Genomic DNA, 71,537 nt, shown 5'->3' with positions numbered 1-71,537 from the left:
TCAATAAAACTTTTTGTTTAAATAATGTAAATGTATTATATAACAAAAATGGGTGGTGGGCCTGTTTTCATAGCAGGCCATAGTTTACGGACCCTTGGTGTTTACAGTTTAGTTTTAGACACTAAATAGAAATCTATTTTTTTAATTTATAAATTAATTTACATTAGTATAGAAGGAAGTGGAAGTTTTAGTCTCTCGGTCATGTCCTACTTGGTGTGACCCCATGGACTGTAGCCCACTGGGCTCCTCTATCCATGGCATTCTCCAGGCAAGAATACTGGAATGGGTAACCATTCCCTTTTCCAGGGGATCTTCTCAACCCAGGCATCAAACCTGGGTTTCCCACATTGCAGGCAGATTCTTTATCATCTGAGCCACATTAGTATGCCAGTTGGTCAACATTCTTAACATCAGTGTTGCCTATAGGAACTGAAACAATATTCTGTGGGCGGAAGAAGTTACAGAATATAAACAGCATAGTTTCATTTGTGCTTCTACTTTGTACACAAATGGAAGAGTTCTTTGGAACAGGGAGGTGAAGACTTTCATTTTTACTAACTAAACATCTGAATTATTTGAATATTTGGCAATGAGCATACACTACTCTGAAATTCAAACACGGAACTACAGAAGGGAAGTTCCAGGCTTAAATGATCGTGGCCCTGCTCTCTGGCATGAAAAATTAGTGGCCTTGAGTATTGTGTTAGAACAGACACCAGATTTCTCCTCTATGGGACGCTTGGATATATCAGGGGAACTTTACAGACTCACATCCAAGCAAAACTAAGTTAACTTCCTAAGCAGGTAAGAGTGTATTGTCCCGTTCCACAGGATACCAGTATCATTAACTAGAAGGAGCAAAGGCCCCATCCTCATTCTGCTAAGTCGCTTCAGTTGTGTCTGACTCTGCGCAATCCTATGGACTGTAGCCTGCCTGGCTCTTCTGTCCATGGAATTTTCCAGTCAAGAATACTGGAGTGGGTTGCCATTTCCTTCTCCAGGAGATCTTCCCGACAACTCCTCAATCTCCCCAGCAAGATCTCAGCCATATCCTTTCATGACTGATGTGTGCGCTAAGGCCATGTGCATGGGTGTGCCAAGTCATTTCAGTCGTGTCTGACTCTTTGTGACCCTATGGACTGTAGCCCACCAGGCTCTTCTGTCTATGGGATTCTCCAGGAAAGAAAACTGAAGTGGGTTGCCATGCCCTTCTCCTGAGGATCTTCCCGTCCCAGGAATGGAGCCCAAGTCTCTTACATCTCCTGCATTGGCAGGCAGGTTTTTTACCACTAGCACCACCGGGGACAGTGAAAGCTAACTGTCCAACCCTTTAGTGTCAGACTTTATTTTTGGGGGCTCCAAAATCACTGCAGATGGTGATTGCAGCCATGAAATTAAAAGACGCTTACTCCTTGGAAGAAAAGTTATGACCAACCTAGACAGCATATTCAAAAGCAGAGACATTACTTTACCGACTAAGGTCCAGCTAGTCAAGGCTATGGTTTTTCCTGTAGTCATGTGTGGATATGAGAGTTGGACTGTGAAGAAGGCTGAGCACCAAAGAATTGATGCTTTTGAACTGTGGTGTTGGAGAAGACTCTTGAGAGTCCCTTGGACTGCAAGGAGATCCAACCAGTCCATTCTGAAGATCAACCCTGGGATTTCTTTGGAAGGAATGATGCTAAAGCTGAAGCTCCAGTACTTTGGCCACCTCATGCGAAGAGTTGACTCATTGGAAAAGACTCTGCTGCTGGGAGGGATTGGGGGCAGGAGGAGAAGGGGATGACCGAGGATGAGATGGCTGGATGGCATCATGGACCCGATGGACGTGAGTCTGAGTGAACTCCGGGAGATGGTGATGGACAGGGAGGCCTGGCGTGCTGTGATTCATGGGGTCGCAAAGAGTCAGACACAACTGAGTGACTGAACTGAACTGAACTACTAGACATGCAGGACTTTCTAAGTGGGGCTAGTGGTAAAGAATCCTCTTGCCAATTCAGGAGATGCAAGAGATGTTGGATCGAAATCCTAAAATTGGGAAGATCCCCTGGAGTAGGAAATGGCAACCCACTTCAGTATTGTTGCCCCAAAATTTCCGTGGACAGAGGAGCCTGGTGCTATGGAATTGCAAAGAGCTGGACATGACTGAACACACTTTCACAGACATGCAGAGGAGTGGCCCTCTGCACACTTGCTAATAGAGGACTCATCACCACTAACACAATTATTAAAACCTAACAGAGGGACTTCCCTAGTAGTCCAGGGATTAAAAATTCGCCTTGCAGTGCAGTGGACCCAGATTTGATTTCTGGTCAGGGAACTGAGGAGCCTGTGTGCAGAAATGAAAGATTCCACATGGTGCAGTGAAAAATGAAGATCCACATGCCGCAACTAAGACCTGGTGCAGCTAAATAAAAGACAAATACCTAATGAAGATAAGTTATATTCATGGAGGGCTTCAGCCCTCTGCATAGATGGCTCAATCTATTTTAGGCCAAGGATCATTGTGAGCATCTGATGATAATAAGGTACATCATCCCGGAGGGAGAGAGTAGGAAGCACATTTCTACATACATACAAAAGGCACATGCCATGTCGGAGGGCACATAGTCTTGTGTAGCCCAACTAACAATTTTCTTGGAGAGTCAGAGGCATTTCTAAATTGAGAACCACTGCCCTTAAGTAAAGACTAATGTTGAAATAAGCCGGACCATCAGAGGGCAGAATACCTGCAAATACTATGGACCCCCTTAGGATCACTGCCACTAAATTAGATCTTGGCAGATTGCCCCCTAGGTCCCACTGAGGACCTTTAGAAGAATTCAGAAGAATGTTTCCTCTAAGGATCTTGTTGAAAAGGCTTAGCTTTGCATTGCACAGTAATCGCTTCATGAAAATGTATGGGACACAGTTCTCATAAATCACAGAGCCAGAATTGGTAATGCATGTCCAAAGTAATCTGCTTGTTTTTATCTCTTAGATACTAAGAATCATTTAAATCATCTTCTCACCTTCTTCACATTGGTCATTGGTGAGTTTAGAGTTAATTGAACTTCTAACAAAGTTATCAGAACTTCTTTTCGAGTTTGTACATTTATTTTACACTTGTTCAGTCATTCAGTCACGTCAGACTCTTTGCGACCCCATGGACTGCAGCATGCCAGGCTTGCCTGTCCTTCAATGTTTTCTCAAACTCATATTCACTGATGCCATCCAACCATCTCATCCTCTGTCACCCTCTTCTCCTCCTGCCTTTATTCTTTCCCAGCATCAGGGTCTTTTCCAATGAGTAGGCTCTTCGCATCAGGTGGGCAAAGTATTGGAACTTCAGCTTCAGCATCAGTCCTTCCAATGAATATTCAGGGTTGATCTTTTTCTTACACTTTGCTTTTTTTGAAGATTTGTTTATGTGGACCATTTTTCAAGTATTTTTCAAATTTGTTACAGTATTGCTTCTGTTTTGTGTTTTGGATTTTTGGCCACGAGGCACGTGGGATATTAGCTCACAGACTGGGATCGAACCTGCATCCCCTACAGTGGAAGTCTCAACCACTGGACCAACAGGGGAGTCCCATCCTACACTTTTACTTTTTTTCCTTCTTGTCCCTCTGTTATTTTTTATGTTTTTGCTTGCTGTATCTACCTTTCTAAACAATCCCATTCTTTTTAGAAGTAAATACAGTGGGAAAAAAATAAAAGAAACAAAAGGAAGAAAAAGGAAAGAGCAAGTGAAAAAAAAAGAAAGAAAAGAGGGTTGGGAGGAAGAAATCCAGCCAGACACATACTTGGTTAGTTTCTTTTCTTGTGAACCTGGGGTATTTCAAAGTATGACTTAGTGACCCCAAGATGTAAAGGAACAGAAAGTCAGGTCTCTCTCCTGAACAAGACCCCAGCTCCTGTGATATGTACAGAAGCTCTTGAGGATGCTTCCCAGAATTCAAAGGACCAGGCCTACATCCTTCTTGGCTCGGGAGCCAGAGGTATTCCCTAGAGACCAGTGATTCCACATCAGCTAACAGATAACTGGAAAGAGCTGTTGGGCCAATACTGTAGTTGAAACTGAAACAATTAATACTAAGAGCCATCCCAATTTATAAATCATATAAAACATCATTGTAACTCCGTACTGAAAATTCACTCTGAGGGGCACTTGACATCAAGATGTCTAGAACCCAAAGAAGCTGATGGTATTTCATAAACCAACCTGGAATTCTATCCTACCTTCACTTGTCTGTGGATTAGCATTAGCACACACACACAGACACACACAATCACACACATCACACACTTTTTCATCACCTGAAGCCTACTGTTCTTCCATGTTGGGGAAGCAATGGAAACAGTGACAAACTTTATTTTGGGGGCCCCAAAATCACTGTGGACAGTGACTGCAACCATGAAATTGAAAGATGCTTGCTTCTTGGAAGAAAAACAATGACAAACCTAGACTGCATATTAAAAAGCAGAGACATTACTTTGCCTCCAAAGGTCCAGAGTTATAGTCAAAGCTATGGGTTTTTCAGTAGTCGTGTACAGATGTGAGAGCTGAACTATAAAAAAGGCTGAGTGTCAAAGAATTGGTGCCTTCAATCTGTGGCGCTGGAAAAGACTCTTGAGAGTCCCTTGGACAGAAAGGAGATCAAACCAGTCAATCCTAAAGGAAATCAACCCTGAATATTCATTGGAAGGACTGATGCTGAAACTAAAGCTCCAATACTTTGGCCACCTGATGTGAAGAGCTGACTCATTGGAGAAGACCCTGATGCTGGAAAAGATTGAGGGCAGGATGAGAAGGGGGTGACAGAGGATGAGATGTTTGGATAACATCATCAACTCAATGGACATGAGTTTGAGCACACCCCGGGAGATGGTGCAGGATAGAGAAGCCTGGCATGCTGCAGTCCATGGGGTCACAAATAGTTGGACATGACTGAGCAACTGAACAACAACATATAACTCTATCCCCTATCTTTAAAAAAAAAATCCCTATTTTCCAGAATACCCACCATTGTTCCTCAGTCCTAGTGGTCAATAAGTGGGGCAGCTGAGTCACACCCGTGAGACATGAACGTGAATCCAAGCAGGCTCTGAGAATATTCTCAACACTAAGCGGGAGGCACCTGACATTCTTCATCCCCCTTGGGCTGTGTTTTGCTGCCAAAACTTGGAGAAGGCATACAGCAGAGTTCCCTGGGGTCTAGCAGGAAGAGAAAACACCTTCTCTCTCTGAGATAAGGAGCTCCAAAGAGGCCAGGCAAAAGGATGCTAAACTATTATGGGCTGGGAGGATCCTCAGCTCAATGATTCTGGGATGCTCTGTCTTCTGAAAAGAAGAGTCAGGATGGAGCTGGGCACCAGAGGTGGGGAAATAGAAAGGATTTGAAACAGTGTCGGGAAACCCATCACTCTTATTGACCGCGTTCTCAGTGGTTTCCTTTAACAGGGGTTGGGGAGGAGGGTAAGGAGGCAGGGACCTTCAGCTGAAGTGTGGGTTCTGAATAAACTTGCCAACATGGCATGGAAAAGTCCTCCACATCTGGAGAGACAGCTGTGGGAGAGAAAACATCTGGACTCAGGAAACAACCAGGACTAAACAATCCACACTGACCAGGCACGCCTTCCTCCCTGCGCGCCCTCTGAAATCAGTGAGTCCCAAAATGGCCATGAATCAAACCCTGTCAAAAAACTTGAATGTTTTGATGTCAGTGAATCAGGAAAATGTAATCCTTGTGTTATTGTCAAAATTAACCCAGTGAAATCGAGTGTTATCTATGTGTACACAAAGGAATGAGTGACCCCTGTGAGTAAGCCTCTGGTTTTCATGTTTGGTTGCCTAATTGCAGACCAGGCAGACTTCCAACATTTAACCATGACTGGTTGCTTACTTGATCAAAATATTTTTCTCTGCCTCGTAGTATAAGTAGCTAACTTTGGGGGTGGAGGTGCTGACGTTAGGTGTTGTGCTTTGACGTTAGTTCGCTGAGTCCTCCCAACCACTCTAGGAGATAGGGCCTCCCATTATCCCCACTTTAAGGGTGCAGAAACTGTGCCCCAGAGAGGTTAAGTAACTTGCCCTAGACCATTTACCTGATGAGGACAGGACCCCAGACCTAGAAAGGGGGCCAGAGCCCGAGCTCTTAGCCTCTCTGCACCCATAACAGGCAAAGCATAACCTAAGCTTCAGGGAGAAGCCAAGTTGCCTGGGTTGCAGTCCCGGTTCTAACAATTAAAATGTCATGATAATAAGGTCCTCCCACCCTCCATGCCTTCATTTCCCCCTTCTTTAAGACAAGCAAATTGGACTACAGTCTTCCCTGGTGGCTCAGTGATAAAGAACCCACCTGCCAATGCAAGAGATGCAGGTTTGATCCCTGGGTCAGGAAGATCCCCTGGAGAAGGAAATGGAAACCCACTCCAGTATTCTTGCCTGGGAATTCCCATGGACAGAGGATCCTGGCAGGCTACAGCCCACAGGATCACAAAGAGCCAGACAGGATTTGGCAACTGAGCACCCACAAATTAGACTACACGATCTCTAAGAGTTTCTCTGGCTCAGAGCTCCACTGTGTGTGCTTTAAAGTTGAAGCAATGAGAAATCAAGAGGCACCTTCCAGGAGAGCAGGCTCGAGCTATTCCTGCCTGGGCTCTGCCCCAACCGCATGCGGTGAATGAAATGGAATGCTGCTCTTAAGATTGCGACTTGAGATCTGCCGCAACTCTTCCTTCCATCTGTTGAAACTCCTAAATGACCATCCAGGCATGCTTTCATTTTATAAATATTTATCAAGGGATTTTTATGTCCCAGGCACGGCGCCAGAGTGGGTGGTGTAACGAAGAACCAGACACAATCCTCATTCTTGTGCAGTAGGGAAGACAGCCTTGTAAGCACTGAGATTCAGTTCTATGCTATGTGTGTGCTATGTGTGCCAAGCACACCTCGGTGAGGTGCCCATCCAGGAAGAAGGGCAGGCCAGGCTTCAGAAAGGATGGGATATCCATTCTGAGCGACCACCAGCCACCAGGGCTAACAAACAAGGCACGGGAACATTTCAAACAAATGAAACATTAAGTCCCCAAGGCAAGAAGAAGCAAGAAATGCTGGCATGAAAGAGAATAGAGAGGGAGGCAAGAGATGAGATGCAGAACCCAGCAAGAGACACATCATAGGATGCACTGTAAGCTCAGGAAGGAGTTGGCCTTTAGTCTGTGGGTAACAGGGAGGCTGGGGGCTTCCCAGTTAGTGCCAGTGGTAAAGAACCTGCCTGTCAATGCCAGTGCAGGAGACATAAGAGATGCCGGTTTGATCCCTGAGTCAGGAAGATCCCCTGAAGAAGGAAATGGCAACCCACCCCACTATTCCTCCCTGGAGAATCCTATGGACAGAGGAGCCTGGTGGGCTACAGTTCATAGGGTCACAAAGAGTTGGACACGACTGAAGCAATTTAGCAACAAGGAGTCTTCTGCAGTAGAAAAGTGACTATTATGAGTTGAATTGTGGCCCCCCCCAAAAAAAGATATATTGGAGCCCTAATCCCAAGAACCTCAGACTGTGACCTTATTCATAAACAGGAGCTTTAAGATTCTGAAATGATGTTTTTAATATTTATTTATTTATGGCTGCACCTGGTCTTAGTTGCAGCTCATGGGATCTTTGTGGCAGCGAACGGGCTTTTCTCTAGTGGTGGCTTGGGGGCTTGAGAGCACGTGGGCTCTGTAGTTGGTGGCATGTGGGATCTTGGTTCCCCGATCAGGGATCAAACTTGCATCCCCTGCCTTGGAAGGCAGATTCTTAACCACTGGACCACCAGGGAAGTCCTCTGGAGGTAGGGCCTTTTCAGAGGTAATCAAGTTAAAATGAGGTTATCAGGGTGGATCCTAATCCAACATGACTTGCATCCTCATTAAAAGGACACAGAAACATACATGCAAAATGGAAGAGGATGAGAAGAGACACAGGGAGAAGACCCCATCTGTAAGTCAAGTGCAGAGGCATGGAATAGACACTTCCTCACAGCCCTCAGAAGGAACCAACCATGCTGACCCTTTGTGGACTTTCAGTCCCGACAACTGTGAGACAGTACATTTCCATTGTTTACGCCTCTCAATGCATGGTACTTTGTTTGAACAGCCCCAGAAAACTAATATAGCGAGTTATTCAAATTTGCACTTTAGAAAAACTGACCTGCCTACAGTGCAGGAAATTGGAAGACAAATATGGCTACCAGGAGGCTATTTGGGAAGCTGGAGATGATGAAGGTCTCCACTTGAGCAGTGCTGGCAGAGACCAAGAGAGGTGGGCAGGCAACATCGCTAGGATGTGATCATCAGTGGGATGTGGGAAATGAGAGAAAATGCAGAATCAAGAGCAGTGTCTGGGCTGGATTTGTAGCTCAGGTAAACACGTTGCCAGAGCCAAGTCTAGTCAACCAGCCCATCAGGAATCACAGACACAAGGTCTACAGAGACAAGCAAATTGAGGACACAAGGCATCATCACCTCCTTCATCGTAACACCCAACTCTGACTTTTATCTCGTGGTGCCCCAGCCTCAATGCCAGGTGTGGCTTCATTTCCTCCACAAACACTGTGCTAAACCCTGGGGATAGAACAATGAGGGAAAGGAAACTGGATTCCTGTGTTTGGTCAAGACAAACACCACTCACAGAAATAAAGGAATAATTACAGACTGTGATATGTGCCATAAAGGAAGGGAAAGGAGTTCCATGAGAGCATAAAACAGGGTGACTTGACCCAGAAAAAGTATCAGCTGAGTTGATACCCAAAGGACGATAGAGAGGAAAAGCATGCAGGGCGAGGGGCAAGGACCATCCAGATAGGAATGTGTTTGAAGACCAGGAGGAAGTCCCTGGGGAAACAGGAATGTGATGGGACTGGAGGGAATAGGAGCTCAATTCATATTAAACGAAGAGGGGCTTGAGTAGTGTCCCCCCACCACCGAATTTATATTCACCAAAAACTCCAGAAAGTGACCTAATTTTTTTATTTTCAGTGCCTTAAATTTATTCATAAAAATATCCTTAAAATGTATGCTGTTTCCTTTTTAACAAAGTATAATAGCAGGATATTTGACATTTACAATTCAAAATCAAATTAGCAGAATATTAAATATTTACAAAATTATATCTTTTAAAATATGTGTAAAGTAACAGGCAATTGTGTAGAACTGACATAAAAGGACGGTTCAAAAATGGGAGTATTTTCCTTCATTCCTAAAAAGGAATTATGTCAATTGTGTCTCTAACAGAATCTGTGAAGATTCTTAAGTACACTGTTTTCAGACAGGATTTGGTATGGAAACAGAATGAGACCTAACTTGACAGTAGGGTCTTTGTACATATAATCAAGTTAAGATGAGGTTACAGTGGAGTCAGGTGGGCCGTAGAGGCTGGTATCTTTCTTAGAAGGAATTCTGGACACAGGCACAGAGAGGGAGAGGGCCGTGTAAAGAAACGGAGCAAAAGATGGCCATGTGAAGACAGAGGCAGAGACCGAAGTGAGGCCTCTCCAAGTCAAGGAGTATCAAGGATTGCCCGTATCCACCAGAAGCTGGGCAAGAGGCCTGGAGCAGACTCTCCCTAAGCATCCGTAGAAGGAACGAATCCTGCCACAAGCTTGACTTTGTACTTCTAGCCTCCAGAAACATGAGAAAAGGCGTTCTGATGGTTTTAAGTCAGGCCTTATGCAACACTATTTGCATGATTCTGTGACCTGAGGAGATCTAAACCAGAAGGTCATGCCCTCTGATCCCAGCAATCTGAGGTGACTTCTCGGGCTCCTCAAGCCTAGTGCTGCACTCTTGACCCCCTATAATCAGATGCATGAAGAGTCAGCTTCCTGTCACATTGGCTCTGAGCCCAGAGAAGGAAGCATGTTTGCAGGAGGGACCTGGCATTTTCTGCGTAAAACTTGGGAAGGGGCCAGTGCCAGGTGCCGGGCGCCCTGGGTTTGCAGGAGGCCCGACTCTGTTCCAGGGTCTTGGCCAAGTCGCCACCTCTCCCTGAGACTTCGTGTCCCTCACTGGGCCCTGAATGAGCACCAAGCAAGCTCCAAAGAGTCTCTGACCTTACTGTTGGATAATCACTGAAGCTGTGTTGGGGAGACCCAGGTAAGATACCAGGAGGGACTCCCTGGAGGCCCATTCTCCAAGGATTCTGGGCCAAGGGTGATGCCAGAGCTCCACTCTGGAGAGAGTTTTCCAACCACATCTCTCTGATGTGATACCTCGTTACAGTAGCCCTAGGAAGCAGACTTCAACCTCAAAAGTTAGGTGATCACATTTATTGTTAAAAGATCATTGTGGCTGCAGGGCAGAGAATGATTGGGGAGGGGCTGTCAAGAGAGGACAGGGGAACCAAATACATCGTTTAGATGAGGCTGCAACAATCTGAATGGGAAATGATGGCTTTCAACAGAGTGCTGACCAGGGAGAAGAAGAGTTGCAAGATTTGAGAGATACCTAGCAGGAGAAACCACGGAGATCCTTAAAGAAACAAAGCCCACGCTGGTGGGTACTACAATGGAATAAAATAGGAAAATCACTGATTCCAGTAACATCCATCTACTATGCTTCTAGACTCAGCCTGGTCTGTTCTCATAGCCAAACTCCCTTCCTGTGTCTGCATTCCATCTAGCTCCATCTCACCTTCCCCTGATGCTACTTTCTTCTTTATCAGACATTTCCCAGTCATCCTGCTGACATATACCGTGTTTGTGGTTTTCACACCCATGTTCCTCCTTTTTCTCTTGAGAGCAGTTTTATCTTAAGGATTAGGAAAGTGAAACTCAGAGTGATGAAGGGATTTTGCCAGACACATTGTGAGTAGACGGTAGAGCCCAGATCTGAACCCACGTCTCCTGGCTCTGTCTCCTGAATGTTTCTCTCCGCCCTGGCAGAGCTGCACAGAACCACAGCTCCCAGTCCACACAAGGCTTGGGAGAGGTCCTGTCTCTAGCAGTTACAGTAAGAGCCTACACGCAACACTGATTTTGCAAGCCTGTCGTCACTGGAATAGAGATGTTAACGGTGGAAAATTCCACAGTGGAAAACAACTCCCCTGCATATTTGCTTCTAGGATAAACTTCTGAAGCTTTATGAAAGCATTTTGTGCTTAAGACTATCCTGTTTGGGATCTAGGCTCTGGCCCTTCTAGGTTGTGTGATCTTGAGGAAAGCGCTCAACATCTAACCTCAATGTTCTCGTCTATTGAAAGGGACTGTTGCTGAGAACCAGGTTAAAGAGTTGTTGTCTGTAATATACATAAAGCATTTAGCTCACTGCCTAATACAGTAAGTAAAGCTTAATAGGTCTTGAAAGTGAAAGTGAGGTTGCTCAGTCATATCCGACTCTTCGTGACCCCATGGACTGTAGCCTATCAGGCTCCTCCGTCCATGGGATTCTCCAGGCAAGAGTGCTGGAGTGGATTGCCATTTCCTTCTCCAGGGATCTTCCCAACCTAGGAATCGAACCCGGGTCTCCTGCATTGCGGGCAGACGCTTTACCGTCTAAGCCACCAGGGAAGTTTAGGTCTTAAGCATGACTATTGTTTCTCTTAATTGTGCATTCATTTTCAAATCATACAAAACACAAATAAATGTTTCTCCCACCAAGTCTCATAAACTTGGGTGAAGCATGGTCAAACAATGAAAAATATGAAAGCTATGAGGTTTTGCAAAGAAGTACAGAATAACTGTTTTCAAGAGCATCCAGGGACACCTGACAAAGGAGAGGATTTGGGCAGGAAGTAAAGGAAGATGTGAAGACAATGGTGGAGCAGGAGAAGAGGAAGCCGAGAAGGGAGGTATTTACTATCCCAGATTACAGAGAAGGACACCAGGAAACAGAGATGTTAGGTAATCAGCCCAAAGCCACACAGCCAGAAAGTGAAGGAGCCGATTTCAAAATACACGCTCTGCTCAAAGACACCACATGATGCTTGCTGCTTTTCAGTAAGTCTATCACCATACCTGTAGAATTTTGTGGCAGTTATTTGTGTAAAAGTTTGTCTTTCCTGCCAGACTATAACCACCTTAAGAATAGGAACTGAGAATCACTCATCTTTTTAATCTCAGTGTTGGGTTCCTAGTGAGTGTTTAAAACAGTGATACTGAATAATTGTGAGACCATAAATCCTCAATGTTTATAATGTTCTAATGCATAGGTTCAAATATTGGGCTGACCAAAAAGTTCATTTGGGTTTTTCCATACCATCTTATGGAAAACCCCAAATGAAATTTTGGCCAACTCTATAATACAGCTTTTTTTTTTTTTTTTTCTCAAACCAGGTTTAAATTAAAATATTGGCTCTGAAAGGGTGACTATTGACACTGTGTGCCTATGGCAGCAGTTATCTTATTTACCTGATTCACTGTTTCGTTTTTTGTTTATTTGTTTTGTTTTGTTTGCAAGGATGGTAGAGAGATGAACTTCAGCAAATCTAATAAATATGTGTAGGGAAATAAGAATTGTGCATTGCTGAAGTCTATCTGGGATTCTTTCTGAAAGGAAATTCACTCTCTGATGTCCTTGCACTTAACACAGGTTCAATTTTATTGTTCAGCTTACTTTTGTGGACTGTGGAAAGGATGACAAAATCATGGACTTTTTATAGGAATCCTAGGAAAGAGAGGAATGAGTTGAAATTTGTTGAATTAAAACATGTTTTTTTACTCTATATTTGAATATATGTATTGGCCTATGCAGGGCCATGGAGAGAGTCAACCAAACCAGCAGTGTCTCTGAGTCCATCCTCCTGGGACTCTCCTCCCGGCCTGAGGACCAGAAGCCACTCTTCAGCCTCTTCCTCATCATGTACGTAGTCACCATAGTGGGAAACGTGCTTACCATCCTGGCCATCCGCTCTGACACTCAGCTCCAGACACCCATGTATTTTTTCCTTAGCATTTTATCCTTTATTGATGTTTGCTACACAACCACCATAGTTCCCAAGATGCTGGTGAACTTTCTGTCAAAGCAGAAGTTCATCTCCTATGCTGAGTGTATGACCCAGATGTATTTCTTCTTGGCTTTTGCCAACACAGAGAGTTACCTCCTGGCAGCCATGGCCATTGACCGCTATGTGGCCATCTGTGACCCCTTCCACTATGTCACCACCATGAGCTGCCGCCGCTGTGTCCTGCTGGTGACCTTTTCCTGCTCCATCTCTCACCTCCATTCCCTCTTACTGGTTCTCCTGATAAATCGTCTTCTCTTTTGCGACTCCAATATCATCCACCACTTCCTCTGCGACATCAACCCTCTACTGAAACTGTCCTGCTCCTCCACGTTTGTCAATGAAATTGTAATTAACACCGAAGGACTGGTAACCCTGGTGAGCCCTTTCATATGTGTTATCATCTCTTACCTACGAATCCTCACTGTTGTTCTTAAGATCCCTTCAGCTGCTGGGAAACATAAAGCTTTCTCTACCTGTGGTTCCCATGTCACCATGGTGACCCTCTTTTATGGAAGCATTATTTATGTTTATTTCCGACCCCTGTCTACCTACACCATCAAGGACCAAGTGGCAACGGTCATCTACACCATTCTGTCTTCCATGCTGAACCCTTTTATCTACAGCCTGAGGAACAAAGATATGAAGAGAGGCCTGAGGAAGCTGATGAGCAGGAGGATGTCCTAGGCAGCATGCCTGTGGGCATGCTCAGGGGTAACCCTTCTCCTGAGGCCCCTCACTTCTGATGGTTCTTGGTGTGTACATCAAGCTACTGAAGGTTAGCACTTCTAAGCCAAGAGTCCATTAAAAATGGTGTAGATGACTGACGAGACTAGAATATACAGTCTTATTTATAGTATAATTATATAAGTATACAATATATTCATATATATATATATATATATATATATCCACCAATCAAAGCCACCTTATTGCAGCCCCCCAACTGGCCAGAGTCTTCATACCCAGTCCTCATCTCCCCCTCCCATTCTCTTTTGTTATTCACTCCTTTCAAGTGCAGCTGGAAATGAATATCCTGCATTAATTTCTCTTGACCAAATATCTCCTTATTCTATCAGTCATGGGCACAGAATGGCTGATTACATGAGGATCTGGAACCTAGAAACAGATAAGGGGAAACCCTTCTCTTTTCAGGGCTCTTGAGAAGCACTTGAGCTCTGACTGTGATAGGTGTTGAGAAGACCTCCATGTCTAGGGACAGGAAATGCCTTTGTCCACTTGGAGACAGGCTAGCAGCTGGCCTGATGATTTCTTAGGAGAAGTTAGGGCCTATTGCTATACTTGAAAGTAGTTTCTATGGTGTAGTTCTCTTTTCTATTGTGTAATTCTTCAATAAAATATTATCAATAGGCATTTGTTATTGCTCAGTCTCTCAGTCATGTCCGACTCTTTGCAACCCCATGGACTGCAGCATGCCAGTCCTCCCTGTCCTTCTCTATCTCCCAGAGTTGGCTCAAACTCATGTCCTTTGAGTCAGTGATGCCATCCAACCATCTCATCCACTGTCATCCCCTTCTCCTCGTGCCTTTAATCCTTCCCAACATCAATGTCATTTCCAATAATTTAGCTCTTCCCATCAGGTGGCCAAAGTTTTGGAGCTTCTGCTTCAACATCAGTCCTTCCAATGATTATTCAGGACTGATTTCCTTTAGAATTAACTGGTTTGATCTCCTTGCAGTCCAAGGGACTCTCAAGAGTCTTCTCCTGCATCTCAGTTTGAAAGCATCAATCCTTTGATGGTCAGCCTTCTTGAAGGTCCAGCTCTCATATCTGTAGGTGACTACTGGAAAAATCATAGCTCTGACTAGATGGACCTGTGTCAGAAAAGTGATGTTTGCTTTTTAATATGCTGTCTAGGTTTGTCAACAGATATAGCCTTATGAAATTAAAAGACGCTTGCTCCTTGGAAGGAAAGTTATGACCAACCTGGACAGCATATTAAAAAGTAGACACATTACTTTGTCAACAAAGGTCCTTCTAGTCAAGGCTATGGTTTTTCCTGTGGTCATGTATGGATGTGAGAGTTGGACTATAAAGAAAGCTGAGTGCCGAAGAACTGATGCTTTTGAACTGTGGTGTTGAAGAAGACTCTTGAGAGTCCCTTGGACTGCAAAGAGATCCAACCAGTCCATCCTAAAGGAGATCAGTCCTGGGTGTTCCTTGGAAGGACTGATGCTGAGGCTGAAACTCCAATACTTTGGCCATCTGATGTGAAGAGCTGACTCATTTGAAAAGACCCTGATGCTGGGAAAGATTGAGGGCAGAAGGAGAAGGGGACGACAGAGGACGAGATGGTTGGATGGCATCACCAACTCAATGGACATGGGTTTGTTGTGGACTCTGGGAATTGGTGATGGACAGGGAGGCCTGGCTTGCTGCAGTTCATGGGGTCGCAAAGAGTCAGACATGACTGAGCAACTGAACTGAACTGAACTTACTGTACTCTGGCCCCCTGAGGAAGATTCTATGTCTATGCTGACAAAATGGAGCAGGGTACAGCAGTGTTTTCTTCCTTCTGGGCAGATTGGGATGTCTGCAAAAGCTTCTGGCCACATCAGAGTTTGGCAGCAAAAACACAAGCATCAGCTCCTGATTCTCTGAGGTGAGTTCTGGGAAAATACTCAGAAAAATCTGGGAAATGGGGAGATGTAGCCTTCTATGTCCCATTCTAGCCTAGGTGAATCAGAATCTACAGAGGTGAATCAGAATTCCCTGGTGGTCCAGTGGCTAAGACTCTGGACTCCCATTACAGGGGGCCTGGGTTCCATTCCTGGTGAGGGAACTAGATCCCATATGCTGCAACTAAAGATCCTGCATGCTTCAACTAAGACCCAGTGCAGTCAGATAAACACTTCTTTAAAATAAAATTAGGTAACAAAATTTTTTTAAAAGAATCTACAGAGGAGAGGTTCAGGGATTTTTCATAAGCTTCTCAGATGATCTGAGGCAACTGGCATTACACCATGTACTGGAACTGCATTTACGTATGACAACTCTACACCAGGACTTCTATAGCTACCTGGATAAAACAAGGGGCTCTGCAAGACACAGAAGATAGAAAGTATCAGAACTCAGTAGCTAGAACTCCACTTTAATTGCCCCTGTACATGTGCGATCAGTTTCTCAAACATGTCTGACTCTTTTGTGACCATGGACAGTAGCCCGCCAGGCTCCTCTGTCCGTGGAATTTTCCAGGCAAGAATATTGGAGTGAGTAGTCATTTCCTCCTCCAAGGGATCTTCCCCATCCAGGGATCGAACCTTCATCTTGTACCTCCTGCACTGGCAGGCAGATTCTTTACTATCAATCCTTTACTATCAATTCTTTACTATCAATTCTTTACTATTGTGCCATCAATTGCGGCTGCAGTAGAAAAGTAGCCTGTCAGCAGGCTAGCGGGCAGCTCTACCGTCCTCCCATTTGCCTTCCCAAACCCACTGCCTGCGTTATGATTCTTCTCGTAGATCCACTTTTTCCTTCTCTGCCCAACCTCCCCTGGAGCCACTGGTTTCAAGTGCTACACACCTGAAGACCACTCTCCGTTATGCTCTGAAGAAAGATGGGCATTTAGACTCATCAGAGGAGTCAAATTACATGCCATATCCACTCTTTCAGAAGAAAGAAAACATCATCATTTAGAAAGATTGTTTATAAAAAGATGGTTTGTGTTCACCCTCAGGAGTGATTAGGAAAACTTACAACCAGGGTGAGATATTATTTTACACACAGCAGATGAACAAGAAAAAAAATATTTCTGGCAATTCTGAACACCGGTGAGTGTAGGGAACAGTGAAGGTCTATGACAGTGCACAAAGGAGTGTAATTTGGTTCGGTCACTTGGAGAACAATTGCCCTCATTTTTCAACATTAACATTGAATACAGTGTAGTGAGATGACAATTTGAGCTCTATGAGGTATACAATAGGCTAGTTTCACTGCCTTAAAAATGCTCTCTATTTCACCTCTTCATTTCCTCCCACCGAGAAAGACAAAAAACCCTCCGGGATTTCCCTGGTGGTGCAGTGGTCAAGAATCCACCTGCCAGTGCAGAAAACATGAGTTCAATCCCTGGTCCGGGGAGATTCCACATGCCTTGGAGCAGCTAAGCCCATGAGCCACAGCTACTGAGCCTGTGTTTTAGAGCCCACAAGTGAAACTGCTGAGCCACTGTGCACAGCTACTGAGGCCCGCAGGCCTAGAGCACATGCTCAACAAGAGAAGCCACCACATGAATCCGCCACAGGTGTACATATGTTCCCCATCCTGAACCCCCCTCCCACTTCCCTCCCCATACCATCCCTCTGGGTCATCCCAGTGCACCGGCCCCAAGCATCCTGTATCATGCATCAAACCTGGACTGGCGATTCGTTTCACATATGATAATATACAGGTTTCAATGCCATTCTCCCAAATCATCCCACCCTCTCCCTCTCCCACAGAGTCCAAAAGACTGTTCTATACATCTGTGTCTCTTTCACTGTCTCGCATACAGGGTTATCATTCCCATCTCTCTAAATTCCATATATATGCATTAGTATACTGTATTGGTGTTTTTCTTTTTGGCTTACTTCACTCTGTATAATAGGCTCCAGTTTCATCCACCTCATTAGAACTGATTCAAATGTATTCTTTTTAATGGCTGAGTAATACTTCATTGTGTATATGTACCACAGCTTTCTTATCCATTCATCTGCTGATGGACATCTAGGTTGCTTCCATGTCCTGGCTATTATAAACAGTGCTGCGATGAACACTGGGGTACACGTGTCTCTTCCAATTCTGGTTTCCTCAGTGTGTATGCCCAGCAGTGGGATTGCTGGGTCATATGGCAGTTCTATTTCCAGTTTTTTAAGGAATCTCCACACTGTTCTCCATAGTAGACCTCACTGACACTTGATGTTTATCAAAAGGTTAACTAAAGGAAAAATTATCTGGAGAAGATTGCCCAAATGACGTGTATAACATCCATACTTTCTCACAGATCTGATATCCTGTATATTGTCAATGCAGATCACTGGAAATATAAACATCTGTGTGCTCAGCCACTCAGTCATGTCCAACTCTTTGCAACTCCATTGACTGTAGCCCAGCAGGCTCCCCTGTCCATGGGATTTACCAGGCAAGAATACTTGCCATTTCCTACTCCAGGGGGTCTTCTCGGCCCAGGGATTGAACCCACAATTCTCGTGTCTTCTGCTTTGGTAGGTGGAGTCTTTACCACTAGTGCCATCTAGACAGTGTGATTTTTGCCTCCAAACCATTAGAATATTAATTTTGATGCACCAATGTGATTTCCAAAAGCCTCTAACTGAAGCTGATTAAAAGAAAGCTCATGTATTGTGTCTGTTCTTAGAACACAGATGTTAGTATTTCATCTAAGTGACTGTTTATTTTTATCTTTGGTTGTGAATTCTGTGACTGATCAGAAAGCTTGGAGCCAAATCTAAGGCTCACCCGTAACAAGGGTCATTACCATCTGCATTTTCAGAGTCATTCCTGGCTCAATTTTATGTCCCCACCCTTGTTTATTCCTTCTTTTGTGCTTGTCTAACCTTATTTTCAGTTTACCCATCTTGTAGCTTATATGTTCCTCCTAGCTGCCTTAAACTCTTCAGAAGTAAGATCTACTATAAAGATAAATAATTTTTAAGTCAGAGAAGAAAACCCACCAAGCTGGAAAAACAATGATCATCTCTGGGTAGCATAAGTATAGTTTTTTAAAATTTACTTCCCCATAAGGGATATCAAAATAAGATAAAAATGTTAAAAACCAAAAGTTACTTGAATTCTACCAGGTTTTTTTTTACAGAAATTAACAAAATTATTCTAAAATTTATATGAAAATGCCAAAGAATCTAGAAGAATCAAAATAAATTTGAGAAAAAATAAGAAGGAGAGGACTCACACTACCTAGCTTCAAGACTTACTAAGCTACAATAATCGACGGTGTGCTATTGTTTTTTTTCATTTTTACTTTGGATGATTTCTTTTATTTTGTGTTTCATATATTATCCAGTTTCACATTCTCACAAGATCAGCAATTACAAGAGCCATCTCATCTTCTAAGTCTGAAAATGGCAAGACAGCCACAGCTGCAGCCAACAGCAAAGCACTGATGTGCTCACAAAACAAAAAATTGCACAATTTTTCCTTCATTTTTCTTAAACTAAGAAAATGCTAAGGCTCACTGCTGAAGAAAGGAAACCCTTTTCTTCTTCATGCCTCAAAAGAAAACGTTAAACTTATCTGACAAGGCTGACAAGGGTTCTTCAATAATTAATTGCACAACACACGAAGCTTTCAGTTCAGTTCAGTTCAATTCAGTCACAGTCGTGTCCGACTCTTTGTGACCGCATGGACTGCAGCACCGCCAGAATTTCCTGTCCATCACCAACTCCTGGAGCTGCCTCAAACTCACATCCATCGAGTCAGTGATGCCATCCAAACATCTCATCCTCTGTCATCCCCTTCTCCTCCTGCCTTTAATCCTTCCCAGCATCAGGGTCTTTTCCCAATGAGTCAGTTCTTCGCATCAGGTGGCCAAAGTATTGGAGCTTCAGCTTCAGCATCAGTCCTCCCAATGAATAGTCAAGACTGAGTCCCTTTAGGATTGACTGGTTTGATCTCCTTGCAGTCCAAGGGACTCTCAAAAGTCTTCTTCAACACCACAGTTCAAAAGCATCAGTTCTTCGGCACTCAGCTTTCCTTATAGTCCAACTCTCACATCCATATATGACTACTGGAAAAACCATAGCTTTGACTAGACGGGCCCTTGTCAGCAAAGTAATGTCTCTGCTTTTTAATACGCTGTCTAGGTTGGTTATGAAGGAAATGGCACCCCACTCCAGTACTCCTGCCTGGAAAATCCCGTGGATGGAGGAGTCTAGTAGTCTACATTCCATGGGGTCGCAAAGAGTCAGACACTACTGAGCGACTAAACTTTCACTTTCAAACTTAGGTTGGTCATAGCAAGCAGCAAGGGTCTTTTACTTTCATATCTGCAGTGATTTTGGAGCCCAAAAAATAAAGTCCGTCACTCTTTCCATTGTTTCCCCATCTATTTGCCATGAAGTGATAACGGGATGGGATGCCATGATCTTAGTTTTTTTAATGTTGAGTTTTAAGCCAGCCTTTTCACTCTCCTCTTTCATGTTGCATAAACATTTTGTTACACAGGGTACAAAAATACTTTCACTTTTTTGGTTGGTTTCAAAGTTTGGAAAGACTGAGGAGCCATGGCAGGGGTGAGGTGTGACAGGGTACACTGGGAAGAGGTAAGCAAAGTGAGCAGAGAAAGGATTTTCTTAATGGTTGTTGGCCCATCTGAGGAGGAGGAAGCAGAGCCCCCTGATTTGAAATGACCAGGAAAATGCTCTGTCTTGGCTGGGTGGTCCTTCCTGTTCAGCCTGGAAGTGAGTGGGGGCGGGGGGGGTGGTGGTGGTGGTGGTGGAGTGCCAGCCACCGAGCAGAACTGGCTACAGGGCTTGGTCCTTGATGAAGCAGTTGGGTGCAGGGCAGAGGGGTAGGGAGAGGGACCCAGAATGATGATGAGCCCTTAGTGGCCAGGCCTTGTTGCCATGGTGAAGCAATGTGAGAACAAACTGTGCACTCATGTACACATTGTTTTAAGTGTCTTAATTCATGCCAGAAAACATTCAAAACTAAATGCCTCAGTGTCTTGAGGTGGGGTTACAGAAGCAGATTTGGGAGGTTGGGACTTGCTCAGTCCCCAAGGAGCCCTGACTCCAGCAAGAAAGGCCCTGAATCCAGCCCTGAGGCCTTGGAGACAGGCTGTGGGGCAGGACAGGGCTGAGGAGGAAGAGAGGAAGCAAAAGATTTCACTGAGTCAGGCTTAAAATTCACAGTCTTTGGAGGGCAGCAGCTCTGCAGGGCCACCTGGGGGCACGGGGTACTCAGAGTGGCTTCCTCCCCTGTGGGGCGGGGGCCTCAAGCTGTGGTGACAAGGATAAAGAGCAAACAGAAGTGCCGCTATTTCCATCCTGGCTTGGTGGTATCAGAGGAAGTGTACCAGCACACCTGGTGCTTCTGATCTGTGGTGTTGGAGAAGACTCTTGAGAGTCTCTTGGACTGCAAGGAGATTCAACCAGTCCATCCTAAAGGAAATCAGTCTTGAATATTCATTGGAAGGACTGATCCTGAAGCTGAAGCTCCAATACTTTGGCCACCTGATGCGAAGAACTGACTCATTGGGAAAAGACCCTGATGCTGGGAAAGACTCAAGGCGAGAGGAGAAGGGGATGACAGAGGATGAGATGCTTGGATGGCATCACCAACTCAATGGATGTGAGTTTGAGGCGGCTCCAGGAGTTGGGATAGACAGGGAAGCCTGGAGTGCTGCAGTCCATGGGGTCACAAAAAGTCGGACGCGATTGAGCAATTGAACTGAGCTGAACTGAACCAATGCACCTGAGCATGCAGGGCGCAGCAGCAGCGGTGGCGGCTGGGTAGGTGAACGGGCAGTATGTGAGATAGCTGGGATCAGCTCCATAGTGTACAGAGGGTAGGGGGCCCAGGCCTCTGAGGATGCAGGGATTGGAGTGGCCCCCATCGGGTTATAGGTGTCCCCTGAGATGAAGTGTGCTCCAAGGGTGGGGCGGGCAGTGGTACGATTTGGTGTAACCATTCACTTGTTCTTCCCTTTAGCTCGTCATCTTCCCTTGTGGTTCCGCTGGTAAAGGGTCCACCTGCAATGCCAGAGACCTGGGTCCGATCCCTAGGTTAGGAAGATCCCCTGGAAAAGGGAACGGCTACCCACTCCAGCATTCTGGCCTGGAGAAGTCCATGGGGTCGCAAAGAGTCGGACACGACTGAGTGACTTTCACTTTAGCTTGTTCTTGGCCATCTTGGTGTTGGCTTTGGCAAACTCTAGCCTCAAAGACTGCGGGTTTTCAGCATCAGAGCAAATACCGTTCAATGCATCCTTGGCGGCGGCTGCTCCTGCCCAACAGTCAAAGACCACAAAACCAACAGGCTGTCTTGATGTGAGCATGATCAGGGATGCTTCATACCCCTTGAAAGGCCTGAAGAGCAGGTCGAGTTGTCTGGGTTTAATGTCCACAGGGAACCCACTGACCCACAGTGTCCTGACCTCCTCCTCCTCCAGGGTGCCGCCGGAGCCCACGCCATGCCAGTGCTGTGCTCGCCGTCAGGCTTCAGGTTGCTCATGGTGCTGCCTGAGGGCTAGCTTGGCGCGGCCCGGAGAGGAAATTTTAAAGACTGACAATCCAAGTCCTGAGCATCTGGAAATCTCATTCACTGCAAAAATGGAACAGTTGCTTAAAATGATTTGACAGTTTCTTAAAAGGTTTAACATACCCCTATCATGTAACCCAGAAATCCCACTCCTAGATACTCCAAAAGAAATGAAAATTGTGCTTACACAAAGAAATGTATGCCAGTGTTTTGTAGCATCTTTATTCATACTAGCCAAAACCTAAGACAGTCTAGGAACTGCTGGGTGGATCAACAAATAATGATATATCTACACAGGAAATGATACTGAACTAAAAAGGCAAGAACTATGATGATACAACAACTTGGATGAAACTCAAAAGCAGTATGCAAAGTGAAAGAAGCTAAATAAACAAACTAAAAAGCTACATACTGTGTGATCCTATTTATATGACATTTTTTCTGGAGGTGGGGGAGACAGGAAATCAGATCAGTGTTTGGCCTGGAGCTGGGAGGGGGAGAAGAAAAATTACTAGAGGGGCAAGAGGAATGTCCAGGGTGCTGAAAATGTTCTCTGTCTTGATTGTAATTGCTACAAAACAGAAGACAATTGTCAAAACTCATCAACAAAATACTTAACATGGATAAATTTTATTGTATATAAATTGTACTTTATGTGTAATAAGACTTCATCTTAAAAATAACATTGTAGAAAATAAAGAGAGTCATGTTTTAGGCCTTGGGCTAGAGAAACGTTTCTTAAGTAAAAAGAAAATGCATTGACAACAAAATACGGATAGACGGTCTACAAGGTTCTACATGAACTGGTTCTCTGATCAGTTCGGACTCATCTCCTGCCTCTTTCTGCTCGTTCAGTCCAGTCCATTCGCCCTTTTATTATTCCTCACCCACACCAGACACACTTCTGCCTCAGGGCTTTCACCAATCCTGTCTTATAATTGTAGGCCTCCTTCAACACAAAGGAAATTACAAGGGATGTCTACAGCCATGCCAGACCCATCCTCCAACCTGGTGCCTCAGTTCCAAGTGTGATTCCAGAGCAGACCCAGATAGGCCCAACTTATCTGATCGGGAAGTGAGGCAGATAGATGAGCCTGAGAAAGGACCTCTGTCCCTGCAAGTGCTTTGAGTTGGTGATGGCCAAATGCTACGTTTCCATGGAGAAACCCTGCTTAATTCCTAATCACCGCTCAGTTAGGAGAAGCCGAACTTTTAACTATATATGTTTCTTAATTAAACCACAAACTTCCCTGAGTGGCTAATTAGGACCAAAGCAGGGTAGCTAGGGAATTCTCAAACAGATTTTCTCCTGGGCCTTGTTAACAAGATCAGAGACTAGAGCAGGCCCAGAGAGGCAGTTCCCAGAATACTGAGACTTTTCTGATATTTCACACTCGAAGCACAGAAACTTTTCTCTTTCCCCAAGAGATTATAATCACCAATTCCATCATCAAAAGCAATTTCTCAGCCTGGTTCCTGGCTAACTAACTCCCCAGCCTCAATTACTCTTCATGACATCTCATTCTCTCATCCCCAGAACAACAAATAGGTTTCACCTGTTATGCCACTACCACTTAATTAAGAGGAGCTGCCTAGTATGTTCATTTGAGAACGGTTCAAGGCCTCTGCTCAATCCCAGCGAGGAAAATGCTCTGTGATAGTTGAGCTATGTCTGCCACGGATATGGAATGGGAGGAGATTGCAGCAAGTCAGCTATGCATTCACCATCCATGTGTGTGTGTGCCAAGTTGCTTCAGTCATGTCTGACTCTTTGTGACGTCATGGACTGTAGCCCTCCAGGCTCCACTGTCCATGGGATTCTCCAGACAAGAATGCTGGAGTGGGTTGCTATGCCCTCCTCCAGGGCATCTTCCCGACCCAGGGATTGAATCCCCATCTCTTGCATTTCCTGCACTGGCAGGTGGGTTCTTTACCACTAGCACCACCTGGGAAGCCCAATTGACCATCAATACCCTATATCAAATTCTGAACTATGCTGCATTCCCCAAACACTTCTTTTTACACACCTCCATGTTTTCATATGGGATTGTAATATCTTTGCCTCTTTTCCACTTAGTTGTGTGTGCTTAGTCACTCAGTCGTGTCCGACTCTTTTCGACCTCGTGGACTATAGCTTGCCAGGTACCTCTGTCCATGGGGATTCTCCAGGGAAGAATACTGAAATAGGTTGCCATACCCTCCTCCAGGAGATCTTCCCAACCCAGGGATCAAACCCAGGTCTCCCGCATTGCAGGTGGATTCTTTATCATCTGTACCACCAAGGAAGCCCTTTCCACTTAGTTAATGCCTAGTTACCACCCCTTGAGGCCTGACATCACCTCTATGGCTTTCTCTGAGCATTCTTCTTATCCTTGGGTCCAAATGGGATTAATAACTCTCTCCATTGTGCTTTTAGTATTGGATTATCATTGCAAGTGCCACACTGATCTGGGTAATTGGGATGCTGTGCAAGAATAAACTAGAGGGACGTTCTTGGTGGATGGGCTAAAAAGACAGACCAGAACAGAGACTGGTAGTAACACTCATGGGAAAAGGAAAACAAAAAAGAGTAGAGATGTTTGTGGTGGGGGAATAGGAGACAAAAAATAGAACCTATAGGAATTTGTTGTTAATGTTGTTTAGTCGCTAAGTCACGTCTGACTCTTTGCCACGCCATGGGCTGTAGCCCACCAGGCTCCTCTGTCCTCAGAATTTTCCAGCAAGAATACTGGAGTGGGTTGCCATTTCCTTCTTCATGAGATCTTCCTGACCCAGGGATCAAACCCGAGTCTCCTGCATCTCCTGCATTAGCAGGCAGATTCTTTATCACTGAGCCATCAGGGAAGCCCATATTATGATGCTACTTAAACATAAATAATAATAGAGCTATGTATAAATAAATGTCTTAGGCTAACGTACTTATACAAGATGAGGTCTTATCCCCACCTTTTGGAGATTACAAATAAGAAGAATGAAAACATGCAAAAACCAATTACTTAATTCAAATAAATAAATACATGTGGTAGTTAAAAAAATAATAAACAGCAAAACTAATAAATTAACAGCATTAATTTAATGTTATGCGTTATATCATTTTGCTGAAACTACATTACATTTCATAACATGAAGTGACTCTTCAATGGCATAGTGAGCATAACATATTATTGTATGCTGTGGGATGACTCATTTCTCCCACCACTTTATTCCAACTACCAAGAAATTGTATTATGCACAGCACACCTGGCATAGGACCAAATCGCATAGTTTACAAAGTCTGACTTCATTTCACATCAACCTGAAACGACTAAAGTAGAGCTATCTGAAAGAGACACATGTACCCCAATGTCCATCGCAGCACTGTTTATAATAGCCAGGACATGGAAACAACCTAGATGTCCATCAGCAGATGAATGGATAAGAAAGCTGTGGTACATATACACAATGGAGTATTACTCAGCCGTTAAAAAGAATTCATTTGAATCAGTTCTGATGAGATGGACGAAACTGGAGCCGATTATACAGAGTGAAGTAAGCCAGAAAGAAAAACACCAATACAGTATACTAACACATATATATGGAATTTAGAAAGATGGCAATGACGACCCTGTATGCAAGACAGGAAAAAAGACGCAGCTGTCTATAACAGACTTTTGGACTCAGAGGGAGAGGGAGAGGGTGGGATGATATGGGAGAATGGCATTCTATCATGTATACTATCATGTAAGAATTGAATCGCTAGTCTATGTCTGACGTAGGATACAGCATGCTTGGGGCTGGTGCATGGGGATGACCCACAGAGATGTTATGGGGAGGGAGGTGGGAGGGGGGTTCATGTTTGGGAACACATGTAAGAATTAAAGGTTTTAAAATTAAAAAATAAATAAATAAATAAAAAATAAAAAAATAATTAAAAAAAATAAAATAAAATAAAGTAGAGCTATCTGATGTTGATGTGCTTGTAAATACAAATACAAATGTGAATAGTCAAAACAAAAATTCAAGAGACTCTCCCATTTAAAGCCATTGAGGGTGCAGCTACTGAGCATTCAGAAGAGAGTGAGTAATTGGTGAAAAAAAAGCATAATCTGATATTACGAGAAGTCTCACAAAAGCACACACTAAAGGGTGAAGGAAAATGACCCCAGAGGGAAGCACAAGATGCAGAAAGAAATGAAGCATTGAGTAAAGAGCAAAAATACAGGTAAATGAATATTAATGAATTAGTATTCATTAAAAGTGAATACTGCCTGTTTAACCAAAAGTAAGGGTGTCTTATGAAGTTTAAAATACATTTTGAATTAAAATATATTACCACTATGGCATAAAAGTCAAGAAGAAGGGAAATGGAGTTCAAATATTCTAGAGTTCTTGAATTTACCAGGACATGGTAAAAAAAAATTTATATATATGGGACTTTAATCAGTAAATGATATACATTATAATGTCTAAGGTAAGCACTAAGACAATAGTTTAAAATATATAACTAATAAGCTAATCTTAAAAAGGAAAAGAAAGTTGGAGAATTGCAGTGAACAATTTCAAGACTTACACTGATGCGTGCACCCTGTCATGTGTAAACTAGCTAGCTAGTAGACTCCTGCACAGGGAGCTCAGTTCAGTGCTCTGTGGTGACCTAGATGGGTGCGATGGGAGGGTAGGAGGGAGGTCGAAGAAGAAGGGCATGTGTATACATATGTATAGCTGATCCACTTCATTATTCGGCGGAAACTAATGCAACATTGTAAAGCAATTATCACCCTTTGGCTCAGTCTCAGTCACGTCCCACTTTTTGTGATGCCATGGTCTGCCAGTTTCCTCTGTCCATGGAATTTTTCAGGCAAGAATACTGGAGTGGGTTGCCATTTCCTCCTCCAGGGGATCTTCCCAACCCAGGGATGGAAACTGTCTCTTCTATTTCCTGTATTGGCAGGTGGATTATTTACCACTGCACCACCTGGGAAGCCCATAGAGCAATTATATCCCAACTGAAAAAAAAAAAAAAAACCACCTTACTATAAAGCTAAAAGTCAGTGTGGTCTTGTCATAGGATAAACAAATCAGTGAAACACAGCAGAGTCCAGAAATAGACCCACACACATGGAGTGGCTTAATTATTTACAAAGGTGCAGGAGCACCACTGGGGTGGCCAAGAGTTGGACACAGCTTATTGACTCGTTATGAACAAGAAGTGAACTAAAACCCACCTCAAGATACACGTAGACTATACATATGGAAAGTATATTAGCTGTGGCATATGGATGCATTTTTAATCTGTTTGGTAGGAGGTAGGCTGAAGTGTTCAGAAAAGATTAGCCTTAATAGCAAGGAGGTTTTCTATTAACCTTAATAGCAACATTTTCCAAGAAAATGTTGATGACATATTGATTGTAACTTTTCTATTAAATCTTTGTGCAAAAGGCGATTGCAATTGCTTCTTCCATTTCTGGAACCACAAGGGAAGTCAGTCTACATGGTCTGGGAACCAGGAGCTCAAGCTCTTGAAGAGAGAGTCCAGATGACGAGCACACAAGGCCTAGGCATCTGGTACTCGTTAGAGTCTTCCCTTCATGGGACTCCCCTCAGCTTGGGCCACATTTGGAATCATTCCATTTCTTCTTATTCTGCTGCCTCGCGTGTGGTTCCAAGATTTGAAAAGGCGACCGACAGTGTCTTGGGTCACATTATCTGGGATCTTGCCACCAAGCTACTTCCCTCAAGCCAGCATCCCAGATCCTGGAAAATTCCAAAAGCCTAAATCAGTTGAACATGTGCTAACTGCATTTTTTTTTGTGACCACTGACCTTCAGAATGGAAAGAATATGGAGCTTAGGCGCCTCTCAGACGTATGCCATGTTCATCACAGGAGAGGCCGTTTAGATCTGGGTCATCAGTGAGCACAGTTTGGACACAGCACTTGGCCATGGCTTCTCTTCCTGGTTCTGCCATTTACAGGCTTTATGACTTCACAGAAGTCTCTCTTTTCTGAGCCTCAGTCATCTAATCTGGAAATACAAGGAGGAACCCCAATTTCACAGAGCTGCTTTCATGATAATTAATAAGATATTGAGTATGATGAGATTAGCGCAATACAACACTATCAAACAGGGAGCAGGTGAACAGCTGGGCGGTAGGGGAAGAGTAGGAAATGGAGAATGACTATTCAGTGGGTGCAGGGTTTCCTTTTGGAATGCTGAAAATGTTCTGGAACTAAATACTGCACCATAGTGGATGCACTAAATCCCACTCAATAGTATACTTTAAAATGGTTAAAGTGGTCAACGTTATGTTCAAAAGAAACAAACAAGAAAAGCCCTGCTATATCTCCCACCTCTCTACCTCACAGGGTGAGTGGGGAGGAGGTAGAAACCAGGATCTGTCCTGAGTCCCTCCCTAAAGAGATGAAAACTGAGAACTAAGACAAGAGCAGGCACTCGAGTATCCCTGTGATGAGGGAAGGGGGGCTCCAGGTTGGAGCTTCACCCAAAGAGGCCAGAAGGGAGGCGGGGAGGGGAAGTTAGCAGCAGATGGGAGGTTTGTGGGGACAGCTTTTTGGTGAACATTATCACGGCCTGCAGAGTGCAAGTCACAGATCAGAAAGAAGATAGCAAGCCTGGAAAAAGTGAGTCACAAGGAGAGGAAAGAAAAAAACGTCAGTCATCTAAAGAGGAAATGAATGACCAAGAGGCAGCCCAGTAGGGTGCATGGTCTCCATCTGAGGCTCATCAACAGAATCATCTGGAAGTATATCACCATCACCAATGCCCACCGCATCACCACACCCTCCACCCTTCTTCCCGCCCCCACCCCCCTTGCCCATCCCTGCTGCGTCTCTGGTTCTGGAGGTCTTGAGCCTTAGGGCATGTGGTGGAAACTGACCACACGTTGGAATTACACTGCTGCCTCCCACAACTTTGCAGCTGTACCACTCTGGACAAGTAACCTGATTTTTCTGCATCTTAGTTTCACCTTTATGAAACAGGAAAATCTACTCATAGGCTATTGGTAAGAGTTAATGAAATTGACAGGTAAATTACATGCCACAGAGTAGGCTCTTAATAAATATTTAATTCCCTTTCCCCTCATCCAATGGTGCATGTCACACTTTGAATCCACTGGGTCTTTCCATCAGGTCACAAAGCAAAAGAAGGAACAGCAGGGGATTTTAAATAGAGAACAGGAACCATTTCCCATAATAAATGTGTTTGAAAGGTGACTTTTTTATTTGTTTATTTTTGTGGAGTATAATTGCTTTACAATGTTGTGTTAGTGTCTGTTGTACAACAAAATGAATCAGCTGTGAGTATATGTATATCCCCTTCCTCTTGAGCTTCCCTCCCACCCTCATCCCACCCCTTTAGTTTATCACAGAGCACCAAGCTGAGCTCCTTATGCTACACAGCAGCTTCCCACTAGCTATCTATTTTACACCTGGTTGCGTCTGTGTGTCAACCCAATTTGTCCCACTCTCCCCTTCACTCCTGCATTCACACGTCCATTCTCTACGTCTGTGAAAAGATGACATTTTTATTTTAGTTTATTTTTCTTTATTTTTAAATTTTCTTTCTTTTTATTCTTTTAGTTTAAAAGATGACTTTTTAAAAAAGAGTCCTTGTTTAAGGGTTAAAATCTGCCCTAGAGGCAGCATTATTCACAATAATTTAAAAAAAAAAGAAAGAAAGAAACAACCAAACTGTCTATGGACAACTGACCAGAAAAGATTAAGTCAACTGTGGTATGCGTTAAATATTTACATAGCAATAACGAATATCAGATAGCTGATCCACGCAACAACATGGATGTCAACTGATATGCTGGGCAAAAATGTCAGACACAAAAGGGTACATTCTGTATCCCAGTAGTGTTCTGTATACTGTGTGCTATATCTCTGATCTGCACTTCCGTGATTTCACTTGATAAGTTCTTGGCTGGCAATAACGTTGAGCTGTGGTCAGGTCAACAGTTGTGATGTTCTTTGCAGTGTTCTCAGGGGCAAAACAGAACTTAAAAACTCAGATCCACCAAGGTGGACTACCTCTGCTTGCCAGCCCCTTTGGACACCCTCCCATGGATAGAGACGATGTCACATTATGGGTCCCTCCTTCCCAATGTTCAAGCCAGAAAGCTCACTTTCCCGCCTCCTCTTGGAGCCAGAGTGCAGGCTTGTGAGGTAGGCTCTACCAATCAGATGTGAAGTAAAAGTAACTTGAATTTGAAGTAGAGAAAAGTGGGCAAGCAGGCACTGTGCAGAATGAATGCATTTTCTGGCAAGGATGGGTAGCAGCAGCCAGCTTTCAGGGGCAGCAGCGGTGGGGTTTGGCCAGCAGAGGCGCAGCCGGAGATGTCTGTGTCCCGTGGCAGCAGCAGAGGTGTCTTCTCTGGGGCGGCAGCTGCTGTTCCTGGGTGTGAGGCCTCTGAGCCTCGTTCTCTGGTCCCGTAGCTGTTTCCATGAGCTACACAATGTCCTTTAATAAACTCCTTCCTGCTGAAATGGGCTAGAGGAACCCATTTGTTCTACTTCTTTGGAGAACCCTGAATGTTACAGTGGGTGACCCACTCAGGGCTCTTAGCAAAATAGGACATATATTTACATACCTATGTATGTATATATGTACTTCTGTGTGTATGTATATATGTATGTATGTACATGGGAGAGATAGATATATAGAAATTATATAAATATACATATGTATATGTATATGCGGGAGATAGATATATAGAGATGATTAGACATAAATACAGAGATACAAGCAGCTTTATTTTGGGGTATTGGCTCCCACCATTGTCAGGGTTGGAAAGTCTAACATCCACAGCGCGCTCAGTCACTCAGGCATGTCTGACTCTTTGGGACCTCATGGACTGTAGCCCACCAGGATCCTCTGTCCATTGAATTCTCCAGGCAAGAATACTGGAATGTGTTACGATTTCCTCCTCTAGGGTATCTCCCCCACCCAGGGATCGAACTCCTGTAGCCTGTGACCCCTGCATTGGCAGGCAGATTCTTTACAACTGAGTCACCTGGGAAGCCCAAAACCCAGAAGGGCAGAATAAAATCCATAGGGCAGGCCAGCAGGCAGGAAACTCAGATAGGAGTTGATATTGTTCTCTTGAAGCAGAATTTAGGAGTTTGGGATTAACTGATACACACTACTATATATAAAATAGGTAAACAACTTAGGACCTACCATATAGCACAGGGAATTATATTCAAAGTCTTGTATTAACTTATAATGGAAATGAATCTGGAAAAGAATATATACATATAATATGTGTATGTCTTATATATGTAACTAAATCACTTTGTTGTAAACCAGAAACTAATATAATATTTTAAATCCACTCTACTACTATTTTTAAACTAATTTAAAATTTTAAATCCACTCTACTACTAATTTTATTTTTAGTAGAGTGTATTAAAATGTTACATTAGTTTCAGGTATACAGCAAAATGATTCTGTTACATATATACTACATATACACATTATATATACAATTCAGTTACATACATATATGTTCTCTTGGAAGCATCAGCTTTTGTTCTTAAGGCTTTTCAAACTAGATGAGGCCCAGCTACATTATCAAGAGTCATCTCCTTTCTTAAAATCAACTGATTGCAGTATTAAGTAGTCTGCAAAATACCTTGGGCAGCCACACCCAGATTAGTGTTTGATTAAATAATTGTAGCCCAGCCAAGTTGACACAGAAGATGAATCATCACACCCTTCAAATCAAAATTCCAGGAATGAGCACTCAAATTATGAACATTAAGATCTTCACTCTTAGGAGGGCTTCCCTGGTAGCTCAACAGTAAAGAATCTGCCTGCAATGCAGGAGATGTGGGTTCAATTCCTGGATCAAGAGGATCCCCCGGAGGAGAAAATGGTAACCCACTCCAGTATTCTTGCCTTGGAAATCCCATGGACAGAGAAGCCTGGAGGACTACAGTCCATAAGGTCGCAAGAGTTGGACACAGTTTAGCAACTAAACAACAACTCCTAGGAGAAATATCAAATGACATCCCTTATATGTGGAATCTAAAAAGAAATGATACAAATGAACTTATTGACAAAACAGAAGAAGATTCACTTTCAGAGAGTGAACTTGTGGTTGCCAGCAGGGAAGGACAGGGGAAAAAGAAAGTTCGGGATGAACATGTACACACTATATTTAAAATGCATAACCAACAAGGACTTTGGTATAGCACAAAGAACTCTGCTCAATGTTATGTGGAAGCCTGGATGAGAGTGGAGTTTGGGGGAGAATGGATACATGTACCTGCATGGCTGAGTCCCTTTAATGTCTACCTGAAACTATTACAAAATTATTAATTGGCTATACTCCAATAGGAAATTTTTTCAAATTTATTTAATTGGAGGCTAATTACAATATTGTATTGGTTTTTGCCATACATTGACATGAATCAGACATGGATATACATTTAAAGATCCTTCATTCTTTTTTTTTTTAATTTATTTATTTTAATTGTGGAGGCTAATTACTTTACAATACTGTGGTGATTTTTGCCATACACTGACCTGAATCAACCACCAGTACCCATGTGTCCCCCCCATGCTGAAACCCCTCCCTACCCCATCCCTCTAGGTTGTCTCAGAGCACTAGATTTGAGTGCCCTGCTTCATGCATCAAATTTGCACTGATCGTCTATTTTACATATGGTAATATACATGTTTCAGTGCTATTCTCTCAAATCATCCCACCCTCGCCTTCTCCCACAGAGTCCCAAGTCTGTTCTTCACATCTGTGTCTCTTTTGCTGCCTTGCATATAGGGTCATCATAACCATCTTTCTAAATTCCATATATATGTGTTAATATACTGCATTGGTGTTTCTCTTTCTGACTTACTTCACTCTATATAATAGGCTCCAGTTTCATCCACCTCATTAGAACTGACTCAAATGCATTCTTTTTCATAGCTGAGTAATATTCCATTGTGTACATGTACCACAACTTCCTTATCCGCTCACCTGCTGATGGACATCTAGGTTGCTTCCATGTCCTAGTTATTGTAAACAGTGTTGCAAAGATCCTTCATTCTTAAGAAGTCTTCTTGATAAGTTTGACAGAGTTTCTGTTTACAAAAGTTCCACACACAGTTGTCCATACAAAACAAAGTCCCCCTAATCTAGGAACCTTTATTCAAAAAAAGACTATCTCTAGGATCTATCCCATCCTCCCATCACCACAGCCCTTCACCTGGCACCCAGCTGCCATCCTGTCTCAGCTGGACCACAGCCACAGCCTCATTACGTTCTGTCTCCCTGCGGTCCTTCCTGCTCTACTCTGCCATCCACCCTACCCGAGGCTGCTTTTTCTAAATCTCCAGACTGATTGTGTCTCTGCTGATTCAATTCCTTCCAGAGCCGTTCTACTGCATCTGTCAGCAGCTATTAATGTTTGGTTACAAGCAGCAGACTCCCAACTCTGACCAATTTAAGTGACAGAGGATTTTATGGACCAGCCCCCCAGGATGGAAGGAATAGCTAACATTTTGCGAAGGTCAGCAATCCAGGCTTCCCTGGAGATGTTGAAAGCAAGAACAAATGGACAGTGTTTTCAGAGCCCAGCTGTGGAGACTTCTGGGGCAGTCCAGTGATTAAAACTCCATTCTCCCAATGCGGAGATGCATGGGGCGCTAGTTCAATCCCTGGTCAGGGAACTAATATCCCACATGATGCTTGGCACAGCCAAAAGCAAAGAGAGAGGAGAGAGAGCCCAGCTGTGGGGGAAAAGTCCAGTCTTCTCAGTCTCCATGCAGCTCTACACAGGGGCTGGTGTGTAAAAAGAGGGTGTTTCATCAACCAGGATGGATTCACAGGCCCACCTCTTGGCCAGGAAAGGACCCTGGATGGAACCACCAAGACTGAAATTAACACAGAGGGAAGGATTCTCAGCAAAGTCAAAGTATTAGCAGAAGAGAGGAAATAGATACAGGTCCAGCAAGGACAAGACACAGCTCTGCCATGCCCGCTTACAGCACCCGAAGGGTCCTTCCACATCAGAGCAGCTGGGGGAGCAGGCAAGGATTGCATTCTCTTAATTCAACAGGACCAGGGAGAAATGATGGAAGCAGTCCCCAGTCAGCTTAGGAGAGACAAGGACTTTTTGGACCACAAGACAATAGACCCAGCCAGGGACCCTCAGCCTGGACCCCACTTTCCTGCATTGTTTCTGTCATCATTTCTCATAAGGAACTCTAAACCCAAAATGGGAGCATGAAGAAGCTTTTCCAACCTCTTACCTCATCCCTCTGACCTCTCTCTCCTCCCTCGTTGCTGTCTATTGGGGTCTGTGTGGCTGGGCAGAGCCTGAGGGCTCCAGAGTCAAGCAGGGTAGGGCAGTGTGAGTTAGAAGGGAGATCACACTCACCTGAGTTCTCTCCTTTCTTTGTTTTCCTCTTTATTATCTGCTTTGCCCTCGCTGGAATGTGAGCTTCATGCAGGCTGAAGCCTGTCATTTCTTAAGACTTCGAACTTTATAGGAGACATTTTTTAATTATTATGTTATTATTGAGGTAGAGTTCATTTACTATATTATATTTCAGGTGTACAATATTTTCATAGATTATACTCCATTTAAAGTGAAAGGGAAGTCACTCAGTCATGTCCGACGCTTTGTGACCCCATGGACTGTAGCCTACCAGGATCCTCCATCCATGGGATTTTCCAGGCAAGAATACTGGAGTGGGTTGCCAATTCCTTCTCCAGGGGATCTTCCCAACCCAGGGATCAAACCCAGGTCTCCCACATTGCAGGCAGATGCTTTACCATCTGAGCCACCATACTCCATTTAAAGTTACTATGAAATAGTGGCTACATTCCGTGTGCTGTACAATGTATGAAATAAACTACAATGACATATTGCACAGTCTTATCTATTGATCACTCACTGCTGTAGCCCCCAAGTCTGAGACAGTAACTAGCATGCAATTAGGAATATAAACATTTCTGACTGAACAAATACTCTGCAAGTAAGGTGGAGGATACAGCCCACCTCTGCCCTTGACCCTGAGCCAGACAAGCAAGATCAGGTCTGGAAGTGAGTCAAACCAGGAAGCAAGAGGAAGCCGGATGGGGGAATGAGCACAGCTTTAGATTCAACCAGACCTGGGTCGCAATCTGGCTCTGGCATGTTGAGGGCATGTCACTTAACCACCCTAAGTCTCCATCTCCTTGTTTTTTGTTTTTCACTTTTTAAAATGCTTTTGTTTTGTTTTTTGGCCAGGTGACATGTGAGATCTTAATTCTCCAACCAGGAACGGAACTCACACCCCTAGCATTGAAGTGCAGAGTCTCAACCACTGGGTCACCAGGGAAGTCCCGGTTTCCTTGGTCTGGAAACAGGGATCATACCACCAACTTCACACTGTTGGGCTGAAAATAACCAAGAAGTGAAATACGTGAAACTGGCACAGAGTAAATGCTCCCCTCCCCAAACGCCTTTCAGCTCTGTTTCATGGTCAGTAAGAGAGGACGTTGCTCTAATCAGACTGTGGGAACGGAAGGCCACATTTCCTGGGGCTGGGAAGCTGTGTATTTTAGGAGAGCAGCCTGGAAAAGGCAATGCCTAACCCATGTCCGGAGAAGGCAATCGCAACCCACTCCAGTACTCTTGCCTGGAAAATCCCTTGGACGGAGGAGCCTGGTAGGCTGCAGTGCATGGGGTCGCGAAGAGTCGGGCACGACTGAATGACTTCACTTTCACTTTCATGCATTGGAGAAGGAAATGGCAACCCACTCCAGTGTTCTTGCCTAGAGAATCCCAGGGACAGAGGAGTCTAGTGGGCTGCCATCTATGGGGTCGCAGAGAGTCGGACACAACTGAAGCGACTTAGCAGCAGCAGCAGCAGCAACCCATGTCAGAAGGGTGGGGGTGGGAGGGGCAGGATGAAACATCAGTGATGAAAGATCTAGACAGTGACAGGCCCTGGGGATCCCAGAGGAAAATCTCCTGCAAACCTCCAGCACATGGAGCCTGTGGTCAGGAGAAAGGTCTCTTCTGTATTATCCCTGCTTCTGGGGATGGGATCAAAAGAGACACAGATAGCAGGCAATTTGGAAAAAGCATTTTATTAACTTCATGAAAAACAGCTGCCGTGAGTTGAGACCTGGATGAGGACAGAGCTCTGGTGGCTTCCAACCAATGGCCTGGAGAAAGCCACCTGTTCTCTCCATATCCAGGGTCTCATCTGGGGTCCCACTGAGAAGACGAACACCCCACTTCCTTGCCCTCTCCATGCAGGCACAGATCCAGGCAATGCATTCTTGTAGGACATGAGATCCTCCTGCTCCGTGACTGTCTCACTGAACAGGAAAATGAATTCTCAACACTCTAGACATTCGGGTCAGGACTGATCTAGAATGCCAGCCACTGTTCTGGATCAGCGACTAGGAGCACAACATTCTGGATAACCAGTCAGAAAGTCGACATTCTGGAGGGCCACCCAGAATTCTAGAATGCAACATAAGAACCCCCTCACTTTCCAGATGATTCCATCAGGAGTCCCGTATTTCAGAGTGCCTAAATTCCAGATCAGCTAGAAATCTGACATTCTAGGTGGTCACCCAGGAACCCAGTGTTCTGGCATGCTGAAGGGATAACCACTCCTAACATTCTCGATGGTTCACCAGGAATTCAGCATTCTAGAACAACAAACAAGAAGCACAGTATTCCAGACCATGGGTGAGAGACCCAGAGTTCTAAACGTCCACACTGATGCTCTCGACACCAAATCAGAAACCCAACATCAAAGACAATCCACCCCTTGGCATTCTGGAACGGCAAGCAGGAAGCTCTGCCATCCAGAATGCTGCTGCCCGGCCCCTTCAGAGCTCTGTGGGTGGCCGCTCCACCCCAGGCCTGTCCTCCTGACGGGGGTCTGGCACGTGGAAGGAGACATAGGGACAAGTCTTGGTGTTGAGGCAAACCAGCTTCTTTAGCGTGGCCGTCTTGACAAGGTTGAAGCCCACCTCACCACCAAATGTGCTCGCCTTCCAGTACTCTGGAGAACAGATGGGGTTTCCTAAGAGGCCCTTAAGGGAAAAAGGAGCCCCCATTTCTATCATACTCTCCCCAAAGATGGAGTTCGGATGGCACTTCTCAAGAAGTAGCCCCGGGTAGAATTCCAAAGCATCGATGTCTCCATACAGCTCCTCCAACTCAGCTGCCATCTCCTTCTCACCTGCAAGAGGGGGGAAGCCAGAGTCAGAATTATGATGCCATCCATTAAGGTTCAGGAGGGAACATTCTAGGTCCACCCTATTCCAGGGAGAAGAAGGGGCTTCAGAAGATCAACTTGAGCAAATGAGCAAGTGACCTAAAATCTGACCTGGCTGACTGACCCTGCTCCAGGGCTGCCTGGAGAGAAGGAATTTGCTACCGCAGATGGAGTCAAGGGCCTGGGTCTGCAACCAGACAGTGTGTACCTTGAAACAACTCACTCCATATCTCTGTGCCCTGACGACCTGATCCTTACAACAGAGAGAATCTCCCCATCTGGTTTCCTTCACGGGCAGGTTTCAAGGCCTTATCCTGGCCCAGGACCTTGCATGCCACTGGAGCTTCAAGTTCACACTTGTCCAAGTTCACATAAAGATTTAGCGACAGTGTTCTGTCTCTCTGGACTGTTATGGGAAACAGACGTGGAGCACCACTACCCGTTTCCTCAAGTCCACCCTCCATGGGGCACCAGTACACATCAGGGGTCAGGTCACACCCTGGCCATAGCCTGTCAGTGGCCCCTCATCATCTGTGACAAGAGTTTCCGAACTTGCCTTCCCAACAACTGGGTATCTTGAGCAACAACAAATATTTATATATATATATAAAATATAATACATATTTTATATATGTGAGTGTTATATACATATTTGTATTTTATATTACACACATATGTATACATGTATGCATACTATCGTGTCTATATACGTATCTATATATACACACACACATATATATACTTGGGCACCACCTGTGTGCTAAGTCTAGGCCTACAGAATCAGAATCTCTAGAAGAGACATCTCAGATTTGGTATTTTCAATTAGTTTTCTAAGTGAGTTTTAGGAAGCTGATCCATAAATGGGATTTAGGAACCACTGGACAGAGTCCCTGGTGGCTCAGAGGTTAAAGCGTCTGCCTGGAATGCAGGAGGCCCGGGTTCGATTCCTGGGTCGGGACGATCCCCTGGAGAAGGAAAATGGCAACCCACTCCAGTACTCTTGCCTGGTGAATCCCATGGAAGGAGGAGCCTGGTAGACTACAGTCCACGGGGTCACAAAGAGTCAGACACTACTGAGCGAATTCACTTCACTTCACTTCACTTCAGACAGAATAAAACTCAAAATCTTAGCATAGAATCCAAGATTCCACACAGTATGAGCCAGCCTCCTATCACCAACTCCACCCTCTGCCCTCACAAGCCTCTTGCTCCAGCCACACCTAGGACTGTTTTCCTGAATAGGCCAGGATCTTTTCAAGGCTCATTCTTTTTAACCCCTGTGTTTTTGTACTTTCTGTTCCTCCACCTAGAAAGCTCTTCCCTCTCTTCTTCACTGCAAAATCCCTTTTCATCCTTCAAACCCAGGTGAGAACCCACCTTCTCTCCCCAGGCTGAGTCATCTGCAACACTCACCAGCCCTGGCACCATGCTCCCATGCCCCTCAAGTCCCACGGTCATGGGGCTGGCCACATGGGACCATGGATCATCCCGTTCTGTTTTCTCGAGGTCTCCTTCACGTCAACATGAGCAGGAATCGTGGTCAGGAAGCAGCTGCTCACCTGTGAGCTCCTGGAAAGAGGTGTAGGGCTTCATGCCAAACCTCTTGCGGTACTCATTGAAGGGCTGCAGCCTCAGCTCCCGCGATTCCTTGATGACATCCACAGCCACGTGCAGGATGTGGTGGTCTATGTTCCTACCCCCACCAATCTGCCAAGAGATAAACACAGTGGTGGTCTGAGAGCCAAGCCGTGTTGTCCTGGAGAAGAACTGCAGGTCAGGAATCCTTCCTGAGTAGAAAGTAGGGCTCCATCTAGCAAGCACCAAGCTGTGAGCCCTGCCTAGATCTGCATGGCTACACTTCTCAGCTTCCTCACCTTATTTAGTTATTTATATTTGTATTTTTGGCCACATGGAGTGGCAAGCAGGATGTTCATTCCCCGATTAGGGATGGAACCCACACACCCCTGCACTGGGAACTTGGAGTCTTAACCATGGAAGTCCCAGCAGCTTCCTCATCTTTAGACTGTAGAGTGGGCCAGAAGGACTTCTCTAGTCACTCACTGGACACATGGTTCCCCAGCCGTTTGAATTTAGGTGAGGACCTCCAACATCCTGTTAAGGAAGGTTCTGGAGGTATTAGATACAACAACTAGGATTCTGCAGAGGAGATGGCCAACATGGCCACAGTCAAGAGCTCAAGCAGAGGGGACTGGCATTTCAGATCTGGAAATAAAAGGCAGAAAGGTTTCTGAGCTTTTAAGTGATATAAACTGATGCATGGACAAACACTAGTTTGAGGGGCCAAAACTTTATGACTTTCCTGGGATATTTTTTAAACTCTACCTGGCAGAACTGATGTGTCTGTCATTCCCCAAATCAGTTCTGATCACAGAACAAAGACAGTCTTTTAATGGATCTTGCTGAGGAACCCGGGGCTTCCCAGGTGGTGCCAGCGGTAAAGAATCTGCCTGCCAATGCAGGAGACATAAGAGATGCGGGTTCAATCCCTGGGTCAGGAAGATCTCCTGAAGGAGGGCATGGCAACCCACTCTGGTACTCTTGCCTGGAGAATTCCATGGACTGAGGGGGCTGGTGGGCTATAGTCCATAGTGTCCAGCAGAGTCGGACACGACTGAAGCGACTCAGCAGGAACACATACTGAAGAACCTATTGCTATTGTTTTCCACTCTCTGTAGCACAGAATTGAGATTAAACAAAATTGACTGAGTGTCTAGCATTAAAAAGTGAACCCCTAATAACCGGCTGCCACTAAAAAAGAGAAACTGAGCTAGGAGGCAGGAACACAGAGCATCAAGTCACTTCATCCAGACCAGAAAAAGCTGCACACAGGAATGCAGGTGACCCCATCTGCTTCTCCTTCTTTTTGCCAAGCCTCCTGGGAAAGGAATTGTTGTAAGTTAGCAGCTGCTAAGTCACTTCAGTCGTGTCCGACTCTGTACGACCCCATAGACGGCAGCCCACTAGGCTCCTCTGTCCCTGGGATTCTCCAGGCAAGAACACTGGAGTGGGCTGCCATTTCCTTCCCCAGTGCATGAAAGTGAAACGTGAAAGTGAAGTCGCTCAGTCTCTTAGTGATCCCACGGACGGTAGCCTACCAGCTCCTCCATCCATGGGATTTTCCAGGTGGGATTTCCCAGGCAAAAACGAAAATCTCACCTTGAAAAGCGTAATATATAAGCACATTTAGTTTAAGTAAACAGAGCTTTACTCCAAGACCAAGGGACAATATCTTGTGAAGGGACGGAAATGGGGTTCAAAGCCTAGGTAATCTGATGAGATAAAGAAGGTGCTTCAAAGGGAATTCCCTGATGGTCCAGCGGTTAGCACTTTCACTTCCCAGGGCCCAGCTTCCATCCCTGGTCAAGGAACTAAGATTCCACAGCCATGCTTGCATACTAAGTCACTTCAGTCCTGTCTCAATCTTTGGGACCCCTTGGACTGTAGCCCGCCAGGCTCTTCTGCCCATGGGATTCTCCAGGCAAGAATATTGGTGTGAGTTGCCATGCTCTGCTCCACAGGATCTTCCTGATCCAGGGATCAAACCCACATATCTTATGGCTCCAGCACTGGCAGGTGGATTCTTTACCACTAGTACTACCTGAGAAGCCAAGAAACACAGCCCAAAAGAAAAAAAAAAAGGATTCCAGAAAAATCTGATTCATAACTGTTAAGGAGCACAGGTCTAAAGAAAGTTCTATTGCTCTAGATGATTTAATAATAATGCTCAAGAAAGTGTTCAGTTTGGATAAAACAAAGACAATTGGGTAAGAAAGAGGAAAAGCATATTTGGCTAAAAGTATACACCCTGAGATAAAGCCAAAAGAAGCTGGTGCCAATCTCAGCTGAACTGGGAGGCTATTGTGTGTTGACTTGGGTGTGTCCCCAAAAGATACGTTGACGTCCCAACCCCTCTGCACTTGTGAATGTGACCTTATATGGACATAGATGTGATCAAGGTCATACTCCATTAGGGTGGGCCCTAATCCAACAACTGGTGTCCTGATAAAAAGAGGAAACAGAGACACAAGGAGGACTCCACGTTATAGTGATGCTTCTCCCAGCCAAGGAACCCCAAGCATTGTCCATCAGCACCAGAAGCCGAGAGAAAGGCAAGGACCAATTCTCCCCTGGAGACTTCAGCAAAAGTATGACCCTGCCCATACCTTGATGTTGGATTTCTAGCCTCCAGAACTAGAAAGAAAAAATTTATGATTACTATTTGTGGGAGGTAACTCTAAGGGCTTTCTAGAGAAGTGTTTAAAGATGGATCTCTTTTAATGGCCTAGATATTAGTAATGTGTAATAAATGCTTAATGGAGGTTTGGGTGGATGAATGAATAACAGGTATTAATTCTCAGGTGTCAGCTGGGAATATTTCTTTCATTTTCTGGATGTTTCTGGCTCAGATGGTAAAGAATCTGCTTGCAAGTGTGGGAGACCCAGGTTCAATCCCTGGAAGAAGATCCCTAGAAAAAGGAATGGCTACCCACTCCAGTACTCTTGCCTGGAGAATTCCATGGACAGAGGATCCCGGCGGGCTACAGCCCATGTGTGCGTGCAAGCATGCTCAGTCGTGTCAGACTCTTTGCCACCCCATGGACTATAGCCTGCCAGGCACCTCTGTCCAAGGGATTCTCCAGGCAAGAGTACCAGAGTGGATTGCCATGCCCTCCTCCCAGGGATCTTCCTGATCCAAGGATCGAACTGGGTCTCCTGCATTACAGGTAGCTTCTTTACCACTAAGCCACCAGGGAAACCCAGTCCCTAGGGTCACACAGAGTCAGACACGATTGAGCAACTAATGATTTCACTTCACTACTTTGTTTATGGAGGAAACCCCAGTAGCCTAACAGTCTTAGCATCTTTTTCCAACCTCTCCCACTCACTGCTTATCAGAAGAGGAGGAGTGACGTAGTCTCACTGGTGAATTTTAGAGCAGTAACTAGGCGTGCATTGCACAAGCAATCCTCGCTACTGCTCTTGAACTCAGTTGACACCAAGGAGTATGCTTCCTCTCATACTCCTTATTCTGGGGGACGAGGAGGAGGTTGGGAGATATTTTCCTTGTTTCGATGCCTCCATGTTGTGGCCAAATTTGTCTAATTTGAGGGTTTAGTATTTAAAAGCCTGCTTGTCAGCATAGATTATTTAAGTTTTCTAGAATTAAACCTCCAAAAAAGAAAAATAAAAAAGGAAAAGAATAAATGTTTGCAGCTTAAAGCCCCTTGGTTTGTGGTCCTTTTGTAGCCCTGGACAACAAAAACAGGGACCATAGGCAAATTACTTATGCTAAGTCTGTTTCCTCCTGTGCAAAAATCAGGAAGGTGGAAGCATCTGTCTGACATAGCTGTGGTGGAATCGAGATGAACGCAAAGCAGCTATCACAGTGTTGGTCACAGTAACCCTGTCGTGCGATCATGTGTGGGAATTCTCGGGGGAAGCCCTGTTTTATCACTTCTCACACTCTCTTTAATATCCTGAGATATCCTGAGAACCTTTGATATGCTGGCCCTTCTGCTGGTGTCAGGAAACAGCAGGGCTCTTTACACACATCACCAGGGTCACTGCTTGAAAAGTCTTTGGAAACCATACAGCCCCCCACACAAGCGACTGTCTCTGCTCCTTTCTGTGCCCCCACAAAGAACAGAGACCTGAACCCCATTGGTGGCAGCCTATGCTAACGGCAGTCAAATTACCAGGAGGAAACCCAGACCCACATGGCGCCACACCTTCATGGTAAGGCTTAGGGATAAGGAAGACAGAGCAGCAGGTTGGAGGAGATGGGAGCGCCCAAACCAAGGGAAGGGAAGATTGAGGCTGGAGCTGGTTGAACATCCCAGGGGTAGGACTAATAGCTTGCTCGGGCTACCATAACAAAGTGCCACAGACTGGATGGCTTAAACAAATAGAAACAGAGGCCTGCCTAGTGGTCCAGTGGTTGGGACTCCATGCTTCCACTGTGGGGGACATGGGTTCTATCCCTGGTCAGGGAACTAGGATCCCACACACCAGGCAGCACAGCCAAACAAACAGATAATAAATGAAAAAAAAACTTAAAATAAAAACCAATAGGACTTTCCTGGTCAGGGGGGTGGGCAGTGGCAGTCAATGCTGGGGACACGGGTTCGATCCCAGGTCTGGGAAGATCTCACGTGCCTTAGAGCAACAAAGCCCGTGTGCTACGACTACTGAGCCTGTTCCCTGGAGACCACAAGCTAAGACTTCCGAGCCCTCAAGCTCCCACTACTGAAGCCCACGCACCAGGGTCTGTGCTCCCCAACGAGAGATGCCACCGCAACGAGAAGCCTGCACACCTCAACCAGAGTCAGCCCGCATAGCAACGAAAACCCAGCGGAGCCAAGAATACATAAATAAATTACTTAAAAAGCAAATGAACAGAAAACTAGAAAAATGTTTTCCCACAGTTCTGGAGGCTCGAAGTCCAAGACCAAGGTGTCAGCAGGGTTGGTCTCATCCTCAGGCCTCTCCGTGGCTTCGAGATGGCCATCTTCTCCTTTTGCTTTCCCTTTGTGCACACCTATATCCTAATCTCCTCCTCTTATAAGGACACCAGTCATAGCAGGACCCACCCAGTGACCCCATTTACCCTAATCAGCTCTTTAAAGACCCTGCCTCCGGACACAGTCACATGCTGAGGTCTTGGAAGTGAAGACTTCAACATGTGAATTTGGGGCAAGGGGGACTTCAGCCCAAAACAGAGGCCTACAAGTTAATAAAGATCTCCTCTGTGTAGGCACTTCTGCATACATCACCATACCCTGAATGTCTTCTTGGTCCTCAAACTGCCATGCTCTCTGACTCCTGGGCCTTTGCTATGCCATCCCCTCCATCCTAAGACAATGACCCCAGATCACAAATGCTACTTCTTGCCCTGGGAGACCCCTATCCATCCTTTGAATCCCTGCTCAACTATCACTTCCTTATCCACAGCCCCCAACTCTGGGCCTGAAGTCTGGGCCTCCAAGTTCCCAGAGCATGCAGGCTTCTATAATGTGATTCTTCACCTGCTCTTAGAACTCTGAGAACATCAGGAAAGACCTTGGCACAGCACCTAATCTATAGTAAGGGCTCTAACGATGCTAGTCATCACACAACTGCTGTTCCTTTCTAGGGTATCCTGTTATTTACACGCTAACACTCTGCTGTGACTCCAGGGACTATAGCCCACCAGGCTCCTCTGTCCATGGGATTTCCCAGGCAAGAATACTAGAATGGGTTGCCATTTTCTTCTCCAGGGGATATTCCTGACCTGGGGATCAAACCCAAGTATCCTGTATAGGCAGGTGGATTCTTTACCACTGAGCCACCGGAGAAGCCCTTTCTAGGGTAAATGAGTGTGAGTGTTAGTCACTCCGTTGTGATTCCATGAACTATAGCCTACCAGGCTCTTGTGTCCATGGGATTCTCCAGGCAAGGATACTGGAGTAGGTTGCCATTCCCTTCTCCAGAAGATCTTCCCAACCCAGGGATCGAACTCAGGTCTTCTGCATTGCAGGCAGATTTTTTCTACTATTTGAGCCACTAAGGTGGCATGTGCCAAAAAATACAAGGACCCAAGAACGACATTGACCTTGTTCACCAGTGTATCTCCAGCGCCTGGAGTAATGGCTGGTACCATTGAATAAATGAAAGAACAAGAGAATGAATGAAGGAATGAGCCCCACCACCACCCTGGAGGAGTGACACTCTCTCCCTTTTCCAGAAAACTGGGGTTTGGATCCCATAGCCCAGCTGCCCTCCCCAGTGCTCCCCCGAGGCTCACCCGGCCTGCAGGCTGGCGAGAAAAGGCGTCCACCAGGGCCTCGACCCCGTAGTCCACCAGCATGGAGGTGTTGAACAGAAACTGCTCGTAGCTGTAGTCCTGGGGGCCCACCCGGAAGGAGTCGGGCATGAGCGGGTGCCAGTGGTACAGCTGGTTGAACTCCATGGCGATGCGGTTGCGGTACTGGAACTGGGCCCCGAAGAGCAGCTCTGGGTCAAACTTGAGCTGCAGGAAGTAGCCGCTCAGCTGCTGCACGTACTCCTCTATCACGATCTTGATGGTCTCCCCTGGGGCGAAGGATGGGGCGCGGGGTCAGCAGAGCGCAGGGAGGCAGCCATCGGGCTTGGGAAGCGGGCTGGTTCATGCAAAGGGCTCGGTTTGACTTCTTTCTCGTGGCTAAGGTTGTTTGACTTTGTTGGGCCACTTTCACCTTGTCTTTTTGTCACTGGTTGTGAAAATGGAACCTTCTCTCTCAGGCTGGATAAGACGGGAGCCTGTCCCAAGACAGGAGCCACCTGCTAGTCCCATGTTCCATGGGGAGGTCACAGGCCTGGCTGAGCATGACATGGAGAGGACGTATCTGAGAATGGGTTTTGTGACCCATGGTGGCCACCATCCCACTAAAAGAGGCTTAGTGAGGCCACAAAAGATGGGCCGGTGGAGATTAACTTAGTGAGGGAATCTCAGCGGGCCTGAGGAGGGAGGGCGATGGGAGCTCCCAAGAGACCATTCTAAGGCTACAGCAACAAACAAGGGACATGGCAGACCTAAGTGAATCTCATCCCAAGTATAATCCCCATATCTTCTTATGTATCGAATTCTTACGAGTAATTTTCCTCTGCCCTCTCAGGAACCAGCTCAGAGCAAAGAGCCAGGGAAGACACAAAACAAATCTTCCATAGCAAAATGAAAACTGGTGAACTAGCTATTAAAAAACACATTTTGGCCAATGAGCCACTAGACAAATGGACTTTTAGCAAACTGGGCTGGAGCCATTGGAATTGCCAGCAGCAGACTCGGGTCTAAACCTTGATGTCACCACTTCCAGCCACCTGGGCTGGAGCTGTGTGACTTACTCTAAATTCCTTATCTATAAAATGTGTATTATAGTAACATCAGTATAGGGACTTCCTTGGCAGGCCAGTGGGTTAAGACTCCACGCTTCCCCTGCAGGGGGAGCAAGTTTGATTGCTGGTGGGGTGGCAGGGCACCAGGGGTAGAACTAAGATTCCCACATGCTGCCTGATGCAGCCAGACAATAAATAAATAAGAAAATAAGTAAAACATGTTCACAAAGGAAATTTAAAAAAATAATGACATCAGTATAATATCCACAGGGTCACCAGGAGGAGTGGACAATGAACACACCTGTACTGCCTGGCACAGGGCCTGGCAGAATAGGGAGGATCCACACATGAAGAAGTAGGAATCCCCTCCCCACACTCACGTGTCACGGAAGATCAGACTAAGGCTCGCACCCCCTCCCCACACAGGAAAGTACTCCCTGCACGACATGGTCGAAGCAACAGGAAGTCTGGTGGCAGCCAGATCTGGTTCAAGTCTCTCTCCGCTGAAAGGCCTTGGAGAATTCACCTGCTCTCTCTGCATCCTAACTTTCATAACAAGGATAATCGCAGCTGAGTCATAAGGCTGTCGGGGAGGGTTGAATGAAGCACTAGAGGTACCCTACCTGTGGAGTCCTGCCTTTGGCCACAGCTTCGTCACCAGTCGGTGTGCTGGGCAGCCTGCAGACACAGACTTGCCCTCTCTGGTCAAAGTCTCTGCAATCCTGGGACTTCTGAGCCAGCCCCTTCTCGTTCTTTAGGTCATTCCTATGCCTGATGCGTGGCTTTTCCAGGCTCCATTGACTTGGGTACTAAAACTGGGAACAGCCATGCCCAGAGATGCCCAGAAGCGGAGGCAAGGACTCACTGGTGACTCAGAGCGAATATGGTCTGGACAGGAGTGTTAGGGGCCAAGCTCCCACGCAGGAAACCATCTGACATTTTAGGCTACAGGCTCGCCCCCGTAGGGGACACAAAAATATCTTGTCCCTGAGTCACCAAGAAGCTACCAACCTTCAGGAAGGCAGATGCATGCGGGGCAGGAAACCCAAGGATTCTGAAGCCTAGGCAAGCTGGGTTTTGACCTGTGCTTGCTGAGGATGCCCCCAAGTGCTCCTGGATGCAGTACAATGGGGAAACTGAGGCAAGGTGGCTGATCAGATTTGTTGCCAGCCACCCACTGAATAATCAGCTATCACAGCACCCCATTTTCTGAAGGCCTGTTATGTGCCTATTACTTTCCCATTCATCATATCAACTAATCCTTAAAATCATTATAATTCCCAGGACCCCCCATCAGCTCAGTGGTGAAGACTCTGCCTTCCAATGCAGGGGGTGTGGGTTTAATCCCTGGTCTAGAAACTAAGATCCCACCTGCCACACTGCGTGACCAAAAAAAAAAAAAAAAAGCATCATTATTCCCATTGTACAGATTTGGAAAGTGAGGCTCACCTAGGGGAAGGGTCCTGCTCAGGATTCTAATCTCACTGTCCCCAAACCCTCCACTTCCCGCTTCTCAGGACAGAGGGGGTGACTTTCCAGGGCAGGGCTGGTGGGAGGCCTCACCGATGAGGATGAGGCGGGACGTCTGGAAGAGCTGCTCGTCGCCCCAGGTGGGGTGCTCAGCCTTCAGCAGGTCACACACGCGGTTGTGCTCACGCAGCCAGATTGTGGCGTAGAGCATGAGCCCAGGAAGCAGCCCAAACACCTCCTGGCCCACAGCCATCTGGCTCTGGGGTGGGATGCCCCGAGGGTAGTGCATCAGCACAGGTGCCTCTTCCACCGATGGCGGGTACACCTCTCCTTTGAGCATCTGCAGGATGGAGTCACCTGGTAACCTGGGGAGGGGGCGGAGCCCCAGCACCTGCACAGCTGACATCCGCCCAGTCCTACTGACAGCTGCCCGTAACACGCAGGGCAGCTGTCCGGCCTTCCTAACCAAGGCCTGTGGATTCTATCTCCTAAAGCTCTCCTAACATGAGTCCCTTTCTCTCTCCCCATGGCCACCATGCTCTTCCAAGCCACCCTCATCTTCCACCCTGACTCCCCTTGTACGTGACTCTATCCTCTAGACGTCCTTCTCAGCTCTGCAGCCAGAGCAGTGCTTTAAAAGAGCGGTCCCCAACCTCCACGATCTAATGCCTGATGAGCTGAGGTGGAGCTGATGTAATAATAATAGAAATAAAGTGTAGAGTAAATATAAGGCACTCACATCATCCTGAAACCATCCCTTCTCCCACCTGTCCATGGGAAAATAGTCTTCCCTGAAACTGGTCCCTAGTATCAAAAAGGCAGGGGACCCTTGCTTTAAAACATCCAAATTGAGCATCACACCCTGGCTTAAAAAACCTTCCAAGTCTTCTCTCTGCTCTTGGCAGAAATCAGAAATCCTTAATACGAGCCACGCTCATCAGATGTCCAGCAGCATCTCCCTTGTTTCACTGCCTCAGAGTCACTCAAGCAACTGCCCCTCTCCAGCCTTGATACCTGAGAATCTGGACAGCCCTGGGCCCTTCTTGGCCTCCTTGCCTCCTCCTTATCCTTCATGCAACTCTTGGTTTAGTCATAATTCCTAAGAAGCCTTCCCCAGCCTCTGCACACTCTCCTGGCTCCTCCCTGTGGCAGCTATCACAGGTGTAATTAATTATATGGCAGTTTCCTCATTCACTCAGTAAATAAACATAGAGGACCTACTATATGCCAGATACTGTTCTTAGCTCGAAAGATTCAGCAGTGAACTTTCCATCTTGGTTTTTGTTTGTTTCGATTCGCATGGTCCAGCGTGGAAGCCACTAGCCACGTGCAGCTACTGAGGACTAGAAATGTGGCTGATGTGAATAAAAAGCTCAATTTTTAATTTCATTTACTTCAGATTTACATTTTTAAATCAAGACCCCAGCTATCAGAAAGTCTTTATGCTTAGAACAACTTGGACATGGGAATCTACTTTCTCAACTGCAAATTTTATAAAATCTAAATGCTGATCAGAATCGCCAATGAAAACTTGGCACCCGAATTGAGTTGTGCTGTAAGATATGGGTCAGAATGTGAAGATTTAGCACAAATAGTGAGATATTTCATTGACAATTTTTGTGTTGATTACATGTTGAAATGAGGATATCCTGGATATATTGGGTTAAATTCAAAATATATTGTTAAAATCAATATTGCTTGTTGCTTTTTACATTTTTAATGTGGCCACTAGAAAAATTTTAATAACCTGGATGTGGCTCACATCTATAAAAGAGGGCAAATGGTACCTAGCTTATGCAGTAGATCTGAGGCGTGCAAGAGATAATCACCTATGTGGCCCTCACATTCCTGGACAGTGCGAGTTCAGACAAAAAGTCCTCATGGCACTAGTACCCTAGGGTTTGTGTCTGTGGGCTTGAGGGCAGGGCTTACGACTACCACGGCCACTGCTCACCTGCCCGGCACACCACGGTGCCCAATTAATATTGGGGAATGATTAAATGAATAAACGCAGACTGGAACTGTCCATTTTCTGTGGAGCCCCAAAATCCAGCTCCCAAGAGAACACGAGAGCCCATGTCTGCTCCTTGTCTGCTTCTCTTGCCTGGCACCTTCTCCCAGGGTTTATTGTCGCTTCTTCTCCCAGGCACCTACAGCTTCTGCCATAGGACACCACCAAGGGCCCCCACCAACACCCTCTGCCAGACGAGACCATGGAAGGCCCTTCCCAAGACCCCAGCCCCAGGCCCAGTGCTACCTGGTACTTGAGCTTCCCATCCTTAAAGAGCCGCAGCTGATACTGACGTTCCAGATTGTCTCCATAAATGTGGCCGAGGTCTACCTAAAGACAGAGACAGAGTCTACTCAGATCCCTGGGTCCTGCCCCACCAGCAACAGCCTACCTGTGCCCCGTGCAGCCCAGAGACGTCCAGAGCCCCTCCTAGGTACTCACCCCGTGGCCCAGCGCCTTGGTGAAGCCAGGACCCATCTTGCCGGAAGTTTTGAAGAACTGATGGGTGAAGTGTTGGGCAAAGAAGGCAAACATGAGGTTGGTGCCTTGAGGGTCGGGGATGAACTCCCTCCTGAGCAGGAAGCGACGGCTCAGGAACTCCGCATCTGGCAATTGCTTCTTCCCTGATTGGGGAGGTAGGAAAGAGCAGTAGCTGCTTCCTGTCTGGGTCTTTGTGCCCCAGAGCTTTCTGGGCTCACCAGACCAAACTGATTCACACAGGAATCCCAGAGGGGACCCCAAAGGACCACCTCCCTCCCACCAGACTGCCCCTTGCACCTTCGCTACCAAAAGACCCTAGGAAATGGAAGGATGTTTGGAATATGCTTTTAAAACTGAAATATATACATTACTGTATGTAAAATAGATAGCTAATGGGAAGTTGCTATATAACACAGGGAGCTCAACCGCTAGTCTGTGACATCCTGGAGGGGTGGGATGGGGTAGGGGAGTAGGGAGGTTCAAGAGGGAGGAGACGTATGTATATTTATGGCTGATTTATGGTGCTGTATGGCAGAACCAATGCAACATTGTAAAGAAACTATTCTCCAATTAAGAAGAAAATAAGGTGAAGGGGATAGATGAAGTAACATTGGCAAATTGTGGACAAATCTTGAAATCTGGAGATGGATGCATAGGACTTCATTATCCTTTTCTCTCAACTTCTGTGTGTGTATGCTGCTTTGTACAAGCTCGCCCTTCCCCACCTCCAAAAAGAAAAAGGGAAAAAAAAAAAAAAAAAAAACTTGGACTCCCCCAACCCTGGAACAAGGTTGCTGTGTTCAAAATGGGTTGTGCCATTTATTAAGTGTGTGAACATAGAGAAGTCATTCCATCTTTCTGAGCCTCACTTTCTTCATCTATAAAATAGGGCAAATGATATCTCTCTTATGCAATGGATTTGAGGAGTGCCCGTGTAAGCATAACAGAAAACCAGTGAGATGGAATCTCTTAAATCAAAAGTCAGAAAACTTTTCCGTACAAGTCCAGATAGTCAATATTTGAGGCTTTGTTGACGTATGGTCTCTGTTACATCTACTCAGATTTGCTGGTGCTGCAGGAAGGCAGATAATACCTAAGGAACATGACTGTGTTTCAACCAGGCTTTATTTGCAAAATAGGGGGTGGGGTGGATTTGGCCTTCGGGCCATAGTTCGCCAATCTATTTTAAAAGATGCCAGAACTTTCTTTGTCTGGGGTAAAGACAAGTCACCTTGAAGCATGTGTCTGTCACTGTGAGGACAGCATTAAAAAGCCTTTCTTAAGTAAGTCAATGTCAGATGACTTGGTACCCAAGACTGCCTTGCAGAAAAGGCAATCTTTCACAATAAGTCTATGAGGCCCAATGTCACTAGAATAACTCTTTAGATTGAAATGACTGACTGATTTCCTGTAGCAGGAAAGGTCATCAAGTACCTCAAAGGGAATTCACCCAAAGGGAAGTTAGAGGGAATAGTCTGCACACAGTAGCCTGGATCTATCACTCAGATTACCACTGAGCATCATCGCCTCAATGGACATGAGTTTGAGCAAACTCTGGGAGATAGTGATGAACAGGGAGGCCTGGCATGCTGCAGTGCATGGGGCCACAAACAGCCAGGCATGACTGAGAAACTAACAACACAGGACTGGTGCCAGCGAAGTGTTGGCAGAGTCCAGAAGCTCTGAGAGACCCAGCTCTCCTGCCAGAATGATCATGCTTTGGGAATAGTAGCTACATGGATAGTAAAAACTAGTGGAGTAGTGCCCTTGAGACCCAAATAAGGACACTAATACATATGCAAGGTTCTGAGCCTGCAAAGCACACAGCAAACGGGGCTGCACGGGACCAGTGCTCAACAGCGACACCATGTGGTGGGAACTGAGGCAGCAGCAGCGGTGGATTAACATCTCTTTCGCCCTTTGTGTACTTGAACCTGAACTGATGGCTCTAAATTGAGTAAACCCTGTCCTGTTTGGGGACAATCAGGAGTGGATAAGGAAGAAGGTCTTGGGAGGAAGACTCCTGCCGATGAGACCAAGTAGGTTCTTGAAAAACTGAAGAAAAACTTTGATTTTATGTGTAAAACTGCGCTGATGAATCACGTAAGACTGTTCACATTAGTAATGAACCAGACTCAGAGTTGGCACCCAGTAAAAAGCTCACTACTCTTTCTTTTCTCCATTCCAACTTTTAAGTCACCCTCTTCGCAGCAGGATCCCACCCACTTAGTGGACAAAGTTTGGGTGAAGAGGCACCCTGGAAATACGGGAGCATCAGTTCGACTCTGCCACTGACCTCAGACAAGACCCTCCCACAACCTCTTTCTGTCCTCTTTCCCCAGCCCCATCCTCATCCCTGGTTCTGGTTATGCATGTCTTGCCTTGGTGCACCTGTGAAATGGGTCAGTCATTACTCTTCTGCTTGCTTTTTCCCAAAGGGAACGGAGCATCTCCTGTGACCCACCCCAGCCTCAGCCCCCTCACCCCATCACCATTACCTTTGGTGCCCATGGGCGTGGGACAGTCTCGGGGCACGGAGGGCAGAATGCGAGTATAATAACTCACATTGGAGAAGGACTCCCAGCTGATGTAATCGTGCGCTATGTTGTAGGTGGGAGGGCTGGGAATAAGGTTGGAACGCACTGCAGAGGGCGAAAATGATGGTGACGAGGGATTCCTGCCTCCAGTTACACCCCTCTTCCCCACCTTCTCTTGGGTTGTTTTCTTATTTGTTTGTTTTTAGCTACCCTGCACAGCAGCTTGTGGGATCTTAGTTCTCTGACCAGGGATTGAACCAGTGCCCTCGACAGTCAAAGCACAGGGTCCTACTCATTGGACGGTCAGGGAATTCCCTGGGTTCATTTTTTTTTAACTTGGCACCCAAACCCTCCCCTTTCCCCCAACCACTGCCCTGGTCAGATGCCAAGAATTGCAGCAAGTGGCAGGATTTCTTGCTCCCCTAGATTAGAGGGACCCTGCCCCACCCCCTGCCACCCACCTGTGAGTACCAGACGCATGAGCGTGTCCCGGATGAAGGTGGCATTGACAAAATCCCAAAGCCAGCGCCCGTGCGTCAGCAGAAAGTGGATGAAAGAGGGGCTGGGCCGCAAAGTCGTCCGGAGCCAGGTCCATATCTCAGCTGTGGGGGCAGGGGAGCCACTCAGACGGGCCCTCCTAGCAAGACGGGAAGCAGCCAGAGGGGAAGGTGGGAACTGGGGACAGGATCCAGTATGGACAAGGGTGGAATTTAGGAGTCAGGGGTAAACCATAGGACCTTGGGAGTGTTGACACATGACAGAGCCAGAAGCAGATGGGGGTCAGGAGACAGGACCAGGGTTGGAGGCCAGTAAGGCCAGAGCTGAGCAGTGAAGACTCACTGCAGAGCCCATAAGCAGGGAGTGAGATGTGTCAAGAGTAAGGGCTTGTGCTGGAGCCAGGTCAGGGGCAGTGTCAGAGGTCAAAAGTAGGCAAGGAAAGAGGGCCGTGGCCAGAGACAAGGGTAGGAAGTGGGGGTCTTTGGAGGACGAGCCCAGGGGAGAAGGAGTAGGGGCTGGAGGCTCTGCTCACGGATGGTGCAGTTGGGGCCGGAATAGCCCGTGCGGGTGCAGTCACATTGGTAGCGGTCAGTGCCGAAGCGAACACAGATCCCCTTGTGCTGGCATGGATAGTAACAGCAGGGGTTCACTGTGGGGCAGAAACAGAGATCAGGGACCCCTCTCGTTGGGGCCAGAGGCATGGAGTCCAGTCACAGCTCTGTTCTAACTTACCCAGCGTCTGTGTTCCCCTCAGGGCCCACTCTGTCCCCACAGCTATGAACAGAAAGCCCCTGGCCCTTCCGTTTCCAGACCTCGCTCTGGGTTTTCAGTCTTGCCCACATCAGGCCACCAAAGGAAGTCCCTCTTCCCTCCCAGCTGCCACGAAAGTGGTGCAGACACATCCAGGCCTCGGGCTGGGGCACTGAAGGCTAGGCACACAGCTGATAAGTGCCGTGGCCACAGGCTTCTAGAGCATTCACTTTCTGCCAAGTCAGAGCCAAGGGCAGAATTTATGGGGTTCAGAAAAGGGACAAGGATTGGGATTCCCAGGCCAGCCCCTAGCCTCTGGGCACCTGGATACTTAGAAGGTGAGGTCGCCCACCATCCCTTTATTTTTGCAGAAGGGAAGGAAGAGCAGGTGTCCCAACAGATGGGGAAATTGAGGCCAGACAAGGGGAAGCCCAGATGGGTCACCCAGCAATTAGTACCAGACGACTTGCCCATCCCTTCCCTTCCACCCCCACCCTCATGGACTCAGCAGTCAAGTCCAAGGAAAGACATTTCCCAAAACTCCATGGACAGGGAATGGCTTTGAGGAGAGTCACAGTTCCCGTTCCTGATGGATCCAGCCCTGGCCCACATCAGGGTGGGGTCTGGACTCTAGGACCTTGAGGGAGGTCAGGGACCATGGGAACAGGAGACATGGGGCCAGAAAACTCTCCCCAGAGGGTGAGTGGAGCTCTGGCATCACCCCTCCCCCTAACCCCCTGGAGAATGGGCCTCCAGGAAGTCCCTACTTGTGTCTAATCCGGGTCTCCCCGACCACAGCTTCAGTGATCGTTCAATAGCCAGGTCAGAGACTTCTTGAAGCTCGCTCGGTGCTCATTCAGGGCTCAGCGAGAGACACAGAGGCTCAGGGAGAGGTGGCGACTTGGCCAAGACCATGGAACAGAGTCAGGCCTCCTGCAGACCCAGGGCACCCAGCTCCTGGCAGCGGCTCCTTCCCCAGCCTTACACAGAAAATGCCACATCCCTCCTGCAAACGTGCTTCCTTCTCTGGGCTCAGAGCCAACGTGACAGGGAACTCCAATTCTTTGTGCATCTGATTATAGGGGGTCAAGAGGGCAGCAAGGAGCCCAAGAAGTCACCTTGGGATGCTCGGATCAGAGGGCACGACCCTCTGGTTTAGGTCTCCTCACGTCACAGAATCATGCAAATAGTTTTGCTTAAGCCCTGGAAACTCCCCATGGCCCCACAATAGCATCTCTGTGGCCCCTGCAGGGTGTAAAAGGAAAGAACCGATCGGAAGAAGTCTGGACAAAGAGACCTTATCAGACCAACACAGGCGAACAGGCAGATGCAGGGGGAACCCAAGGCAGGGGCCTGGTAGGACCCACCTCCCCCTCCCATAGCCACAGGCCCAGAAATACCAGGGAGCTCTGGGTCAGCCCTGCAGCAGGTTCGGAGATCCTGAACTTATCTCTCCCTCCTATTCAGAACAGTCTGCTGTTCTGCCATGCCTCCACACTGCCCAGCTCCCAACCCTGGTGTGCAGATCATTCTAGCGCTTGGCTGGTACAGGAACTGAGGCCCAGCCCTTTCTGGGCTGTTTCCCCATCCCTCCGCCAGTAGGGATCCCAAACCCAACTCAAGAAGTCCTTCCAGTTGTTCCTGGGGCAGCCCATCTCGCAACCCCAAAGCCAAAAGCTCTGTTCCTCCCTGACCCAGGCTGCGGTTCCTCCCAAGTAAATTCCCTTCTAATCTACCCAACCCAGCCCACTGCGCATGCACCAGAAAGCCTCCCCAAACATTCATACTCCACTCTCCCTGGCCCCAGGTCCCAACCCAACCTGCTCTGCTCCACCACAAGCCTCCAAGAGAAAGGGCTTTCCTGGGCTTTCTCCCCTCTCCCAGAGGCCGTGTGCACAGCTGGGACTCAACCCCAGGTCCTGGAGAGATCCAGCCATCCAGGAAATCCAGATGCTGTGGCCAGAGCTTAACAAATGTTTGTGGAATTTAAAATGAAGTGAGGAGACCGGCCACTCCAAGCTTGGTCAAAGAGACTCTCTCATCTCCCTATCCACTTCCCTCAACTCCCACCCCCAAACACACACACAGCTGGTTCTGAAGTCTTGCCTGAGAGCTTCCTGCCAGGGGCCCAGCAGCAGCAGAGCCGTGCCCCCCAGACTCAGAAGCTCCTGCCCAGAGCATCCCTCTCCTGCCAGGAGAGGCCCCACCCCCCTGGACCGGCTGCCCAACTTTCCCTCCCTCCTCCTCCTCCAAGATCTTTCCATAAACACCAGTGGCCCCAGGGCAGGAAAAGTCCCCCCTCAACAAGGACTGCAGCTGTCGCTGGGGGCCCCAGGGAGTCAGGGTGGGCAGAGAAGAGAATGGGTGTCACTTTCCGCCCTCTTCCAAGCTGACCACAGCTGGACTGTCATGACAAGCCAGAAGTCAGGCCTCTTGCTGACCCTCCAACCTTGTGTATCCACCTCACTTATCTGCTCCTGGGGATGGGTGAGACTCCCCCTCCCCCCTCGACCCCTCTGCCACCACCACAGATGAGGAGGCTCGTCCAAGCCCCGCTGCTTCAAAGTCGCACGAGGCAAGACTTGAACTCGCTTCCCTTCCCCTCCTTTCCTCCTCCTGGAGGTGCCCAGGCCAGGATTTGGGGAAGGGGTGCAGGGAGGGCGAGGCTCCGTGCTCCACAGGCTGGGGATGACCCCAGGTGAGGCAGGTCTGTTACCTGTCCTTCCAGGTGGACCTGAAAATCCTGAATGAATGAAGCCAGGACTCCAGAGGAATCACCATCCCCTGCCACACTAGAGCGCTGGGAACTAGTCACAAAGGAAGGCCTTCCCTCAGTCTAACTTTAATCCCACATGCTTTCATGTGTCCAGTGAAGGACACGCTGTACCATAAACCATCAAGAGAGAGACCTGGGGAGATGCAGACACTGAGTGTAAAGTGTCTGGAGTCCCCACACCCAGCACAGGGCCGGGCACCAAGCAGGTGCTGGATGAAGATACATGGGAGAGTGCCTGCTCTTCACAGTGTGTCCTTGGGCAGATACCCTGTGTCCTGTGGGCCTCATTTTTCAGTGTTTTCCAGGAAGGAGAGGGGACAGACAGGCTCTAAGGAAACCTCCCTCTCTTTCTCTCTTCTTCTCAACTCTGGATAAAGCCAACTCATCTCCAAACATCTCGATTCCTTGCATCAACATGATCCCCGCCCCCCATCAGCAGAGAACTGGGCAGCTTGCCCTGAGTCTTTAAGCCACCCCAGAGGTGGGGCTGATCAGCAAGCTCATAGTACACACATTCCCACCAATGAGGACAGTCTGGGGCCGCCTGGTTTCAGAACTTTCTGAGGATTCAGCAAGGAAGCGTTCCCCAGCCCAGAAGTCAGGATTTCAGGCAGAGTGAGGGAACACCAAGTTCTCAGGAGGCAGAGGCACCAGGCAGCAAGAGGGCCCATTAAAGAGGCTGTACTGAAATTCCATAAGAATAATATTTAGAGAAGTTCCAGGGAGTTGGCAGCCAAAGAGAAAGAAAGAGCCCTGAGCAGCCCAGACATGGGCCCCAGCCCCTACATGCAGCGAGGGCAGCAGCCAGTGGCCAGGGACCATCGCACCAGGCCCCGGCAGCCGGAAGAGCCCAGCTGGAAAGGAAGCCCCCTCCCAACCCACAGCCCCAGCTGGTGCTGCAGATAGGAGGAGGCAGGCTGCAGGAAGCCTGCCCCATGTGCCAGGGTTAGCTGGCCTCAGGCCGCTCCGCCTGGCACAGAGCTCCGGTTAGGTCATGCCCCATCCCTAGCCAAGGAGGGAGCACTCAGCCAAGTCCGGGAGCTGGAAGGGATGAACTTGAGCATCGAGGATACCCCAGCACAGACCTGTCCTCTGAGCCGGACTCCACCTCCCATCACAAGAGAGGCAGAAGCAGCATCCTCCCCGCCACCTGCCCCCAGGTAAGCCCTCATCTCCTGGGGGATCAGCCTTTGCTGCCACTCTGGGGACTAGACACAGGGTTTGGCTTTTCAGGGCAGATGCCTCTCCTAAGTGTCCGGGCACTTTGGACCTCAGTTAACCCAGAGACTTGGCGATGGGAAGGCAGCAAAGCCTTCAGCCCACCCCCAACCTGTCTTCCACCCTGTCCTGCAGCAGCCTCCTTCATGGTATCCCAGCCTCCAGTCTCACCTCCAAGTCATCCACTCCGTCTCACTCCCCTGCTCCCAGGGGGATATCCTGAGACCCAAGTCCCACTTCTCACTCCGCATCCAAAGGCCCATGTCCGCCAACACCTGCCTCTGTCCTATGGCTTCCTGTGCCTGTCCGCTCCCATCACTCAGACCTTTAGGCTTCTGCTCATACCCTGGCTTCTGCCTGGAAAAGCCCTTCCAGAGTTTGAGAGTAAAACCTCACCGTTTTACCTCCCACTCACCACCTCCTCTAGGGTCCAGGTCAAATGTCATCACCTCCAAGAAGCCTCCTGCAACTCCTCACCCCCGAGCCCCACACACCCCTGAGCTTCCCTCAGTCATGGCCATGACCCCCTTCATGGCAGTCTGTGGGCATTTCTGTCTCCTCCATCAGCCTGTGAGCTCCTCCCAGCTCAGCCTCCAGGCTCCAGCCAAGGCCTGGCAGAAAGCAATCCCCTGGGAATGTTTGTGGCGTGAAAAACACAATTCTGTTTAAACATTTACAATATAAAGATAAGCAGAAAAGGCTAAATGCAAACGGGTACAACCATGGCTCACTAAGCACTGGCGAACAGACACAGGAGGACAGGAAAGGTGAGCCTTGGGGCCCTGGGGGCCTGGATGGGGCTGAATGGGGCCTCAGAGGAACTGCCGGGCTGGTCTAGGAGCTAACGCAACAGGCCAGTAGGATGGCGTGGTCAGCCCTGCCTCTGCTACCGGGTCAGTTCTGCCTCTGATGTCAGCGGACTCAAATGGCTCACCCCTCTGGGCCTCAGAGTTCCCTTCCGTAGAATGGGACTAACGTCTCCCTGGCAGGGCTGCTGTGAACAACAACAACAGAGATGCCCACAGCTGGGTTTTGTAAACTGTAACGTGCTGGCCACAGGAGTCTTCTTCCTCGTCTTCCGATAAACTAGACCTCTACACGTGCCCAAACTCTTGCCTAAAGCATGCTTTCCTTGGCTTCCCCAAATGCCCCGCACTCAAACCCCCTCCTCCAGGAAGCCTGGTCTGATTCCCAGTCCACAGAGATGTTCTTCCCCTCTCCTCTGAGCACCGAATTCTTTCTCCTCTGAGCATCACAACAGAAGGCTCAGATCACTCCCCATCCTCTCCTGCCCCTATTTTGCAGATGAGAAATGGAGACCCTGGGGAGGTCTCACATAGTTTGGTGAAGCTCTGTCCAGACCTTGCATGTGCGTGCGTGCGCGCGCGCGCGTGCACACACACACACACACACACACACACACACACACAGAAACTGCGTGGGGACGGAGGCTATGGGAAGGAAGAGCTGTATTCCTCCACCTGGAACCTCGCACATGCATGGTGTCAGGCAGGGGAATTCTCCAGGATCAGACTTTCCCGGTCATCTTTGGGGTGAAGAAACCGGGTCCATTGGCAGGGAGAGATGAGGGCAGGGAGGACTCTGCAGAAAGACGCTGCAAAACGCCTAGAAAGTTCCAGCCCTGAGTCCACCGTGTTCTGGGTGAGCTTGAGGGTGCTATGGCCCCAACCTGAGCCTCCCTTAACTCATCGGGCAGTGGGGGCCTCCTCGGTGAAGATTCAGTCTCCAGAGGAAGCAGCTCAGCCCTGTACGTGTGTTTCCCCCTCCGCTCTCTCCGGAATGGCGGGTGTACCCGGGGTCCTCACCCAGGGAGATCGTCTCCACCGGGGCTGGGAATCTGGACAGGTCCTGAAGTTAGAGGCTAAAAGAAGACGCGCCAGCCTGCTTTCCCCTGGCGCCTGCGGCTTCCTCCGAAAGGGGCCCGCAGGGGGAAAAGCGAGGATTGTTGGGGACCGAGTCGGCTAGGACCGCTGGGGTCCCAGAACAGGTGAGGGGGCCTGGAGAGACGCGGTCCCTTTTCCCAACGCCGCCGAAGATCCCAGTCTGCCCTTTCCCCCGCAAAAAGAACCCCGTGGGGACCTAGCCCAGGCCACATCCCCGGGGGTCTGCAGAGAGCCCCCATCCCACCGACAGACAGCCCCCTCCCCCCTCCCAGGCACTGTGAGCTGAAAGGGGAAGCTGGGCGGGCGGGAGGGGAGAGGGGGGTGTGGGGTGCCGGGCCAGGGACGCAGGACCGGGGCTCTTCGGGGACAGGAAAGAGGCTGCCTACCTGGCGCGGGCGCCCCTGGGTCCGCTGAGAAGACGGGGGATGGCGACAGCAGCAGGAGAAGCAGCGGGAATCGGAACGAGATACTCTGCCCTGCGAAGGGAGAGAGTTGAAGGGCTGAGCCTGACATTCAAAGCCCCACGGGGAGGCCACAGAGGAAAACGGTGGCACCGGGGCCGGACTTACGGCTCATGGTGCAGGGTGGCCGTTGCGTGCTGGAGACAGACTCGGGCTCCTGGAGTGCGTCTCTAACTCTGCCCGGGAGCTTCGGCCCCTCGGGCCCGCCCCCTCCCTACCCATTCCCTGGCTCCACCTCTCCAGCCAGCTGTCACCTCCGCCGCCTCCCACTTACTTCCTTGGCTCTGCCTCCAGCCAAGACATTTTATTAATTATTCTGTGACAGGCCAGGCCACTAAGGTGGGTTTTTCACCCGCGATCTTTGAGACACTTGAGCTTTTAAAACCCAGTAGCCCCAGAATTGTGTCCATTTGGTAAGATAGGAAACTGAGGACCAGAGGTGACGTGCAGTGCCGAGACCAGCTGGGGCTTCAGGGCAGAGCTGGGGGTATCTCAAACTAGAAACTGCTGCTGAGAACCACATACCCTTCCCCTACCCCCACCCCAAGTGGAAGGAGGCTGGAAAAAGAGCAGTCCAGGCTGGTCTTCACATAACATCCTGGATGAGAAATGCACTACCCCCAGATCCCCACGGGCTGAAAGCCTGCCCTCCAAGGCCACCTGCCACTGCCTGAACCTCTACCGCCAGAAGGAAGAGCACAGGTTGCAAGTCCAGGAGACCTAATTCAAATCGAGATGCTACAGCTTACTAACTGAGCCACCTTGGACCGGGTACTTAACCTCTCTGGTCCTCAGTATTCTCGTCTCTGAGGCAAGGATGCTATTACAATAAAACTCAACCCAGAGGATGGTTTTAAGTTTCCATGAGGTCATGCACACAAACTTCCTGATGCAGTGCGTAGCACAGAGAAGGTGACCCGTGACCAGGAAGCATTCTTTTCAAAGATCTCCTGACTCAGGCTCCAGGGTGGACGTTCCACCAGTCGCACACCCACTGCCTACTTTATAGAGTCCCAGCATCCAGCTCCTCTTTTTTGTAGCTGGGGGAACCGATCTTAGAAGAGGGGGCTGCACCCTGGGTCCCACAGAGTCTCCTGGTCCCCATGTCCACAGATTTTCTCCCTCAGTTTCCCCACCATACCCAGCCATCCTGTGAGCCCCAGATCCCGGAAGGCCAGGAGGGAGGGCTCAAAGGTCTGTATGCAGGCTCCCAGACATCTCTGGGTGCGGAGAGAGAAGCATGGGAGAAGTGAGGCCTGCTGCAGAGGCCACCCGAGCTGTTCCCTTGCTCCAGTGGGACAAAAGCCAGCTGCCCCAGAGAGACACAGCAAGCAAATGCCAGGGCAAATGCCAGAGGGAGTGGAGCCAGTAGAGGGCCTGGGGCCCTGGGGTGCTGGGGCATCTGGGTCCCCCACCCAGATCCAGAGCCCCCAATAACTACCCAGAGGGGGCGAGGAGACATGAAACTTGGGCTATCAGTCAGAGGAATGGGATTAGGGTGAGATTTGGGGGTCCAGTTGCCCAAAGAAAAGGGGGGGGTGGTTTCTGTGATGAAGAAAGAAGAGCTTGATGAAGCCCCATCTCCACTCAGGTCCTCCCTCCCTTCAGGCCAGGAGCACAGCCAGTTCCCCGGCCTGTACCTCCTGTTGACTCCTCACTCCCAAGCCACCCTCCGGAACTCAGAGGAACAGCACTTGTGTGGCCCTGGCACTGAGAGAAAGAACCTGGGTGTCAGAGATCCAAGTTCAAGTTCTCTTCCCCCGGTTTGACCTCAGACAAGTGTCGGCACCTCTCTGGGCCTCTGGTTCCCCATTTGAACGATGTAAAGTAGATGGTTTCTGAGAAGAGGCGTGGAGGGATTCCGCCCTCACTGTGGCCAGGCTGTGTGACCGGAGCTGGAGGTCTTGAGAAGGATGCAGTGAAGGAGACACCATAGGCAGGATGGCAGATAGGTGCCCAGGCAGCCCCCCAGGGACAGGACCACACCGAAAGGGGGTGAGGGGGCGAGGAAGATGAGAGAGAAGGCGGCAAGAGCACGGTGATTGATTGGCACTGGAGCTTCAGGGAAAGAGAGATGTGAAGGAGAAGGCTTGGTTCCTGGCATGATGCTGGTGATAACACCCAGGGAGGGAACCAGGGCTGGGGAGCGGCTCTGGCAGGTGGCATTCACATCCAAATCTGGACTCGCTGTGTTTGACGCATGTCTGTAGCAGAGCCTGCAGGCAGCTAGATACGGGGTGGGGGAAGGGGATGTCCCAGGCAGTCCTCACCCCAACCCTGGAAAGGCCATAGCTGTTTTACTCCACAGCCTGTAACGTCCACATCTCGGGGGTTTCCTTAACCCTCACGATGGTGAACGTCTGTTCACTGTGCAAGGACCGGCTCTGCGTCCCCAGGGAAGCATCTTCTGACACACCTCCTCCTCTTTCTGTCCTCTGAGGACTCTCCAGGGCAGCCTCTGGTCAGAGCAGGCAGCACGCTGGCTCCTGTGGGCCCTTTCTGCCCCTTATTAGGCTGCGGGCATCTTGGTCACGCTCATATCCCCAGGGCTAAACACAAGACCTGAGGCAGAGAAGGCGTCCACCAACGCAGGCTTATGAATGAGCGTCTGAGCGGTTGAATCTGTGAAAAAATATGGACCTTCTGTGAATGAGTAAGGGTCCAGGGCTAGCCTCATCGAGGTGACTGCAACCCCATCTGTCTGCTGTGACAACGACCGCAAGTGTCAGTACTCTGCCTCAGTTTCTCTGACTCTCCCAGCTGAGCCCATGGCGGGCACCCTCAACAGTCTCACAGGCCCAGCTCCACCCCAGGCCCTGAGACCCTCCCAGCTCAGGTGGCAAGGACCTCTTTCCCTATTCCCCACCTCGGACATGGGGTGGGGTTTCACTCTACTTAGCCCCACCCCAGGCTCCACCCCGATCACACACTCTTCCTGGAGACTCTACTGGAATCCCTAGTGACGACCTGGATTTTAAAGCTCCTGGAGGGGTCTCACCCCAGATGGGTCCCACCCACTATTTGGAAATCCAGAGCTGACTCTTACCTGAATCACTCAGGGGCCCAGCCCCGCCCAGCCCCACCTCCGGAGTCAGCTTCTCAGTCAGGTGGGAAAGCTCTGGAATCAACCCAACATCTCTTCAGATTCCCCTCCCCATTCCTCATGAGCTTTCAGGGTGACCTGAGGCAGCCAACTGCCCTTCTTGGGCGTCAGTTTCCCCATCTGTAAAATGGAGTTCATAATTCCATTCTTGTAAGAGTTATTGTACCTTACAAGACTCTTGCTCCTTGGAAGGAAAAACAAACCTAGACAGCCTGGCCACATTAAAAAGCAGAGATGTCACTTTGCCAACAAAGGTCCATATAGTCAAAGCTATGGTTTTTCCAGTAGTCATGTATGGATGTGAGAGCTGGACCATAAAGAAGGCTGACCGTCAAAGAATGGATGCTTTTGAATTGTGGTGGTGGAAGACTCTTGAGAGCCCCTTGGACTGCAAGGCGATCAAACCAATCAGTCCCAAAGAAAGTCAACCCTGAATATTCATTGGAAGGACTGATGCTGAAGCTCCAATACTTTGGCCACCTGATGCAAAGAGCCAACTCATTGGAAAAGACCCTGATGCTGGGAAAGATCAAAGGCAGGAGGAGAAGGGGATGACAGAGGATGAGATGGTTAGATAGCATCGCCGACTCAATGGACATGAATTTGAGTAAACTGTAGGAGAAAGTTTACTCCTATAAAGGAGGACAGGAAAGCCTGGCGTGCTGCAGTCAATGAGGTCACAGAGTCAGACACAATTCAGTAACTGAACAACAAAGAGTTACTGTGAAGACAAGACATGATGATGTGTGTGATTCTGAGCCATATTATAGGCATGACCAGCCTCCAGCAGGAACCTTCGTTACCTGCAGGAATTCATGATCTGCTCTCCCTAACATTCCCTACCTGAGCAGGAGGGTTTCATGCAAAACTCTCTGCCTCTTCTTTACCTGCTCAGTGCCAGCCTGGGGTTGGGCATCAGTGGTAACAATAATGATTGTTAATATTTCAAGTCCCTCCTGCGGGCCAGGCAGAGTACCACATATTTCACATGGGCTATCATGTGTCAATTTCCCAACAGCCCTACAAAAAAATGATGACCTTCGTTTTACAGGGAAAGAAACCGAGGCCCAGAAAGCTGACATGGTTTGCCCAAGGTTGCACAACTAGTAAGGGTTAGGTTTCAAGACCCAATCCCAGCCAGTGTTTGGAGTCAGTTAAAAGGAGACAGAAATTGGATGGCATAGAGGCAGGGGGAGGCTAGGCGGTCCAATTTTAGCAGCCGAGTCCAGCTGAAAAGCTAAAAACTGAGAATCACAAAATGTTTTCACATTCCTCTCATCCAAATTTTCACAGCCGCTCCGAAAGGAAAATAGCATTATCCCCATGATGCAAAAGAGGAAACCGAGATGCAAAGATTTCCCTCGATCGTGCAGTGAGGCAGGCATGCTAAGGGGTTTTGGTGTAATGTCTCCTTCATAATTATAACATCTCCCTAAGATCGATTCTCTACTTGTCCCCATGTTCATAAACAGGAAAACTGACCGCTAAAGGCCACAGACTAGTAGCTGGCAGAGCTGGAATCGAAGCCTCCCTGGTCTGTTTGCTGTCAAGCTGACAAGGTAACTCCCTGCTGCACCCCATTCTGGGCTCTCTTGGATCCCAAGTCCTGACTCTTTAAAACAAACATCCCCATCCAGGCAGAGGCAGGGCCAAGAAGGCAGATAAACAAGCAGGAGGTTGGTGAGTGGAGAGTCCTCAGGCTCGTCTGGGGAGTTTCCACTGCAGAGTCCCCTGTCCTACGGACCTCACTACTAGGCAGCTGGCGCCACCTGATGAGTAATCTTCGAGGATCAGACATCAGCTCCTGGGATCTGGGGGCCCAACCACCTGTGATGGAAGAGCTGGAGGGGCTGGGAAAGAGCCGTTGTCTTGTGAAGATACAATAAATGCTCCAGAGGTTGCTGGGCTGCAAAGTGTCAGTCTCTGCATCCCCCTCCTTCTCCATCAGAACTGAAGAAGGAGAAGCAGTTTCCATGATCCTGCTGTGGCAGTGAAGTGCTCTCCTAACTGCTCAGCACCTTCAGTAGTTCTCACGGCCCCAGCCTTTGACCTGGCCGTCAAGTCTCAGCTGAGCAGCAGGATATCATAGAAAGAGCCCTGGAGTGGAGGTCCAGAAGGTGCGGTCCCCAGACAAGTCACTCTTCTCCCTCCTGGACCTCAGTTTCCCAACTTACTAAATAACCTTCCCTGGTGGTCCAGTGATTAAGACTTTGTCTTCCAATGCAGGGGGTGCAGGTTCAAACCCCGGCTGGGGAGCTGGGACCGTACATACTTCACCACCAAAAGGCCAAAACATAAGACAGAAGCCATATTGGAACAAACTCAATAGAGACTTTTTCCACAATGGCTCAAGAAAATATTTTTTAAATAAATAACTAAGCCTGTTGAATTAGATGTGCTGAAGGAGGGAAATGGGGTCTCAGAGTCAGGCGGCACTGGATATGGAATCCGGCTTCCATATTCAATATTGCAGCCAGCCATGTGTCATTTCTGAGGCTCAGTTTCCTCATCTGGAAATAAGGGCCGTAACAATACTTATTTCCTGGGAGCACTGCGAAGATAAGACTGCTCAGCTCAATCCCTTGCACTTGAGAGATACTTGGTAAATGATCGTTACTGGCTGAATTATTATTGGTGTTGTCATTCATTACTGTTCAGTTGCACAGTGTGCAACCCTTTGCGATCCCAAGGACTGCCACAGGCCAGACTTCCCTATCCTTCACCATCTCCCAGTCTTTGCTCAAACTCACGTTCACTGAGTCGGTGATGCCATCCAACCATCTCATCCTCTGTCGTCCCCTCTCCTCCTGCCCTCACTCTTTCCCAGCATCAGGGTCTTTTCCAATGAGTCGGCTCTTTGCATCAAGTGGCCAAAGTATTGGAGCTTCAGCAATTATCAGTATTGGTATGAAATAATTAATATTAATTAATAATTAATAATAATGAGTTTGATTCAATCAGTGTGGTCCTGCATGTGAAGAAAGCTTGTTCTGGACACCAGAAAGAATTTAAGAAAGAATGGTTGCAGGCAGGTGCTCACCTAGGGTACTAGGAATGCATTTGGCTACCTACAGCAAAGCTCCAAACATGGAAGCTTAAACAAACAAATACAAAAAAACAAAAAGAGGATTCTTCCAGAATCTTCTGGTGTAGAGGCGACATCGCCCAGGCCCCTTGGCTGCCGGGGAAGGCCAGGCTCTTTCCATCTTTCTGTTCCATCACTCTCAGAATGTGTGGTGTCCTCCAGTCTGAGTTCCAGCTGAGCTCCACCAGCACCTCCTTCCCCAGAACTGTGCCGCATGACCTCACTTGCTGGCAAAGGAGATGGGGAACTTGAGTTTGGGGGATTAGGCAGGAAGGGACCCCAGGTTGGAAATGGAGATTGGGCCCACTGTGTCTGCCAGATTCAGAGGAGTCTTTCCGGTGTGGGTTGTGGTTTCTGATGTGTGACTTCTCTGGAGAACCCAGGAACAGCTGTGTGCTGCTGACTCCAGAGGTGAGAAGGCCTTGCTAGTCCCAGGAGAGGGCCAGAGACTTGCAGCACCACAGCCGGTCAGAGCCCGGAGCTGCCTGAGCGAAGGTCCAGCCCAGCTCAGCTCAGGGTCAGACTCGGAGGCTCAGAGCAAGGCAAGGGCTTGCCCAAACAGGCCGGGTCTCTTTCCTCTGTGTCCTACGGCTTCGCGTAAAATGACCAACCTGGGAATAAGTCATCTATGGAAGTAGGGCCCCAGTGCAAAGACACCTCTTCCTCCGAAGGTCTGCCTCCAATAAACTGAAAATGCAGGGAGCAAGAATTCACACTTCCAAACAACTCTTCAGGACCGATTCATCACTGGTGTGGAATGTGTGTTCCTGCCTTAGCACCTCAGTTAATAACTCATGGTCATTTGGCCACGTGCAGTTTAGAAAAACATTTTCATCATCTTCTCTTTTGATCCACACATAAACCTTTTGACATAGATGGTTTAGCCCCTGAATAAATCAGGATTATTTCTATGACAAGTGACTCACACTCAACTCCAACTGGTTTTGGCAAAAGAAGTGTTGGTTCCCAGGCTGAAAAACTGGGGACAGGAATGGCTGCACCCATGTTCCAAGTTTCTCCTCTCTCTCTGTATACCCCTGTCTCCATCTCTCTCTCTTTCTCTCTCTCTTTCTAATCTATTTTTCCCTCCTCTAGTTGACTTCACTCTCAGGCAGATGCTCCCCAAGCTCTGGGGCAGCTCCAGGCTTACAGGGTCCTAGTGACCCAATCCCAAATGAAAAGAGGATGTCTCTTTCCTGGATACTTCTGGTTGCTCCAGCTCAGCTCCCATGCCCATCCCTGAACCAAATGCTGTGGGCAGGAGGATGGGATGTCCTGATTCTTACCGGCCAGTCCTAGAGCAGGTGCCCATGTGAACTGAGAAGGAGAGAGGGACACTCCCCAGAAGAAAATTATGTACAAAAGAGGGAAGGGACGCAGGACAGGCAGAGGCAACCAATATCCACCAGCATTCCGCTTCCCCATCTGCCAAACGAGAAAGCCAAGGCTCAGAGCAGTAAGTGGGTTTTACCTGAAACCTCAGAGCTGGCAAGAGAGGCTCTCTTGCCTTTGGCCATGAGCCTGGATGGAGAGAAGAAGGAAAGGTTATGGGGATGAAAAGTCCCCTGCCTTTCTGGAGCCTGGCAGGCTTCAGAGCCGACCAGAGTGGGAGGGAAAAGGATATGGACGGGATGCTGGAATCCAAAGCTGCTTCTCCTCGATACTTCCTGGTGTGTTCTTGAACAGGAAAGGATATTTGTGTTTGCTGAACAACCAGAGCATGTCAGATACATCTGGGCACTTCGCAGACCATGTTTGCCAGAGTTGAGGCTCACAGAGATGAAGCAACTTCAGTCGAAGTCACAAAGTCTTGGAATCGCAGCGCTGGGACTCAATCCAGGTCGGGAATGACTCCAAAGCCAGCACTGTTTTCTTGAGTGGTTTCTCAATGGGGCTCCATTGACCTTTTGTGTAGGATTTTTCCCCCACACAGGGCAGGAAGTTTAGCTGGCTAATAGTAAGCTCAGTCATGGCAGCAACCAAAAATTGTTCAGTGCATTTCTAACCTCCCCTCCACCTCCAGGAGATTACATCGGCCTCTGGCTGAGAACCATAACACCACACTGACCAAGCCTGGGGCTTTTCTGTCGCCTCAGGACTGGACACAGAGAAAGTACTTAGTAAACGTCTGATGAATGAATGAATGAAATATTCTGGAGTCAAATAAGAGTAGGTGTGAAACCCAGCTCTACCACTTCCTAGCCATATGGTGTTAAGCCAGTGACTTAACCCTTCTGTGCCTCGGTTTCCTCATGTGCAAGATGGGGAGAACACTAGCACCATATTTATAGGGTTGTTATGAGGATTCAACGAGTTAATTCTTAGAAAATGCTTAGGTCATTGCCTGACATTTAAGCTCTGTAATCAGTGTTTCTTAAATAAATGAACCCGATAAATGTGTCAATGAATGAATGACTACTGCTCATACGCACACACACAATCAGGATGCAGTGTGCAAACACTTGCATATTTGTTATCTCATTTGATTGTCTCCCTTACCCTTAAAGGAAGGTTATGCACATTTTACAGATGAAAAACCTCGCTCAAGAGTTGGGGTGATTTGGCTAGAGTCTCCCAGTTGTTAACCGCAGCTCCAGAATTTCAAACTCTGGCTTCTCTGACTTTTCCATCCCCTGCAAATACGTGGCATTTTGACACCACGAATGATGCGTGAGGGCTCTTCCAAGGGCCTGGACAGGGAATGGCCATCCTGATTCCCCGGCAATAAAGAACCAATTTCTCATCCATCCCACCTAGGGCTCTCTCACGGGGCTTCCCTTGCTCTGTGGGGTGTGTGTAGATGTGTGTGCGCGTGCGCACATGCGCATGTGAGTCACCAATGGGTTGGGATCGAGGAGGCCCAGCCCTGCGGCCAGGACCACAGGACCACAAGAAAGAGCTGAGCGGTGAGTGGGAACTGGCCAGCCGTCTGCCCACAGGCCCCCACTCTGAGGTGAGAAGCCCTGGCTCTAGAGACACCTCAGAGCCCCCAAGCCTAAGCCCTTAGGACAAGAACTAGGTGTCTCCCAGGGTACCTGGGACCCAGCACACAGGGCCAGACTCCCTGCTCTGTGATTCCCTTCAGGTGCACTGCATCCATCCCACAAACCCTCATGAGATGGCATCTTGGCAAACCTCCAGACGGTCTGCTGGAGACTTCCACTTTTAGGGAGCTCTCAGAGGATGGGTGAGCCTCCGAGGAGTAGAAGACAGAGGATGTGGTACTCCTGGGGATGCACACACATTCACACAATGAGGGTCCCTTCTTCCCAGGCCAAGATTTAAGTCACAGCTGTAGTGGGCCTCCGCCACAGTGGAAGCATAGAGCGGCAGAAAAACGGAGAAACTCTGATGGCCCACACCTCAGCCCCCTCCCCTCAGCAGCTCTCTCCTTGCTGGTATCTCAGGCCGCCTCCTTTCCCTGGAAGCATAATTTAGATTATGCTGGATCAAGACTCCTCCTCACTCCTGTCCACTGGGACTCTCCAACTTTCTTATCCAGACCAACCCAACCTATTTCAGCTCAACCCACCTCAGTTCTCCTAAATTCAACTCATCCACCCAACTCAACTTCTTTCCACCCAACCCACCCAAATCTGGCCCTGCCAAATGCAACCAAACTCCACTCCACTCAGCCGCAAGCAACCCATCTCCACACAACCCAACTCAGCTTAACTCAACTAAATTCCATTCAAGGAACATCGGCTCAACTCAGGGCCACTCAGCCAAACTGCGCTCCATTCAATCCAACCAAACTAAATTTTGTTCAACCAACTCACCCCAGCACGACATAACACAACTCTATTCCACCCAAACCAAACTCAATACACTCAACCCAGCTCAATTCAGCCCAACTAAACCCATCCCTACCCAGCTCTGTTCTTGTTTTGCTTTCCCCCCTTCTGCCAGACACTAAATACTTGCTTCCTAATCCTGCCCTTTTGGCAGATTCCCTGTCCTTCCCCAAACAGTGAGACACCGAGTCAGTACCTGACCTAAAAAGAAGATGGGGAACGTTTCCTTTGGATTTTCCACCTCCTTTCTTTCCTCCCAACACTAACCATGTCCCTTCACTGATAACAAGCTTCACTCATCTCTGACTTCCCACCACTTGCCCTTACCCTTTCATGAAAGCCCAAGGCCACGAAGCCTCAGAGGCCTCAGCCTACGGGGCCTCTCATCTCTGCATACATTACCCCCAGGGAGGTGGGTCTGGGGGACATTTAGATTGGGCAGCCGGGAGGGTCCCAGCCCCAGAGGAAATTTGATGGGCAGAAGTAGGACCACCAGACCTGAGCACCTTGCAGGCAAAAAGGATCTGGCTTTTGCAGAGCCCCAGGGGGCAGAAGGCTCTGCGACTGGCTTCCCTGCCGCATCCACCTGGCCCTTTTCCACTCCTGGAAGGCCCTGCCTTCCTTTCCCTGCCTTACCGCTCAGTCCTCACTCATCTCTATCTCTTCCTCTCTCTTGGTCATTATCTCCGTGTGTGAGTGGCCCTGTTGCTTCTTCTCCATCTTGGACACTCTCTTCCTCTTTTGCTCTCTCACGTGGTTAATCTTCTTCTTGCCGACCCTCCTCCCATCTCTGTCTCTGTCTCTGGTACAATCAGCTTCATGTTCGATGCTCTGGCTGGGGAGTTCACTTCTCCCTCCCTCTCCTCTGCCTCTTTCTGATGGGGAAACCCACAGTCACCCAGGGACGGCCTGGGAACCTCTCTGGCTGCAGAGTCAGGCCTGAGGCCACCTGCGCCTGCGCTGAATCTACTTCCCTCAGAAGGAAGGAAAGCACAACTCTACACCCTAGAACCTAGAAGGGGCTTTCGGCCCATCTTCCCATTTTATGAATGGGAAAACGGAGCCCCAGAGGCTGCAGGGGCAAAGCCTAAGATCATTCAGAGGTAACAGAGTGAGAACGAGGCCCTCCTGAGCTGGAGACC

General features: G+C 47.8%; 2 protein-coding genes, 1 non-coding gene and 1 pseudogene across 3 annotated transcripts; 2 read left to right on the top strand and 2 right to left on the bottom strand.

The window, feature by feature from the left end:
* The first annotated feature begins 12,712 nt into the window (after positions 1–12,712).
* LOC128056039 (olfactory receptor 1L1-like) lies at positions 12,713–13,657 on the top strand. Its single transcript, XM_052648687.1, has one exon. The coding sequence runs from the start codon at positions 12,725–12,727 to the stop codon at positions 13,655–13,657; it is 933 nt and encodes a 310-aa protein (XP_052504647.1). The 5' UTR covers positions 12,713–12,724.
* Positions 13,658–20,938: 7,281 nt separating this feature from the next.
* LOC128055736 (RNA-binding protein with multiple splicing 2-like) lies at positions 20,939–22,177 on the bottom strand (annotated as a pseudogene).
* A 14,102-nt stretch (positions 22,178–36,279) lies between these two features.
* On the bottom strand, positions 36,280–60,597 carry PTGS1 (prostaglandin-endoperoxide synthase 1). Its single transcript, XM_052648370.1, has 11 exons — positions 60,522–60,597; positions 60,339–60,428; positions 53,837–53,953; positions 53,268–53,408; positions 52,768–52,911; positions 50,231–50,412; positions 50,036–50,119; positions 47,872–48,118; positions 45,242–45,528; positions 38,997–39,144; positions 36,280–37,401 (listed from the first exon to the last, which is right to left on the bottom strand). Exons 1-11 carry the CDS (start codon positions 60,526–60,528, stop codon positions 37,046–37,048), a joined length of 1,803 nt encoding a protein of 600 aa, XP_052504330.1. The 5' UTR covers positions 60,529–60,597; the 3' UTR covers positions 36,280–37,045.
* On the top strand, positions 38,324–38,397 carry TRNAS-GGA (transfer RNA serine (anticodon GGA)). The gene has a single exon. It is a non-coding gene; the product is annotated as a tRNA-Ser (tRNA).
* Positions 60,598–71,537: the final 10,940 nt, after the last annotated feature.

Source organism: Budorcas taxicolor, chromosome 11 (assembly GCF_023091745.1).
Source record: "Budorcas taxicolor isolate Tak-1 chromosome 11, Takin1.1, whole genome shotgun sequence".
Lineage (NCBI taxonomy): Eukaryota > Metazoa > Chordata > Mammalia > Artiodactyla > Bovidae > Budorcas > Budorcas taxicolor.
This window is presented reverse-complemented; position numbering and strand designations above follow the sequence as displayed.

Coding starts and splice junctions, on each gene's coding strand:
- LOC128056039 (XM_052648687.1), top strand. CDS start 12,725: ATGGAGAGAGTCAACCAAACCAGCAGTGTCTCTGAGTCCATCCTCCTG.
- PTGS1 (XM_052648370.1), bottom strand. Junction 52,912..53,267: donor CATGCGTCTGGTACTCACAG/GTGGGTGGCAGG, acceptor CGCCCTCTGCAG/TGCGTTCCAACCTTATTCCC. Junction 39,145..45,241: donor CTCGCCAGCCTGCAGGCCGG/GTGAGCCTCGGG, acceptor ATCTCTTGGCAG/ATTGGTGGGGGTAGGAACAT.